Below are 72,089 nucleotides of genomic sequence, written 5' to 3' on the forward strand. Positions count from 1 at the left end.
ATGAGCGCATTCGTAGAGACGCTATAGAATTTACAAACAGAGTAATAATTTTAACAAAAAGAGGGAGGTGTTAAATTAGATAAAATTTAGATGACGTTGCACCGTAGGAATGTCGATCGATTACTTTCTGTCGAGAATGTTGGCATTACCGCGCATAATCTCGTAGCCAATGTCAAGTGATGCACTGTCGTGCTATCTACATTGCCTATGTATTCGGCGTGCCCTCAAGTTCCGGTTGCAGTTCGTCTCATTACCTCTGAAGGTGACTCCGGCAGTGGGAGATGAAACGTTAGGAAAAGGTTTTATACATCGACCACGGCCTGTCATCCCGGAAGTTTCAAGTGAAGTCAGTAGCGGCGGTGAAATTGTACATTGTATGATCGTGCTCAACAGAATTCTTGAACGTATTCTCAGTTCCAGTGTAATAAACTTCCTCAAGGTGGAATCAGCACGGTTCTAGAAAGCATCGCTAATGCGAAACTCAAGTTGCCCTTTTCTCGCTTATATCCTGAGAATTATGGATGAAGGGCAACAGGCAGATTCCGTATTCCTACATTTCAGAAATTATTTAACATGATGCCCCACTGCGGACGGCTCAAAAACGTACGTACCTATGGGTTGAGTTGTGAGTAGGATGTTTAGGTTTTTATGTTGGTAACGCCACGTAGCGCTCTGTATGAAAATCACTGACTGTGCTCTGTGCAGTCTGTGGCTGGTTAGCACTGTTGGAATATTCGCTATTGTAGTGTTGGGCAGCTGGATGTGAACAGCGCGTAGCGTTGCGCAGTTGGAAGTGAGAAGCCAGCAAGCAGTGGTGGATGTGGAGAGAGAGATGTCAGAGTTTTGAGAGCGGACGATATGGACGTGTGTCTGTCAGAAAGAGGAATATATATATATATATATATATATATATATATTGGGTGAGTCACCTAACATTACTGCTGGATATATTTCGTAAACCACATCAAATACTGACGAATCGATTCCACAGACCGAACGTGAGGAGAGGGGCTAGTGTAATTGGTTAATACAAACCATAAAAAAGTGCACGGAAATATGTTTTTAACACAAGCCTACGTTTTTTTAAAATGGAACCCCGCTAGTTTTGTTAGCACATCTGAACATATAAACAAATACGTAGTCAGTGCTGTTTGTTGCATTGTAAAATGTTAACTACATCCGGAGATATTGTAACCTAAAGTTGACGCTTGAGTACCACTCCTCCGCTCTTCGATCATGTGTATCGGCGAGCACCGAATTACGTAGGGATCCAAAGGGAACGGTGATGGACCTTAGGTACAGAAGAGACTGGAACAGCACATTACGTCCACTTGCTAACACCTTTTTATTGGTCTTTTTCACTGACGGACATGTACATTACCATGAGGGGTGAGGTACACGTACACACGTGGTTTCCGTTTTCAATTACGGAGTGGAATAGAGTGTGTCCCGACATGTTAGGCCAATAGATGTTCAATGTGGTGGCCATCATTTGCTGCACACAATTGCAATCTCTGGCGTAATGAATGTCGTACACGCCGCAGTACATCTGGTGTAATGTCGCCGCAGGCTGCCACAATACGTTGTTTCATACCCTCTGGGGATGTAGGCACATCACGGTACACATTCTCCTTTAACGTACTCCACACAAAGAAGTCCAGAGGTGTAACATCAGGAGAACGGGCTGGCCAATTTATGCGCCCTCCACGTCCTATGAAACGCCCGTCGAACATCCTGTCAAGGGTGAGCCAAGTGTTAATTGCGGAATGTGCAGGTGCACCATCATGCTGATACCACATACGTCGACGCGTTTCCAGTGGGACATTTTCGAGCAACGTTGGCAGATCATTCTGTAGAAACGCGATGTATGTTGCAGCTGTTTGAGCCCCTGCAATGAAGTGAGTACCAATGAGGTGGTCGCCAATGATTCCGCACCGTACATTTACAGTCCACGGTCGCTGTCGCTCTACCTGTCTGAGCCAGCTAGGATTGTCCACGGACCAGTAATGCGTGTTCCGTAGATTCACTGCCCCGTGGTTTGTGAAACCCGCTTCATCGGTAAACAGGTAGAACTGCAACGCATTCTCTGTTAATGTCCATTGACAGAATTGCACTCGATGATTAAAATCATCACCATGTAATTGCTGATGTAGCGACACATGAAACGGGTGAAAGCGGTGACGATGCAGTATGCTCATGACACTACTTTGACTCAGTCCACCGGCTCTCGCAATGTCCCGTGTACTCGTGTGTGGGTTCATGGCAACAGCAGCTAACACACCAACTGCACCCGCTTCTCCTGTGACGGGCCTGTTACGAACCCGTTTGCGTGCTACGACCATACCTGTTGCATACAGTTGGCGGTAGATGTTTTGCAATGTGCGGCACGTTGGATGCTCTCTGTCCGGGTAGCGTTCTGCATACACCCTACAGGCTTCAGCTGCATTTCGTCGACACTCGCCATAGATGAGTATCATCTCCGCCTTTTCAGAGTTCGAATACACCATGGTCACAGTTCCTACAACACTACACTATCACAGACGTCTGGTAACACGGTGTACTACAGTTGGTCTGCGTGCGGAGACGAATGCAGAATAACAATAGCAGCAAGCGCTACATGCGGACACTGCGACAGCTACACCAAACCACAACAGTGCACTACAGCCACACTCGTAAACACGGTCGTCGTCGTAAACATGTCCCTGCAGATGCTGCTCGCCGACCGTGTCCCGTGTTTGTTACAACACGCAACTGAACGTCAGAGGTTTCAAGCGTCAACTTTAGGTTACAATATCTCCGGATGTAATTAACATTTTACAATGCAACAAACGGCACTGATTACGTATTTGTTTATATGTTCAGATGTGCTAACAAAACTAACGTGGTTCCATTAAAAAAAAAAACGTAGGTTTGTGTTAAAAAACATACTTCCGTGCATTTTTGTATGGTTTGTATTAAACAATTACACTAGCCCCTCTCCTCACGTTCGGTCTGTGGAATCGGTTCGTCAGTATTTGATGTGGTTTACGAAATATATCCAGCGGCAACGTTAGGTGGCTCACCCTGTATACATATATAATGATGACTTTTGAACATTATTAAGGTAAATACATTGTTTGTTCTCTGTCAAAATCTTTCATTTGCTAACTCTGCCTATCAATAGTTAGTGCCTTCAGTAGTTAGAATCTGTCGTTTAGCTGGCAGTATAGTCCCTAGCTGTATTGCAGTAGTTCGAGTAACGAAGATTTTTGTGAGGTGAGTGATTCATGAAAGGTATAGGTTATTGTTAGTTAGGGCCATTCTTTTGTAGGGATTATTGAAAGTCAAATTCCGTTGCGCTAAAAAATATTTTGTGTCAGTTTAGTGATGATCAGAATAAGTAAAGAGAGAAATGTCTGAGTACGTTCAGTTTTACTCAGCTGTCTCTGTATCAAATAATGTAGAAGTTTACCTACACAGTAACTCATAAATTTCCAAAGGGGATGTTTCACTTTCCCATTCTCCCTACGTATCGCGCCAGGGGGCATCACGAACACAAGATAAGAACATTGAATTCTTGGTGTTCCGCATATATTTACTAAAACCATACACCATACATCATGAGCTGCACTAGAAATATTTTATTTGCCAAGTAAATAAGTATACTTATATTACTGCTATATATTACATTTATCATTTTGTAGAAATTTATGCACACACAGTTGTTTGTTCTTCTGTATTAGATGTCAGTCATGATGGGTTATGAACCCGGAAACTGGCTTTGGCAAATAAAACATTTCCAGTGCAGCTGATGATGTGCAGAAGATGCCATTTAATAATTAATAATTAAAAGCCATTCAAAATCCAAAATCGTACAAAATATTTTTTTTTCAAGGCAACTGGGTTGAACAGTCTTAGCTGCCATCTTCAGGTCTTAAACATTTTTTCGTAGTAAAACATATTCATTTTACCAACTGCGACATAATCGCGTACACAAACAGTGATCCAATACTGTCAAATGTTTTTTATTCCAGTCTCTGATCACAATATCAATTCTTTAGACGATGACCGGTTTCAGTCCGTAATGACCATCCTCAGATCTAAAATATATAATAATTTTATCTTTCATAAGCAATTTATATGTTGCCACAGGCAATGTATTACGTATATTAATTGTTGACCGTAAATTCACCATAAAAAAGGGTCGGATCTATTTTGTTCATATATTTCGTTTTAATAATTTTATATGGGTAACTGCATTCATCTCTTAATGTGTCACAATTGGTTTCTATGATAGTCATCAATTTTAATAAGCCTGCTACATGCATTTGAACTAATTTGTTTCTATCAGATTATATTTTTTGCGTAAATGGTGACTACATCGAAGTAAGCCCACAGTAGCGACATCTAGGGTGGATGTAGGCAAACAGGTTTCTGGTAGCTACTGTGCTTCAGTAGCCAGTTGCAATAATCACTATGTGGACGATGTGGCCTATTCTACACATTATTTTAGTTCCATGTGACGATGCTGTGCTGATTATATTTATATGTTTTGACGATGCCATTATGCCCTTGTCACTATAGGACATGGTGTAAAAAAAAGGTACGTTAAACCATATTTTATCTGTACATTTCCCTTGTTGTATGACAGTATATTGTGATACATATTGCTGTTTTATGTTGAAAGACACACTGCTCACTAGATGTGTATGTTTATATATTTTAGATCTGAGGATGGTCATTACGGACTGAAACCGGTCATCGTCTAAAGAATTGAGATTGTGATCAGAGACTGGAATAAAGAACATTTGATATTCATTTTACGCTGAACCTCTTGCACGATATGTGCTAAGTTTCATCCACTTGACATCTTGTGCATGAGCTTCTGCGTAAAATGAACGTGTTTTACTGCAAAAAAAAGTGCTTTAGACCTGAAAATGACAGCTAAGGCTTTCAAGATTGGTTCTCTTGGATGAAATATATTTTGTGCGATCTTGGATTTTGAATGTTTATTATTACTTAAAAAAGATCGTGCTTCAGTACTCTCGTAATAAGAAAATCCAGTCTTTTAATAAATACAAGATTAGTCCAATTACAGCGGTCATGCGAATACAGCAAGAAGAAGTCCTGATAACTGGTACAGTGGCAAGTACCCTCTGCCATGCACTTCAGAATAGCTCGGAGACTGCAGGTGTAGAAGTCGCACCGTGGATGATAAAACACCTTTGCAGCCGTTGCCGGTAATCACTGGCCGTAATGTGCGGTTGCGTTGCTGTTGCAGGTGAGAGGAAATGTTCTCCACCCGGCGGCGAACAGCTATAGGGGGCCACGTGTGTGTGTGTGTGTGTGTGTGTGTGTTTGTGTGCGTGTGTGTCAGAGCGGGAGCTGTTGTCGACCTGACGTCGCCACCGCAGCACCATTAGGCTGTCCAGCTGACTGGAGATGTTTTGGCGCGGATGCGGAAAGTTTTCTGATTGGGGGACTCGCCCGCCACGGCCGCCCGTTGTCCCGCGGGCGAGGCGTCTTTCCACAGGATCACACTCTTCCTCAGCGGACTTAATCGCCGCGGGAAGTCGCCTTGATAGGGTGTCAACATCCCTTATCACGCCACACTAAGTACGCTGTAAAGAATCTGACCAAAAGTACTCACATGTATTGCTGGACATTAACACTTTGCAGTCCGCACGTGTCGTACAAATGTATTCATTTGTCGCCGGCAGCGCTAATGCGGATTACTTGGCTTTTCGCCGACCGTTCTTGACATCATCGCGATCTTTTGGATAGGGTGGATAGCAACGGCTGTTTGCCGATGATGCTGTGGTGTACGGGAAGGTGTCGTCGTTGAGTGACTGTAGGAGGATACAAGATGAGTTGGACAGGATTTGTGATTGGTGTAAAGAATGGCAGCTAACTCTAAATATAGATAAATGTAAATTAATGCAGATGAATAGGAAAAAGAATCCTGTAATGTCTGAAAACTCCATTAGTAGTGTAGCGCTTGACACAGTCACGCCGATTAAATATTTGGGCGTAACACTGCAGAGCGATATGAAGTGGGTTCAAATGGCTCTGAGCACTATGGGACTCAACTGCTGAGGTCATTAGTCCCCTAGAACTTAGAACTAGTTAAATCTAACTAACCTAAGGACATCACAAACATCCATGCCCGAGGCAGGATTCGAACCTGCGACCGCAGCGGTTTTGCGGTTCCAGACTGCAGCGCCTTTAACCGCACGGCCACTTCGGCCGGCGATATGAAGTGGGACAAGCATGTAATGGCAGTTGTGGGGAAGGCGGATAGTCGTCTTCGATTCATTGGTAGAATTTTGGGAAGATGTGGTTCATCTATAAAAGAGACCGCTTATAAAACACTAATATGACATATTCTTGAGTACTGCTCGAGCGTTTGGGATCCCTATCAGGTCGGATTGAGGGAGGACATAGAAGCAATTCAGAGGCGGGCTGCTAGGTTTGTTACTGGTAGGTTTGATCATCACGCGAGTGTTACGGAAATGCTTCAGGAACTCGGGTGGCAGTCTCTAGAGGAAAGGAGACGTTCTTTTCGTGATTCGCTACTGAGGAAATTTAGAGAACCAGCATTTGAGGCTGACTGCAGTACAATTTTTCTGCCGCCAACTTATATTTCGCGGAAAGACCACAAAGGTAAGAGAGATTAGGCCTCTTACAGAGGAATATAGGCCGTCATTTTTCCCTCGTTCTGTTTGGAAGTGGAACAGGGAGAGAAGATGCTAGTTGTGGTACGAGGTACCCTCCGCCACGCACCGTATGGTGGATTGCGGAGTATGGATGTAGATGTAGATTATAAATTGTTATGTTTTACTAATCTCATCGTTAGTTCTCATAAGTTCAGAATCCTGTTCCCCTACTTTCATATATTTGTTTATTTGCATTGTCTTTGGTACTTGGTGTTTCTCTTTCGTATCACGCAACTCCACATTAAGTTTATTGTTCTCCTTTTTTGTTTTTGGAACGTTTCGGAAATAAGTACTAGCTGGTGTTGCTTTACGTGACTGGAAAGTCTGTCAACCGGATCATAATGAGACGTGCGCGACGTAACGGCAACCCCCCAAGTTTTGCTCAGAAGTAGGTACCTGGTTGTTTATCAAAAAAATGGTTCAAATGGCTCTGAGCACTATGGGACTTGACATCCCCTAGACTTAGAACTACTTAAACCTAACTAACCTAAGGACAGCACACAACACCCAGCCATCACGAGGCAGAGAAAATCCCTGACCCCGCCGGGAATCGAACCCGGGAACCCGGGCGTGGGAAGCGAGAACGCTACCGCACGACCACGAGATGCGGGCGGTTGTTTATCCACCAATCAGAGACTATCAATAAGAAATCGTGAAATCGGAGACTCTTGTGGTCTGTATTGAAATATTGACATGTACGGAACACATTAAATAATGCGCAGTTAAAGAGGTACATGCATATCTTTTTTGACCATTTTATAGTTTTTCTGCACATAGAGCAATAAAACCTGAGTCGAAACAAGACCGCGGAAGTAGACAACATTCCATTAGAACTAATGACAGCCTTGGGAGAGTCAGTCCTGACAAAACTCTACCTTCTGGTGAGCAAGATCTATGAGAAAGGTGAAATACCCTCAGACGTCAAGAAGAATATAATAATTCCAATCCCAAAGAAAGAACGTGTTGACTTATGTGAAAATTACCGCACTAACACCGCTGCAAAATACTAACGCGAATTCTTTTCAGACGAATGGAAAAACTGGTAGAAGCCGACTTCGGGGAAGAGCAGTTTGCATTCCGTACAAATATTGGAACACGTGAGGCAATACTCACCCTACGACTATTCTTAGAAGATAGATTAAGGAAAGGCAAACCTTCGTTTCTAGCATTTGTAGACTTAGAAAGCTTTTGACAGTGTTGACTGGAATACTCTCTTTCAAATTCTGAAAGCGACAGAGGTCTAATACAGGGAGCGAAAGGCTATTTACAATTTTCACAGAAACCAGATGGCAGTTATAAGAGTAGTGGGGCATGAAATGGAAGCAGTGGTTGGGAAGGGAGTGAGACAGGGTTGTAGCCTCTCCCCGATGCTATTCAATCTGTATATTGAGCAAGCAGTAAAAGAAACAAAAGTTCGGAGTAGATATTAAAATCCATGGAGAAGAAATAAAAACTTTGAGGTTTGCCGATCACATTGTAATTCTGTCAGAGACAGCAAAGGACTTGGAAGAGCAGTTGAACGGAATGGACAGTGTCTTGAAAGGAGGATATAAGATGAACATCAACAAATGCAAAACGAGGATAATGGAACGTAGTCGGATTAAGTCGGGTGATGTTGTTGTTGTGGTCTTCAGTCCTGAGACTGGTTTGATGCAGCTCTCCATGCTACTCTATCCTGTGCAAGCATCTTCATCTCCCAGTACCTACTGCAAACTACATCCTTCTGAATCTGTTCAGTGTATTCATCTCTTGGTCTCCCTCTATGATTTTTACCCTCCACGCTCCCCTCCAATACTAAATTGGTGATCCCTTGATGCCTCAGGATGTGTCCTGCCAACCGATCTCTACTTCTAGTCAAGTTGTGCCACAAACTTCTCTTCTCCCCAATCCTATTCAATACTTCCTCATTAGTTATGTGATCTACCCATCTGATCTTCAGCGTTCTTTTGTAGCACCACATTTCGAAAGCTTCTATTCTTGTCCAAACTATTTATCGTCCATGTTTCACTTCCATACATGGTTACACTCCATACAAATACTTTCAGAAACGACTTCCTGACTCTTAAATCTATACTCGATGTTAAGAAATTGCTCTTCTTCAGAAACGCATTGCCAGCCTGCATTTGATATCCTCTCTACTTCGACCATCATCAGTTATTTTGCTCCCCAAATAGCAAAACTCTTTTACTACTTTAAGTGTCTCATTTCCTACTCTAATTTCCTCAGCATCACCCGACTTCCCCCATGAACCATGGACCTTGCCGTTGGTGGGGAGGCTTGCGTGCCTCAGCGATACAGATGGCCGCACTGTAGGTGCAACCACAACGGAGGGGTATCTGTTGAGAGGCCAGACAAATGTGTGGTTCCTGAAGAGGGGCAGCAGCCTTTTCAGTAGTTGCAGGGGCAACAGTCTGGATGATTGACTGATCTGGCCTTGTAACACAAACCAAAACGGCCTTGCTGCGCTGGAACTGCGAACGGCTGAAAGCATGGGGAAACTACAGCCGTAACTTTTCCCGAGGGCATGCAGCTTTACTGTATGGTTAAATGATGATGGCGTCCTCTTAGGTAAAATATTCCGGAGGTAAAATAGTCCCCCAATTGAAGTAAAATAATATAGCCATAACGTGAGGAGTACAGCTGAAAATAAAACATTTGATTACATGCTGTCGTATACTAATAAAACAATACCACTTACTGAAGGTCAACCCCGTAACTATCTGTATCATCATGTTCCATATATTAGTAATAAAAGGAGAATATAAAAGTACATAAGTGAAATTTACAGATCACAAACTCCTAAGATGCAACTTATTTAATAAAACGTTTCTAGTGAATAAAACTATGAATCTAATGTGATATACCGTAACGAATTCCCTTTAACCAGTAAGTATTGTAATGTACGGAAAAGGCAAAACTAACGTTATCACTAAAGTAATAACTCTGCTGGCAAGCAGGCGTATGGCTAGGTGATGTAGTAAACCATAAGCTATGGAGTAAGCGTAAAGGAAAAGTACTGCGTTGCATACGCAGTGTATTAGAAAGACGCTCATTACAATCAGAATCACGAAAGGTGCGTACCTCTATATGTCATGTAGCCCTTAAGCTAGGGAAGAGAAACGATAGTATGACCTACGATAGAAAAACCACCAGAACATGTGTAATATTACACATTGCTGCAGTACGCCAGAATATGGCGCGTGATGCCTAAATCGTTTAATTCGTACGGAAGTGATGATATTCAGTTTCTAACGTTGTTCTGTAATTTCTTGTCTACACACTTTCCCGGTAACAAAACTGCCGCTAAGCGAGACAGGTCGGCCGGCCGTACATACTGACGGGTAAACCTGCCCAAGGGAGATACTTCGATTTTGATCAGTTCTGAATATGTTGTAGTGCAGAGCAAAATTAAGAGACACTTATTTATTCATACGTGCTCATACGGCCGTTAAGGGAGTGAAACACCCCCATGAAAAAAATTGAGTTCAAATTTCTGAACGAGAACTGTGGAAACTGTCACAGATATAAAAAAAAAATTCAAATAAAAGTTCTATGGTTTTTAATGTATGTTATAACGGTGCACCCAGATTTGTAAGATAGTCATTTATTTCGAAATCCTGCCACTCGCTATTTTGGTTTTCATTTCATCATTCAACTAATAGCAAAATGTGTAGTATCATTAATGCCAAATTCAGTTAATAGATGATGAAGTATTCCGATGCCGCATTTGTCAGAAATGAGCTAGAAATATGCGCCTGATATGTATCCGTCTCAATGCCAATTGTGATGTTGGGTTGTTTAATAACTCTTCCCGAGACACACACACACACACACACACACACACACACACACACACACACACACACACACAAACACACGTTGAAATAAAATATATCTTGTGTTGTATTTTTTTTCTCTTTTCACAATTGGTGCATTTTTATGTTTTCAGGTTGTATCCTTTTCAGATTTAATAATATTTGATACTGTTTTTTACATTATTGTTGCAGCGTTATTGTAATTCTGTATAACAAAGGGAAAGCACAGAATTGTTTCGATTTTTCAATTGGGTGTTTCACACCCTTAGAGGGCGTATGGGCACGTATAAAAATGTCTTCTTTTTCTCTACACTACAACATATTCAGACCTGATAAAAACCGAACTGTATCCGTTGGGTAGACTGCGCGTGCGAAGCTAGTTACCGTATATAATTCAGCAGCATAGGCGAAGCTGCAGAGTTCAAAATTATGTACACCTCAATTATATCGCTTACATAGCGTAAATAAACTTATTGATGTATCATCTTTTTGTAGCGGTCTCCTTGTATTTACTGACCGCCTCATCGACACGAGACCACAATTTCACATTTTCAGGAAACTAGAATTACATAATTACGTTACCCTGGCAATAATTTGGTCTAAATTATGTTCCTCTGGCCTAATGTCTTCTTGGTGCTGCGTTTTCATTTTGCGCTAGTATAGTAACTGCCTTCACTAACGACTGGGTGTCAAAGAGATCACACACTCTGTTTCACAATCGAAACGAGGAACGGAAGGCGTGAATATTAATGAACAGGGAGAGACTGGCCGCTAATGAAAGCCTATCTCTTAGCCGTCTCTCGGGGAACCACGCGAGTTTTGGGGGCTACAGATAACCTTTTTCATCTGACAATTAGCGGAAATGGCACTTCTTACGTGTTCTGAGTCGAGAGGTTGCTGTATCTAAGATGACAGTATTTCCAGTTAAAACCTATGTGGAAACGGTGCTTCCCCGCGTTGATGTAGTCGTTGCTCGTACTGCAATCCCGCTAGACGTTGTTAGGTCCTAAGCTGGGGTCACAATTAAGCGCGGGTTTCCTCTTTATCTGACCTGGACGGTGACGCATGCAAAATATGCCACCAGAGTAACACTAGTTGTCGGGCGGTTATTTTGTGCATTAAACTTCCATACGCTCATGTAATTTAAGTTAGTTGTGGGCGACGGTTAAAATTAATTTGAAAATAGTGGCCTCACTGACACATGAGTACCCTTAATAAAGATGGCGGGCATCAGCTAAGCACGGCTTGGGATCAGGCAGCGGGCACGTCGGGCGCTTAACGAAAACAAAACATTACCCTATGCAGCGGCATCAGTGACGTCACAGAAGGCTAAGGAGGATAGCAGGAACCAAAAGGCAGTCACCATTGACAGTGGCCGATGAGTACTCGGCCGAAAGCTCGTGGATTTTAAACCAGCTGACATTATACAGGGTGAGCCACCTAACGATACCGCTGGATATAATTCGTAAACCACATCAAATACTGACGAATCGATTCCACAGACCGAACGTGAGGAGAGGGGCTAGTGTAATCGGTTAATACAAACCATAAAAAAATGCACGGAAGTATGTTTTTTAACACAAACGTACGTTTTTTTCCGTTTTCAATTACGGAGTGGAATAGACTGTGTCTCGACATATCAGGCCAATAGATGTTCAATGTGGTGGCCATCATTTGCTGCACACAATTGCAATCTCTGGCGTAATGAATATCGCACACGCCGCAGTACATCTGGTGTAATGTCGCCGCAGGCTGCCACAATACGTTGTTTCATATCCTCTGGGGTTGTAGGTACATCACCGTACACATTCTCCTTTAACGTACCCCACAGAAAGAAGTCCAGAAGTGTAAGATCAGGAGAACGGGCTGGCCAATTTACGCGTCCTCCACGTCCTATGAAACGCCCGTCGAACGTGTACCTCACCCCTCATGGTAATGTACATATGCGTCAGTGAAAAAGACCAATAAAAAGGTGTTAGCATGTGGACGTAATGTGCTGTTCCAGTCTCTTCTGTACCTAAGGTCCATCACCGTTCCCTTTGGATCCCTACGTAATTCGGTGCTGTTCGATACACACGATCGAACAGCGGAGGAGTGGTACTCAAGCGTCAACTTTAGGTTACAATATCTCCGGATGTAATTAACATTTTACAATGCAACAAACGGCACTGATTACGTATTTGTTTATATGTTCAGATGTGCTAACAAAACTAACGGGGTTCCATTTAAAAAAACGTAGATTTGTGTTAAAAAACATACTTCCGTGCATATTTTTATGGTTTGTATTAACCAGTTACACTAGCCCCTCTCCTCACGTTCGGTCTGTGGAATCGACTCGTGAGTATTTGATGTGGTTTACGAAATATATCCAGCGGTAATGTTAGGTGACTCACCCTGTATATGTACTTAATGCGAAGGAGATCATCTGATTACTGCCGGCCGGTGTGGCCGAGCGCATCTAGGCACTTCGGTGTGGAACCGCGCGACCGCTACGGTCGCAGGTTCGAATCCTGCCTCGGGCATGGATGCGTGTGATGTCCTTAGGTTCGTTAGGTTTAAGTAGTTCTAAGTTCTAGGGGACTGATGACCTCGGATGTTAAGTACCATAGTGCTCAGAGCCATTTGAACCATCATCTGATTACTAAATTAAACAGAATGCCAAATCGTTTTAAGCAGGTTGCCTGACTGCGTCACTTGAATGCTAGTACGGTCTTGGCGAAGACTGGAATGTGAGGCACTGTGTGAGGTCGCCACCTCATAAATCGTCTGTGAAAATTAAATCGCGCATCGCCTGCTCATTAGGTCGCCACCTCATAAATCGTCTGTGAAAATTAGATCGCGCATCGCCTGCTCATTGGTTGCGTGATTACGTCGAAGGAATCAATAACTACAGCATGCACAGTACATCAAAGTCTGCCCTCAAAGAATGCAGGGAATCAGAGTGTTCAGGACAGTTACTTGCTCCTGACTTCACGCCTGCACGTAATGTCTCTGAGCACTATGGGACTTAACATCTTAGGTCATCAGTCTCCTAGAACTTAGAACTACTTAAACCTAACTAACCTAAGGACATCACACACATCCATGCCCGAGGCAGGATTCGAAGCTGCGACCGTAGCAGTCCCGCGGTTCCGGACTGCAGCGCCTAGAACCGCACGGCCACCGCGGCCGGCTCCTGCACGTAATGTTCGAGCGTATTCACCTAAGTGCCTAAGCTCGCGTAATATGGTCAGACTCCGCAAGTCGATGAGCAGAAGCCATCATGAGCTAGTAAGTGCTGTTAGCGGAAGTGATGTCCGCGCACACCGGGTCTGGGTAAAGAAGTCTCCCAAGAAACAAGTCTGTACTCGGTGCCCCACAGCGGAGAAGACTTGCTTCTGCGCGTGCACGACTTTCTGTGATCCAGTGAGGCGATTTTACAATATGCTGCCCGGTGACGCGGTAGGGAAGAATTCAGTAGCGTCCGAGTTTGCAATTTTAACACGCGGAAGGACTCAGTTCTTAACAGATATCATCGGTGTCCATGCAGCTCTTTTACAATGAAATGATAATTAAATCAAGACCCTAAGCTGTCGACAAGCATTGATATACATCAAGGGGGCAGTTGAAAATGTGTGCCCCGACCGGGACTCGAACCCGGGATCTCCTGCTTACATGGCAGACGCTATAGTCAGCTGAGCCACCGAGGGCACTGAGGATAGTGCGACTGCAGGGATTTATCCCTTGCACGCTCCCCGTGAGACCCACATTCCCAGCTTAATGTTCACACGCTACATTCGCAGTGCCCTGCCCATTACACTCATTACTCGCGGCAGACAATCTTAACCGAGTCCCGTAAGAGTTGGGGCAATGCGTGTGTATCCAGCACAGAAGAAGAAAAGTACGACATTTATTGGCATCCTAATCTGCACAATCACTGTATGTTCCTTGCTGTAAATGTCAGTATTCATAAACTAACATCGATGGAAGTCGTAGCAAATGAATTAAAGTACAGTATGACAATAAAACATGTGACATGTCAGCCCAGCAATATACTGACACGTTTCAATAATACGGCTGTTTTTAAAGGTGAACGTACATGATTATAAACTATTGGTAACAGTGACTAGGTGGGGAAAGCAACAGGTAAGACAGCAAACTGAGTTTCAGGCGTAACTGTGGTACGGTTTGCTTCCAGACTACCATCCGCTCACACAACGTATCCAGTGGTACAAAAACCTGCATAAGATATATACAACGTACAACTTTTAAAACTGTCATTACATGGTAAATAAAAGTTTACTATATTTAGCGGAATTCAATAAGATTGTTATAGCACCATTTCCAAATAAGGCGGGCACTGACACATGTGAATATTGCCGAACCATGTGTTTAAGCGAAATATTGAGACGACTTATTTAGAGACGAATAGAAAATGTGGCAGAAGCAGACCTCGGGGCAGATCAGTTTTACTCCGTGGAAATGTAGGAACACGCAAGGTAATACACATCCTGTGGCTTACCTTAAAAGATAAACTTATGTTAACAACTCTTGTTGATTTAGATGAAATGTTTGGCAATCTTTACTGCAATACACTGTTTGAAATTCTGATGGTGGCACGGGTAAAACACAGGGAGCGAAACGCCGCCCACAACATGTACGAATACCAGGCAGCTGTTATAAAGAGTTGAAGGACTTCAGAGGGAGGCAACAGTTTGGAAGGGAGTGAGAGATGGGTATAGCCCACCCTCGAAGTTATTCAGTCTGCAGGGGGAGCAAGCACTAAAGAAAACCAAAGAAAAATTGGAGAAGGAATTGCCGATCGCGCGCGCGCACACACACACACACACACACACACACACACACACACACACACACACACAAAAACAACGTAAGGTTTCCTGACGAAATTTAATTCTGTCAGCGACGGCAAAGGACGTGGAAGATTAGTTGAACAGAATGGATATTGTCCTGAATCGATGTTACAACACGGATATCAACTAAGTTAAAACAAGGGTAATGGAATGCAGTCAAATGGAATGAGGCGATGCCGAAGGGATAAGGAAATGAGACACTAAAAGTTGTGGAGAGCCTTAGGTATTCGACTAGAAAAAAAACCTGATGATGGGCGAACTAGAGAGTATATGAAATGTACACTGACAATAGCTAAAAAAGTATTTCTGAAGAGGGGGTATCTATCAATAATGAATACAAATTTCAATGTTATGAATGCTTTTCTGGAGGAATTTTTATCTGGAGTGTTGTCTTGTACAAAAGTCGAACGTGGGCGATAAACAGTTCATCTAAGAAGAGAATGGAGGCTTTGGAGCCTTTTCAACGGTAGAAGAGAGCTGAAGATATCTGGATCGATCGAAAAACAAATTAAAAAGTACAGAGTTGCATTTTGGCGAAAGATGCTTTATGACACAACTTGACTAACAGAAGCGATAAACTGACGGGACACGTCTCGGAAATGGAAACAAGAGTGAGTGTAAAAGATGTGAAGGGGTACCAGCGCTTGGCTGCAGGTGACTGTTTAGAATGGGTGCAAGGAGCGGTAGCTGTCCAGAGTTTTGCACAGGAATGTCTAGCGTGGAGAACACAACCACAATGCCTCACAAAAATATCTTTTTCGGATTCTGCAGGGAACCCGTAAAACTTGAAAGGACTTTGCGACTGACTGAATACGACTATCGTTCCATTACGGCCAGTTTAGAGACAGCAGTAGTGCGGAAAAAAGGATGTACATTTTTCAAAATTGCAAATTGTTTCTTCTGAAGCCACGAGTACTGTCTGTAGAAGACTCAGAAGGGGTGGTGCCAACTCAGCAGCACAGATTTCGTCGAAATTTATGGCAAATGCAGGGCGTGGAGATAAACGAAAGTGGTAGCTCCAGGCGGCGTTTAGGGAAAAAAAAACAGCATTTTTGGTGCGGGTCGGACGAGGCACTTGCTATTTCTGGCAGCGTTCGATGCAGCGGAAACAGTACACAACGGTAATCCGAGGGACTTTTGACTGAGTCTCTGGGCGCAAACTTTTCATAATTTTCAGTTTCTACGCTACTCTGGAAACAAACCGAAATAATGCTTAATATATTGTACGTATTAATAGGTTCAGGAAAATAATAGGTATGAAAGGCAAAGAAAACTTTTGGGATTGCAAAGACAATTCCGAGGAAGAGATTCAAGGCGTACAAGATGTTGTTGTTGTGGTCATCAGTCCTGAGACAGGTTTGATGCAGCTCTCCATGCTACTCTACCCCGTGCAAGCTACCTACTGCAACCTACATCCTTCTGCATCTGCTTAGTCTATTCATCTCTTGGTCTCCCCCTATGATTTTTACCCTCCACAGTGCCCTCCAATACTAAACTGGTTATCACTTGATGCCTCGGAACATGTCCTACCAATCGATCCCTTCTTCTAGTCAAGTTGTGCCACAAATTTCTCTTCTCCCCAATTCTATTCAATATCTCATCATTAGTCATATGGTCTACCCATCTAATCAGCACCACATTTCGAAAGTTTCTATTCTCTTATTGTCTAAACTATTTATCGCCGATGTTTGACTTCCATACGTGGCTACAGTCCACACAACGACTTCCGACATTTAAATCCCTACTCGATGTTAACAAATTTCTCTTCTTCTGAAATGCTTTTCTTGTCATAGCCAGTCTACATTTTATATCCTCTCTACTTCGACCATCATCAGTTGCTAAATTCATCTACTACTTTAAGTGCCCCATTTCCTAATCTAATTCCCTTAGCATCACCTGATTTAATTCGACTACATTCCATTATCCTCGTTTTGCTTTTGTCGATGTTCATCTTATATCCTCCTTTCAAGACACTGTCCATTCCATTTAACTGTTCTTCCAGGTCCCTTGCTGTCTCTGACAGAATTACAATGTCATTGCGAACCTAAATTTTTTTTATTTCTTCTCCATGGTTTTTAATTCCTACTCCAAATTTTTCTTTTGTTTCCTTTACTGCTTGCTCAATATACAGATTGAATAACATCGGGGATAGGCTACAACCCTGTCTCGCTCCGTTCCCAACCAATGCTTCCCTTTCATACCCTTCGACTCTTATAAGTACCACCCGGTTTCTGTACAAATTGCACAAGATAACCCTCTATATAAAAATAGATTATTATTTTACAGTTGACAATGTACAGCGAATGCAGTAATTCTCTCGGCACCCTGGAAACGTTATAGATGCCATATTTCTATAGTTACACTGTTGTTTTAGGGTTTCTATAGATAAAAAATTTGGTTCACAATGCTAAAAGGTTCTCTCTCATTGCACAGTCCGACAGAAAACCACGCGTAACCCACCATTTCGCCAATTATTGACTAGGATACCCGCTGATGTACGGTGAAATGTGTTTTCATTCAGGCTTCTCGGGATGCGATTTATTTTTCTGTCCTGACGAGATAAGACCAGTTTTGAAGCTTATTGATCACATTTTTTACCTAAAGATAAAAACTAGCATCGCAGGGTTGCCGTACCCGGAGGGGCGGTAGCTGGTCTGTTATGGACTGTGACACCCTCATTCAACTGTTCAAAATGGTTCAAATGGCTCTAAGCACTATGGGACTTGACGTCTGAGGTCATCAGTCCCCTAGACTTAGAACTACTTAAACCTAACTAACCTAAGGACATCACAAACATCCATGCTCGAGTCAGAATTCGAACCTGCGACCGTAGCAGCAGCGCGATTCCGGACGGAAGTGCCTAGCACCGCTCGGCCACAGCGGCCGGCCATTCAACCGTTCACGAAATACCCTGGACATGGTTGAATGTGCGAAGCCGAATACCTGCACCACTGCCGAAATCGAAATTCCCATTCCTCGGACACCGACTACCCCGTTCGAACGATCTCAGCTCACGACGATGTTATATACTACACAAATCACTTGCACAACCGCTTCTATACAACCGCAGCTCACACAGGGGGCGATTGGTGCCCATACAACACACCTGCACTATCTGTGCCCCACTACCCCATGATATTTGCAAAGCCAATTTATTTTGCCGCGTACGCAACCACCTGTTTTTATTTTGCTTCCGCTTTCATTATATTTTCCAACGGCCTTGCCGCAGCGCTAACTCCGGCTCCCGTCAGATTACCGTTGTTAAGCGCTGTCGGGCACGGTTAGCACTTGGATGGGTGACCATCCGGTCTGCCGAGCGCTGTTGGCAAGCGGGGTGCATTCAGCCGTTGTCAGGCAAACTGAGGAGCTACTTGATTGCGAAGTAGCGGCGCCCGTCTCGTAAACTGACATATGGCCGGGAGAGCAGTGTGCTGACCACATGCCGCCTCTAGTGACGCCTGCGGACTGAGGATGACACGGCGACCGGTCGGTACCGTTGCGCATTCATGGCCTGTTCGGGCGAAGTTTAATTTAGTTTTTTAGATCTTTCATGAAAATCTTAATAAACATATTATATTGAGCATAAATTCGGTTTATTTGCAGTATAAGGTAAGAACTGAAAATAAAAACAGTTTCCGTATTGGGACTTGACCCCACGATTCTCGGATTACGCTCCTTGGGACATACGATAACATAAATTACTCCTGCCTCACCCGAATCGCGTCGGAAGTGCTGTCTATTTCTTTTTTTTTTCTTTTTCTAAACGTTTGGCCATTTGGAGCTGCCACTTATAGGTCTAGTCCTGCACGCACCGTTAAGTTTGGAGGAAATCGGTGGTGACTAGCACTCGTGTTCCACTCCTCAGTGGAACGAGAGAAGGCTGACTAGAGCGCTCTTTTGTTTCGCCGTTTTTCAGTAGCGTGCAGAATCGCTGACTTGCCGGTCTGAAGCGCAGATCAGTCACGGACCGGCTGTTGAGAGGATCACGTGACCTCGCTCTTGGACGGCAGTGAATGGAGGCTGCTGGGGTGCGCCGCGTGTTGTTTACCTGTAACACGAGAGCAGAAAACATGCGGATTAGCACGCCTGTCGGGAACGGCAAACACACAAATAGCAAAACACTGTTCACACAGCGTCACACGGCAATAAGCTCAGGCAAAGTATAGGCGCACACATTCCGTATACACCGCACGTGAACACACACAGACACACACACACACACACACACACAGGAACTCAATGCAGCGGAATATTTGTGCTCACAAGAAAGGTCTTTCGGCTCGAACAGGAAGTTTTACACAAACATTTGAACACAGACACATTTCACATTTCTAACCACACCTGCGACGGCATATGATTCTGTTGCTCTTGGTTTGAACACGACAGCGCTTGCTGTCTTGGAGGAGGGGTGGGGGGGAGTTAACATGCCAGTCACTTAGTTTCCTCAAAACGTAGCTGACGCATTTAATATACGTATCTCAGTGTTGTCGTTCACGTGCAGCAAAAATGTACGAAATCAATCATGTCTGGAATATTATAAATATTGTGATATCCAGGTTGTTAACGCGTTATCCAACGGGAGATTGTGTAGGACAGGATGATGACACTTTCACAAAGTTATTGGTGCATCCGATTATTGAGAAACGTGAATATTAAAGAAAACGTCTTTATACAGGGTGTTACAAAAAGGTACGGCCAAACTTTCAGGACACATTCCTCACACACAAATAAAGAAAATATGTCATGTGGACATGTGTCCGGAAACGCTTACTTTCCATGTTAGAGCTCATTTTATTACATCTCTTCAAATCACATTAATCATGGAATGGAAACACACAGCAACAGAACGTACCAGCGTGACTTCAAACACTTTGTTACAGGAAATGTTCAAAATGTCCTCCGTTAGCGAGGATACATGCATCCGCCCTCTGTCGCATGGAATCCCTGATGCGCTGATGCAGCCCTGGAGAATGGCGTATTGTATCACAGCCGTCCATAATACGAGCACGAAGAGTCTCTACATTTGGTACCGGGGTTGCGTAGACAAGAGCTTTCAAATGCCCCCATAAATGAAAGTCAAGAGGGTTGAGGTATGGAGAGCGTGGAGGCCATGGAATTGGTCTGCCTCTACCAATCCATCGGTCACCGAATTTGTTGTGCATGAACCACATGTTGTGTCGCACTTGTAAATGCACATGTTCTAGCAGCGCAGGTAGAGTATCCCGTATGAAATCATGATAATGTGCTCCATTGAGCGTAGGTGGAAGAACATGGGGCCCAATCAAGACATCACCAACAATGCCTGTCCAAACGTTCACAGAAAATCTGTGTTGATGACGTGATTGCACAATTGCGTGCGGATTCTCGTCAGCCCGCACATGTTGATTGTGAAAATTTACAATTTGATCACGTTGGAATGAAACTAAAATGAGCTCTAACATGGAAATCTAGCGTTTCCGGGCACATGTCCACATAACATCTTTTCTTTATTTGTGTGTGAGGAATGTTTCCTGAAAGTTTGGCCGTACCTTTTTGTAACACCCTGTATACGATAACGGGAGTAGTACTGTTCAAGATCGCATTCGGGAGGACGACGGTTCAATCCCGCGTCCGGCCATCCCGATTTAGGTTTTCCGTGATTTCCCTAAATCGCTCCAGGCAAATGCCGGGATGGTTCCTTTCAAAGGGCACGGCCGACTTCCTTCCCCGTCCTTCCCTAATCCGATGAGACCGATGACCTCGCTGTCTGGTCTCCTGCCCCGAAACAACCAACCAACCAACTGTTCAAGACTGTAGTGTGAATTGCTGTGGCAGAAGCAGTACTCCTCAAAGAGAAGCTATTTTTTCTTATGACTATGCACGTTCACCAGAAAAGACATATGCACTTAAAGAGCCAAAGAAGCTGGTACACCTGCCCAACATCGTGTAGAGCGCCCGCGAGCACGCCGAAGTGCCACAACACGACTTGGCATGGACTCGACTAATGTCTCAAGTAGTGCTGGACGGAATTCACTCCATTAATCCTGCAGTGCTGTCAATAAATCCGGTAGAGTACGAGGGGGTGGAGATCTCTTCTGAACAGCACGTTGCAAGGCGTCCCAGATATGCTCAATAATGTTCATCTCTGGAGAGTTTGGTGACCAGCGGAAGTCTTGAAACTCAGAAGATTGTTCCTGGAGCAACATTGTAGCAATTCTGGACGTGTTGTGTTTAGCATTGTCCAGATGGCATTGCCTAAGTCCGACGAAATGCACAGTGGACATGAATGGATGCAGGTGATCAGACACGATACTTATGTATGTGTCACCTATCAGAGTCGTATCTAGATGTATAGAGGGTCCAATATCACTCCTACTGCACACGCCTCACGTCATTACAGAGCCACGACCAGCTTGAACAGTCCCCTGTATTCATGAGGTTGACTCCATATCGGTACTCGTCCATCCGCTCTATACAATTTGAAACGAGACTCGTCCGACCAGCCAACATGATTCCAGTCATCAACAATCCAACGTCGGTGTTGACGGGTCCATGTGACGCGTAAAGTTTTCTGTCGTGCAGTCATCAAGGGTACAACAGTCGGCCTTAGGCTCCGAAAGCCCATATCGATGGGGTTTCGTTGAGTGATTCACACGCTGACACCTGTTGTTGGCGCAGCACTGAAATCTGCATCAGTTTGCGGGAGGGTTGCACTTCTGTCACGTTGAACGATTCTCTTCAGTCGTCGTTGGTCCTGTTCTTGCAGGATCTTTTTCCGGCCTCAGAGATGTCGGAGATTTGATGTTTTACCGGATTCCTGATATTGGTACACTTGTGAAATGGTCATAGGGGATAATCCCCACTTCATAGTTACCTCGGAGATGCTGTGTCCCATCGCTCGTGCGCCGACTATACTACCACCTTCAAACTCACTTAAATCTCGATAACCTGCCATTCTAGCAGCAGTAACCGACCTAACAAATCTGCCAGACACTTGTTGTCTTATATAGGCGTTGCCAACCGCAGTGCCGTATTCTGCCTATTTACATATAACTGTATTCGAATACGCATGCATATACCAGTTTCTTTACGCTTCAGTGTATTTCACTCCAGGCCCAGTCATCAAGAAACTAATGATATCACTGTCATATGAAACACTGGGGAATATACTGCGTTTTATACACCTCATATTAAAAACCATGAAAACAAAGTGAAGCGTAAGATACAACAGAAAATGCTTACATACAAAGTTATTCCATCTTACATGCATGTAAGAATTACAACATAGTTCTTTGTGTCATTCGTGATAATGAAAATTAGCACTGCAATTTCAGTTATACCTCAACAGTTCAAGAAATTCTTCACTTATATAAAATTCAGTCTAAAATTCCTATAAAACTATAGCACACTGTAGTTCTCAAACTTTTTATACGCAGGTACTTTAAAATGGAAATCTTCCGAAATAGCCGTCGTAATAATCAATAGTTTTGAGCAGTGATACTGGAACCTTACTTACAATGTCCTTTCAAGACATACATTTCATTGCACACCCAACCATCAAGAAACGAAATCCAATACTGTTAGTATTCTAACAAAATTTTCGGAAGAATGTCTTGAACGTGTTTACGATGATTATCATATACCTCCACGTAAAGTTGCGACCAACGGCTCATTGTAGAAGAGACATCCATCTATAAAAGGCACATCGAATATTGAAGTAATATTTGATTATGTGGAGAAAAAAAGGCGTATGAACATAAATTTCGACGAAACAAGGCAATGAAAGAACTGGACATATAAGTACACTTTCTATTCCAATTTGACATAACAAGGAATGAGCAAAAATGTGTACATTTCTGGCACATGAAATTTTGGGCACTGCAAAAAGCAAGAGAAATTGGGAACACAAAGTTTATAATTTCTGCAGGCTTCATAGCTGAATGAAGAATACAGCATGTGCCGTAGACACATCACTGCTTGCATGACAGCCCGTTTTGTCGAAGAAGTAAAGCGGAAAACTGCAAGTTTCCGCACTGCATTTGGACCTCTGATCAAAATGGATTTAATTATGAACTAACTTCCGGTGCGACACCATCTAAGAAAGGGGAAAGAATCAACAGTTGTCTCGATGCCGTCTGCACACAATACATCTCATAGTTATACAGTACATATTAGACTTTCAATGAGTGGGTATAAAAAAACAAAATAAAAAAAAACTATATACTTATCTTCTGGAAAAATCTTGCGGGCCTAAAGTTCAAACGGCTATTGAAGACAATATTCCATCAAATATACGTTTGGAGGCTACCACAAGCGGCAAAATGTCAAAAGACCATTAAAAACCCCTTATCGTGAAGGTTGTTAACGCCAATGTTAAAAATAACAAGAGCTGAACAATGGTTACCAATACTTGAAGTCCTGACAAAGACAGAACGGTAGAAAATGATTCATTTTCGAGTAAACACAATGAATGGATGATATTTACGCTAAAAACAACAAAATACGAACAGCGTTTGGATGTATATTTCTTCCGGCGATATAAAATGTATGCAAGAAGGGTAACAGAGCCTATGAGGACTATCTGCAGTGATTTCGACCCTAAATTAGGGCCCGCATCTCGTGGTCGTGCGGTAGCGTTCTCGCTTCCCACGCCCGGGTTCCCGGGTTCGATTCCCGGCGGGATCAGGGATTTTCTCTGCCTCGTGACGGCTGGGTGTTGTGTGCTGTCCTTAGGTTAGTTCGGTTTAAGTAGTTCTAAGTTCTAGGGGACTGATGACCATAGATGTTAAGTCCCATAGTGCTCAGAGCCATTTGAACCTAAATTAGGAAATAAAATTTTCATGATGAAAATGCATTTTATTGTTCATAACCAGCTGTCTGCTCTAGTCGGTCAGCCTATGCTTCAACATTCTTACAATACTCCCGCTCAGTGGTAATTTATCTGTTAATAAATACGCAATCAGTCGCATTTTTTAAATTTTTTTTAATACTATTTATTCAACAAAGAACATGTTTTCGAGCCATTGCAGGCTCACCATCAGATGAAAGTGTTACAAGAACATTACGCTGTGGACCAAGTGTGATTACATGCAGCGCTGATGTTGCTGGGGGACATGACGGAAATTTAGTAATGGGTGGCGAAACGTTTATGAAACGAAAAGCTTGTTATGTTTTAGGTACTTAAAGTACACTGCCTTGTGGTATCCATATAAAATCTGTTCCTATAATTTGTAATTACACTACTGGCCATTAAAATTGCTACACCACGAAGATGACGTGCTACAGACGCGAAATTTAACTGACAGGAAGAAGATGCTGTGATACGCAAATGATTAACTTTTCAGAGCATTCACACAAGGTTGGCGCCGCTGGCGACACCTACAGCGTGCTGACATGAGGAAAGTTTCCAACCGATTTCTCACACACAAACAGCAGTTGACAGCGTTGCCTGGTGAAACGTTGTTGTGATGCCTCGTGTAAGGAGGAGAAATGTGTACCATCACGTTTCCGATTTTGATAAAGGTCGGATTGTAGCCTATCGCGATTGCTGTTTATCGTATCACGACATTGGTGCTCGCGTTGGTCGAGATCCAATGACTGTTAGCAGAATATGGAATCGGTGGGTTCAGGAGGGTAATACGGAACGCCGTGCTGGATCCCGACGGCCTCGTATCAGTAGCAGTCGAAATGATAGGCATCTTATCCGCATGTCTGTGCAGCCACGTCTCGATCCCTGAATCAACAGATGGGGACGTTTGCAAGACAACAACCATCTGCACGAACAGTTCGACGACGTTTGCAGTAGCATGGAGTATCAGGTCGGAGACCATGGCTGCGGTTACCCTTGAAGCTGCATCACAGACAGGAGCGCCTGCGATGGTGTACTCGACGACGAACCTGGGTGCACGAATGGCAAAACGTCATTTTTTCGGATGAATCCAGGTTCTGTTTACAGCATCATGATGGTCGCAACCGTGTTTGGCGACATCGCGGTGAACGCACATTGGAAGCGTGTATTCGTCATCGCCATACTGGCGTATCACCCGGCATGATGGTATGGGGTGCCATTGGTTACACGTCTCGGTCACCCCTTGTTCACACTGACGGCACTTTGAACAGAGGACGTTACATTTGAGATGTGTTGCGACCCGTGGCTCTACTCTTCATTCGATACCTACGAAACCCTATATTTCACCAGGATAATGCACGACCGCATGTTGCAGGTCCTGTACGGGCCTTTCTGGATACAGAAAATGTTCGAGTGCTGCCCTGGCCAGCACATTTTTCAGGTCTCTCACCAACTGGAAACGTCTGGTCAATGGTGGCCAAGCAACTGTCTCGTCACAATACGCCAGTCACTACTCTTGATGAACTGTGGTATCGTGTTGAAGCTGCATGGGCAGCTGTAGCTGTACACGCCATCCAACCTCTGTTTGACTCAATGCCCAGGCGTATCAAGGCCGTTATTACGGCCACGTGGTTGTTCTAGGTACTGATTTCTCAGGATTTATGCATCCGAATAGCGTGAAAGTCCAATCACATGTCAGTTCTAGTATAATATATTTGTCCAATGAATACCCGTTTGTCATCTGCATTTCTTCTTGGTGTAGCAATTTTAATGGCCAGTAGTGTACATAAAAAGTTTAATTATATAGTAAATATTGCACTCTATTTGTTTATCTTTTGTATAACTTTTAACTAATATTACTTTTGTATTGCCAATATAAAAACACTCCTGCAGCCAACAAATATTCATTTTATGTGGGCCCTAATGATGTCGTGGTCAGTTCACATGTATAGCGGACGTTGTTCCTAGTGATATTTTGGCGTTATTCAGACGTCGCCTTACAACAACTTATTTTCAGTATAATAATGTTTTTATGAACAGATTGGCGGGGTAGCTATGGGAAGTCCTCTTAGTCCAGCTGTGGCTAACTTGTTCATGGAGAACTTTGAAGAACGTTCGCTGCAAACAGCTAGAAATAGACCAGCCAGATGGTATCGTTATGCAGACGATACATTTGTTATATGGACCCATGGGGAAGAGGAACTGCATGCCTTCCTGTTACATCTGAATAGTATTAATCCAAGAATTCAATTCACTATGGAAGAGGAAATCGATGGTCACCTGAACTTCTTAGATGTGACTGTAATCAAACGAGAGGACGGATCATTGGGTCATAAGGTTTCCAGAAAAGACACACACACTGATCGTTATCTGCAGAAAGATTCTAAGCACCACCCAAGACATAAAAGAAGGGTGATTAAAACATTAATAGACAGGGCGCACAAAATATGTGAACCAGATCACTTAGATGATGAGATTGAACACCTTAGAGCGTCCTTCAAGAAGAATGCGTATTCCAACAGAGAGACAGATCGCTCACTACGCCCTAGACTGACAACCAGGACGGACGAGGATGGACACCAACCCAAGGGGAAAGTGTTCTTACCATTCATCAGTAAGGTCACTGATCGCATTGGGAAAATTGTAAGCAAGTACGATGTGGAAACTGTTTCCAGATCCGCCACGAAAATAAATGAATGTTTAAGATCCGCAAAAGATAAACATCCTCAAGCTACACTAGGCGTCTATAAGATTCCGTGCAGTTGTGGAAAGGTCTATATAGGGCTGTGGATATACTTTCCGGGATGTGAGGTCGTGGTCCAAGAACTTTTCTGCTCCTTACGTTTCGTCCAGGACTGCGCTGGACTTCCTCAGAGGCGCTGCTCCGCTGATTCTTGCCGACTGACTGGTCCGGTGTCTGAGAGCGACTTATATATTGTGAGAAAGGGGGGCGTGGTTCAGGTGACACGTGATGAGCAGTGATAATCCATAGCAAAGATAAGTTTGACTATCGATTACCACCTTGTCAAAGATAAAAATTGTTAGCAATTTTGTAGAACCACTGTCCATATATCGCTAAGTTTCGTAGCCTCCTATTTCCTATTAAAATTATCGTGATGTTTATAAATTTCAATAGCTTCTCTATATAGCCGTGGATAGTAATTTAACGTTGTAGATAAATCTTCGCTATCCGAAAACTTCTCTTGGTGGTTGCCTGGTTGAAGAGCATGTTCCGCTACAGCTGATTTTTCTATTTTTCCAAGTCGACAAAGACTTTTATGCTCTTTCAGTCGCGTGTTTACGCTTCTTTTGGTAGTACCAATGTAAACTTTACCACAGGTACATGGAATTTTATACACACCACATGTCGACAGGGGAGGGCGTTTATCCTTCACAGATCGTAGTACTTGACTTATTTTCTTTGTTGGTTTAAAGACCGGTTTTATGTCATGTTTTCGTAAAATCTTACCGATCCGATCTGTTACTTTTTTAATAAAAGGGAGAACTACTGTATTTTTCTGTCGTTGTGGTTCATTCTTATCTTTTGGTTTTCTGTTCCTTGGACGCAAAATTCTATTTATCTCTTTTCTTGAGTAGCCGTTTTTTTCAAAAGCCTGCTTCAGATGTTTCACTTCAGCATCCAAATGTTCAGGTGTACATATCCGTTCCGCTCGATCGACAAGACTTTTTATGACACCCCTTTTTTGTTGTGGATGATGATTAGAATTTTTATGTAAATATCTGTCCGTATGTGTTGCCTTCCGAAAAACTTTATATTCCAAGCTTCTATCGGACCGTCTCATAACTAAGACATCCAAGAAAGATATTCTGTTATCCTTTTCTATTTCCATGGTAAAATGTATTTTTGGGTGAATTTTATTTAGATAATCAAAGAAATCGTCCAAGGCCTTTCTGCCATGGGACCAAACCACAAATGTGTCATCTACATATCGATACCAACGAGATGGTTTGTTATTAGCTTTGTCTAAGGCGGATTTTTCAAATTTCTCCATGTAAAGATTGGCAATCGCAGGGCCTAATGGATTACCCATTGCTACTCCATCAAGTTGTCCATAAAATTCATTATCCCACTGGAACTGACTTGATGTAAGACAATGTCTGAAAAGAACAGTCTATATAGGCACAACAAAAAGAAGCATCAACACCCGTCTGGGTGAACATAAGAAGGAATTATCGCCTCGGACATGTTGATAAATCGGCTGTAGCGGAACATGTGTTTCAGGAAGGTGATCATGAAATAAAGTTTAGTGAGACGCCGTCATAGCAAAGACGTCGCATTATTATGCGCGAATGTACAGAGAGGCCATTGAGATTGCCAAACATTGCAATAATTTTAATAAAAAAGATGAAGGCATTAACTTGGATAAGATATGGATGTCACATTGCAGCAACAGCGTGACAATCGATTAATTTGAATTGAGAAAGTTAGCAATATCAGAGATCATAGCACAGCCGACGTCACGTGATTGACAGCGGCTCCCTCTGGATGGCTTATATATTGCGCTCTCATTGCAGTTCGCCGATTCTCCTCGGAAGATGCCTTCCGCAGTCGAAGGCGAAACGTCAGGGGAGAGTATTATGTATGGACCACAGCATCTCAGCCCGGAAGTGTTAAGTGATGACAACACCTGCCGTGAAAGCCTTCATTCTATGATCATTTTATGTTGGTTATTACAGATATGAATCTGATTTGAAGGATTATACGATGAAAAGTATGTCAATAAATGCATCTTTGATCAAGGAAAAGCGGCGAAATAAATTAGCAACAGTAAAATAAAATTATTATTTCAGTAATTTCGTAACAAACCCGGAGCTCATTTTTGGATTACGTGATTAGTATTCAGCCGCTCTTGCACACTGTCGTCGCGACACGTTTAAATAATATTTTTTCTGTTTCCAGCCACTCCTAATTTTATAATATTTACGTCATTGCAATAAATAGGATATAAATATAACCGCCAACACTTCATCTTCACAACTCATTACTAATACTTGCTCAACAGTAGTCGCGGGTTTAGATCGTACACGTTCAAGTATCGAAGGAGCGTTCCAAATGCATTGAGAACCACTGACAGTATCTTCTCGGAGTACATCGATGGTACCAACAGCGCTGGAGCACACCAAAGTTTTTAAAAATCCCCACCACAAAAAAATCCGAAGAGTTTAAATCGGGGAACCTGCCAGGCTATAGTATTGGCGAGCCACGACTTGATATATCGAACATTGGTGCTACATGTCCCTGATCTGCAACATGTAAATATGCCGGTGCATCATCATGCAAGTGCCCATCGTTTCGCCGTAAGGAGCAACATCACAATTTTATAAGGTGTTATCTGTAGATTCTAAGAATAACCCCCAAAAATTTTAGTCTTACGTAAAATCTATGAACGCTACAAATAATTCAATACCTTCTCTTGCTGACAGTACGGGTAATGTAACGGATGATTGTAAACAGAAGGCCGCAATTCTAAACCTAACTTTCAAAAATTAGTTTACGGTGGAGGAGTGCAGCACCATTCCCTCTTTCAATTATCGACCAAACGCAAGTATGGCTCGCATAGTGTTTAATGTATGTCGGATTGTAAAATAGTTAAGATCCTTAGATGTCAGGAAGGCATCTGGCCCAGACGGTGTCCCCGTAAGATTATATGTTGACTATGCTACAAATATAGCACCATTCTTATCCATCATCTATCAGCGATCACAGGAACAGCGGAAACTTCTACGGGACTGGAAGAAGGCCCAGGTCATAGAAATCTAAAAAAGGGTAGAACATCGGATGCACATAATTACTGGCCAATTTCGCTGACGTCGATTTGTTGTAGAATCATGGAACATATTTTGTGTTCAGACATAATGACCTTTCTAGATCCTGAGAAGCTCATTTGCAGAAACCAGCACGGCTTTAGGAAACAGCGGTCATGCGAGACACAGCTGTCCCTCTTTGTATACGATATACGACAGTCTCTCGATACCGGCTCCCAGGTAGGTGCCATATTTCTCGACTTTCGAAAGGCGTTCGACTCAGATCCGCACTGTCGCTTGCTACAAAAAGTGCGCGCTTACGGTCTGTCCGATGACGTATGCGATTGGACAGAAAGTTTTCTAACAGACAGGGAGCAGTATGTCGTCCTGAACGGGGTGACTTCTACAGAAACAAGCGTAACATGAGGTGTGCCGCAGGGCAGCGTAATAGGTCCGCTGCTTTTTACGATTTACGTAAACGATCTGGTTGATGGTATTGACAGCGGCCTTAGACTGTTTGCCGATGATGCTGTAGTCTACACGAAAGTTGTGAACAAATCAATGAGGATTTGCAGAAAATAAATGCGTGGTGTAATGACTGGCAGTTCCCTCTCAATATTAGTAAGTGTAACCTACTGCGTACAACAAGGCGAAAATCCCCATTGATGTACGAGTACAAAATAAATGCCCAGTCTCTGGAAGCGCTAACATCCGTCAAGTATCTGGGTGTGACTGTTCGAAATGATCTCAGATGGGATGATGAGATTACACAAGTAACGGGCAAGGCGAACTCTAGATCGCGGTTTATTGGTAGAATCCTGAAGCGATGCAGTCCTTCAACAAAGGAAATTGCTTACAATACGTTAGTTCGTCCAGTCTTAAGAGTATTCGTCGTCTGTATGGGATTCTTACCAGTTGGGTCTCATTCAAGAGGTTGAGAAGATCCAAAGAAGAGCGGCAAGATTCGTCACTGTACTTTTAGCCATCGCGAGAGCGTTACAAATCTCACTGAGAGTGTGAAGAGGTACACACTTGCAGATAGACGACGCGCTAAACGGAAGGGGCTGCTCACTAAATTCCGAAATCCGATCTTCGCCGAGGATGTAGAGCATATATTTTTACCACCAACTTTAAAATCGCGCAATGATCACCATTCAAAGATAAGGAAAATTTGAGCTCGTACTGAGGCGTTCAGACAGTCGTTTTTCCCTGCGCGATCCGCGAGTGGGACAGAGAGGGGGGGGGGGGAATATGACTTTGGAGCGAATTGTGCCCTCCGCCACACACCGCTTGGTGGATAGCGTAGTATATATGTAGATGTAGATGTACTCAGTCGTAATACGTCGCATCAGAGAATCCAGTGATCTCTGGACCTAACTGATATGTATTGGTATTATCTGCTTGTTTCACTGTCCTCTAGTCGCAATTTCGTCTGTAGCTATAACATCTGGATAGACAGTGTAGTAGACACCGGCAGATGTTCCGTGAGGCTTTTTGCAGACGAAGCTGTTGTCTACGAAAAGACAGCTATGCTAGGAGGCTGTAGCGGAGTCCAGGTAGAGCTGCAGAGGAGTTGCATGACGAGTTGAACGGAATGGGTAGTGTGTAGAAAAGTAGTTACAAGGGAAAAAAAAAGACGTAACTGAGCTAGTTGAATTAAATAAGGCAACGCGGAGTGTACTAGATTCGGAAATGAGACACTAAAAGTAATAAGATGGTTATCCGGAAACTGTTACAAGGCAAGTAGCTTTAGCGGGGAATGTCCGTGTGGGAAGTTGGTACCACTGTTTTGTAGGGGGAAGCTACCGGAAGGAACGAGCGTTAGAAATGAGCGTTCTCATTCCGGCTCTCGCCAAGTGCGAAGTGCGCGCTGTAATTCGCTACCTGAATGCTAAGGTGATGAACACAGGTGCGATTCGTCGTGAAGTTGTTTCAGTTTATGGAGAGGACGTTACGTCAAGGCAGTAAGTGACAAAATGGGTACGGAGTTTCAATTTTGGAAGAACGGAAATTCACGTTGAAGACAGATGCGGAAGGCCGTCCGTTGTGACTGGTGACGTGGTGCGGAAAATTGAAGAACGTCTTCTCTCTGATCGTCGGTCGACAATTGATGACCTGCTTGCAGCTTGTCCAAACGTTTCACGAACTGATGTTCATGAAATCGTAACTGATCGATTAAAGTCTCGCAAGTTGTGTGGGCGATGGTGCCCGGAGATGGTTACCGAAGCACGCAAAATGAACAGAGTCGGTACTGCTAGCGAATTTCTTGACCGTTTTGAGAACGAAGGCGAGGTCTTAGTCAACTCTGTAGTGACAGCAGATGACAATTGGGGTTATGACCGTACTACAGAGAGCAAGACTATGAATGCAGTGGCGCCATACTCTTTCTCTTTCATCCAAAAGAAATCAAAACTCAGCCAACACCTGGGAAAATCATGGTGCCAATATTTTGGGACAGAAAGGGGTTCTGCTCGTTGATTTTTTGGAAAGAGGTGAAACAATAAATGCTGAAAGACTTCGCCAGAAGATGATGAGTATGTCACTCGTCGAAACGTCGCAGTTTGAAGACACCGCCACCCATCTGGGAGCCCGAGAACTCTTCACCAGCTGTATACGCCGGGAAAGCATACATTCACATCTGAAAGATATTGTGAGACAGTGAAGAAACTTCGCAGAGCCGTACAAAACAAACGTTGCGGGATGCTGTTAACGGGACTATGACTTTTTTATGACAACTCGCGTGTAACACAAGAGTTGTTGATTTCGCTTGGTTGGGATATTTTAAGCCACCCTTCTCACAGCCCGATCAAGTGACTATCATTTGTTCACTAAACTGAAGGAACGCCTTCGCGGAAAACACTTTTCCGACGACGACGAGGTGAAAATCGAAGTGAAGAAGTGGACGTAAAAGGCGGCAGCAGACGTCTATGACACAGGAATCAAAGAAGCTCGTCCCATGGATGACAAACTGTTTTCAGGGAAATGGTGATCACGTGGAAATATAATGCAAGTACTGTACTACAATGCATGTAAATATTATTAAAGTAAATTCATTTGTTGTACTTCAAAAAATTTCTAGTAGCGTTGCTTTCTGGATTAGCCTCGTAGACGAGATCTGCTATTTAGGCAGCAAAATAACTAATGACGGCAGTTGTAGAAAGGATATAAAATGCAGCCTGTCAATAGCTAGAAAATATTTTATGACGAAGACATATCCTTTAACCCTAGAACGGTCGGGCCGGGTCTGTGAGACCCACTGGTTTTTGTTTCACTTAATTTACGTTCTTATAGTTGCTGATTTGACTCGAACGCCCTGCTACCTTCCTGAAACATCCGAGAGAAAGCATTATTGTCGTGAATAAGGTTTTTCTTTGTTTAGTCGTTTTTTGGCAGTCTCAAAAAGCGCGCAGGTCTGTCAGACCCAACCTGATCATTTACGTAACTAATTTCTGCCAGTGCAACCACATTTTTATTTTGGTGTATCATTGAGTAACTAGTTATTTTGTGAACTATATGTGATGTACTAACGCCGAATTATCATTGTCAGTAGTCTGCAGTGTAACATGGCAAGAGAAAGTCTTTCTTACAGTGAAATTTGCTGAATTTTGTATGATAATCAGACTGAAGCAGACGATTCTGATGCGGACACCAGACTTCGAAATAAACAGTTATCATGACAGCAACAGTGAAATAAGTGGTGATGAAGAGGAATATGTTCAGTCATCTGCCGACACCGATGCACCTGATTCAAGTACAGCTCCTCTGACTGACTCAGTTACGCCATCTATACGCTATTACAAAGGAAGTAGTGAAGCAACTAAATGGCGAAAAACGTGTTTCCCACAAAGCGTTCGAACAAGGCGTCACAACATAATTACAATGCATTTGCCTGGAAGTATTCGAGCTGCGATGGATGTACATTCACCGCTAGAATCACGGCAGTTATTTTTTAGCAATGCACTGATTGATACAATTCTTGAATCAACCAATATCTGTATTGATTCAGTTCGAAACAACATTGCATGGCGGTAAAATGAATATTGAAGACTTTTGGAATACAGATGGGACAGGAATAGAAATCTTTCATGCAAGTATGTCACTGAAGAAGATCAGATTTTTGACTCGTTGTATCAGGTTCGACAACATTCATACAAGGGAAGAAAGAAAAGCACAAGATCATCTTGCTGCCATAAGAACCATTCTTGATATGTCTCCAACTGCAAAGCGTATTTTGCTCCGTCAGAAAACGTTACTTTGGACGAAATGCTCGTTCCATACAGAGGCAGGTGCAGGTTCAGGCTGTATATCCCAAATAAACCTGCCAAGTATGGGATCAAAGTCTTCATCCTGGCTTGTTCTAAAACGTTTGGAACTTTATGCAGGTGCACAGCCCCAAGGACCGTACAAAGTCAGTAATAAGGCAGATGATGTTGTTTTCCGTCTTGTAGGCCCAGTAAAAGGGTCTGGAAGAAATCTGTCGATAGACAATTGGTTTACTTCTTACCCAATCGTCAAAAAACTATTACAAGAAAAGAGTATTACTGTTGTTGGTACGTTAAAAAAATAAGCCTGAAATTCCGTTTGACTTTTTACCCAAAAAGTGTAAAGAAGAGTACTCAAGTATGTTTGGATTTCAGGAAAATGTCACATTACTTTCATATGTACCAAAACGGAACAAATCAGTACTCCTTTTGTCGTCAATGCACCATGATGATGAAATTGACAGTGACAGCGTTGGAAAGAAGAAACCAAGTGTAATAACGTACTACAACAAAACCAAGGGCGGCGTAGACGTCGTTGATGCTATGTGTGGTGAATATACTGTTGCTAGAGGGACAAGACGGTGGCCTCTGCAACTTACTCTCATTTATATTCTTATTTCAGTCAAATTTACTTGTATTTTCAGTTTACTGACATTTAGTACTAGAAAGATGTATATGTTTTAGTTTCTTTTACAGTTATTGTTGTATGATGCAGAAAGCTGAACTAATGTCACTATAGCATTTAGTAGTACCTAATCAAAATGAAAATTCGACATTTGATCTAAACATACTGTTTGTCATTTGTTACAAGCGATTTATTTATTGGGTCCCACAGACGCAGCCCGGCCGTTCTTTACATTATTTTTTGCCCGACCGTTCTAGGGCTAATATGTAAATTTAAGTGGTTGGAAGTCTTTTTCTGAAGGTATTTCTCTGGACTGTAGCCTTGTATGGAAATGATAAGTGACCAATAAACAGTTCAGACAAGAAGAGAATAGAAGCTTTTGAAATGTGGCGTTACAAGCGCATGCTGGACATTTAGAAGATGGCTAATACTGGATTAACTAAACTGTGGAGAAAATAAACATACAGCACGACTTGACAATAACTTGCCCGGGAACAAACAGCGCCCGCTTATTAACTTTCCGTGCCAAACACCACCAGCGGCTTCGCTTCAGCCCACTACAAATTAACTCCAGCCATGTTTGCTTGTTACACGCCCACCATATTAGGTTGTCACCTGGCAGACGGAAAGTTTTACGGAGCCACGGGGATTTGACGCACTGTTGTCTATCAGTGGCAGTAATGACGGAGAAACACGCCATCCGAGTGACAACACCCTTTCGGTCATACGCAGCGCAACGCTGCAGATATGTCAAAAGATGGCCGGTATTTTGACCAGTTTACGGCGTCCTCTTCCTCAGTGTGCCAAATTACATCGTCGACAGTGTATGGAAATGTAGGTTCCAGCTTTCAGATTTTCCGAAACCACACGGTCTAATCAAACAATTAATTAATTTTAAATTTTTTATTTACATATTGATAAACTAGGATGACGTAAGTCTCCGATTTCTTATTTCGTTTACCTTGAAAGCCTTCTACATTTAGTATTTTATTCTTGAAAAGGTTTCGTTCTGTTTGATGTTATTTCTTTCTAATTCGTTTCTAATTTTTGTAATCCATGCTACTCTCGATTTCTTTTTCCAGAAACACACGCATATTTGTTCGTCTGCCTGTTCTCATTCATTCGGTAGATATGTCCAAGGAAGATTAATCGTCGCTTTGCCATTACAACCGAAACTTTCTCTATATTTTCGCAGCTCTCGTCTTTACTTCACATTTTCCAACGATTCGTAGTCGGTATTGCACCCACTATTTTATTGATAATCCGTCTTTCATGTACCTTTATCCTGTCCAGCGTCAAGTATTCAAATGGTTATGAACATTCAGGTCTTACAACTGTGGCACGGTGTTACAGTTTTGGCTTCCTAGATATGCATTTCTTGTTGTAGATATTTATCGTCAAACAATACACTCCTTCCATTTTGTTAATTCTCACGTCTGTTTGAAAATGTTTCTACTCTATGCTCCAAGATGTTTACGTACACCAACTCGCTCTATTTTATCTGTTTGTGTTTCAGTGTATCTTAGTCCATTTTTTTTATATTTCTCATGAAGTTAATGTTACCAGCTGAAATTAAATCCATTTCTGCTAGGAATTCATTCCAGAAGATTTGAGTAAATGCTTGTGTCAGATTTTCTCCACATGCTGCAAAATCTGCTAAAGCCAGACAGCTTACCTTAATTCCGTTTGTATTCTTTCCCACAATTGTTGGTTCAATTTTTGACTTTTTTAGTTCAAAATTCCATTTACTTGCAATTTTTTCTAAAGAGTAGTTAAACGGTGAAGGTGATAAGACGTCCCCTTGTCTAGCGTCAATTTGTATTTCAAATGACTGTGATACTTCCCGAAAAATTTAACTTTTGATGTGGTATTTGTTAAGACCGCATGCGCTGTTGCCATTTTTCGGGGTGCACACATCCTCGTGATGCCAATTGAGGAGCTACTAGAACGAATAGTAGCGGCGTCAGTCAAGAATACCATCATAACGACCGGGAGAGCGGTGTGCTGACCACACGCCCCTCCTATCCGCATCCTCCTTGAGGATGACACGGCGTTCGGATGGTCCCGATGGGGCACTTGTGGCCGGAAGACAAAAAAATTGGTAAGAGTTTCACAAGTTGTGATTGCTAATTTTGGTTTAACACCAAATTCTCTACTGATTTTATGTATTGTTTCTCTGTCTAGCAAATCAAATGCTTTCTTGAAATAAACAGGTGATGGTATTATATTATATTATAGATTTGCTGGTTTACATTGTCTGACGATTTGTTATTTCAGTTAAAATATGTGCTCTGAGCAGGACCTTCCCTTTCAAAAACCACTTTGATATTCTCCCAGTTGTTCGTCTAAAGTTTCTTCAACTCATCTCAGGAAAATTTTTAATAATATTTTGCTTGCCGCTACCGGAAGTGACACACTTCTGTAATTGTTGAAATTTTGTTTTTCTCCTTTTTATGTAGCGTGTGGATTAATGCTATTATCCACTGTCCTAGAATCTGCTTTTAATGTCTTTTGCTCAGTTACTCAACCTGGCATGAATAGGACCATTTGGAGGCATCTAACAAAATATTCTACACGTTTCACAAACAGTCCTGTTGGAGGAACATCCGCAACTGAGCATTACACCAGAGGTTGAAAATACCGCTACAGTTGTAAAGTTCTTTTATTAGACACGACCGGTTTCAGTCTCTTATACGCCCATCTTCAGGTGTCGTAACTTGCTGCTGTGAGCCCCTAGCGCTCGGGACTGTGCTGTGCTGTGAAGCACCAAGTTATGTTTCACGAGGGTATGCAACTCCACTGTATGTCTTAATGACGATGGCAAAATCTATCAAGTTAAAACAGTCCTCCATTCGGGTCTTCGAGACAGGGCTACTCAGGAGGACGTCGTTATCAGTAAGCAAGCTTGCGTTTTTCAAGTGGCAGCGTGAAATTTTAGATCTTCGAATCGGATAAGTGTGTTAGAGAATTTAAAGAAAGTAATGGACAGCCAGAACTTAGATGCGATGGCTGTTACGGTGTAAAGTCAAGCGCCAGTCGGAAACGATACAGCAGAGGGGGCTGTGAGAAGAAGTCAGCCAGTTGCACGCTGACCGACTCCTTTCCAAGACGACAACGCGACAACAGGTACCCCTACGCGAAGAGGACATAATCGCCGCACCCGACTGGTCGCAGCCCAGTTCAAAAAACTGTTCAAATGTGTGTGAAATCTTATGGGACTTAACTGCTAAGGTCATAAGCTTGCACAATATTTAACCTAAATAATCCTAAGGACAAACACACACACCCATGCCCGAGGGAGGACTCGAACCTCCGCTGGGACCAGCCGCACAGTCGATGACTGCAGCGCCTTGGAATGCTCGGCTAATCCCGCGCGGCAGCCCAGTTCAATAGTAGGTTCAAGACTAGCGACTTGCACAGAAGCGTCACCTCAATTCGCTTGTACTTGTTTGTACTGAAGAACATTGTTTATTTCGCAAGTCGTCCTTTGCTTGCGACACATCTGTGTAATCCAAGTTAAGTATCTGTGAATATCATTTTATAATAAATGTCATTAATACAATATGTTTGAATGTTGTCTAGCGATCCGAGAAAGCAGGTTTCCTAGACACCCCATATTTGACGACTAAGCTGGTTTCAACAGTGAGAATTATTTAAGTGCGGCGGCGCGAAGGACACTACTTATTGTCAGTTGAGTACGCCGTAAGGTATTTACAGCATGACGTTGGGTAATGACTAAAAGGGTTTTGCTCAGGTCGAATGTGGCGTGTTTCTCCGTCATTAACGACACTGACAGTCAACAATACGTGAGATCCCTGCGGCTCCGCAAAACTTTCCGTCTCCTAGGTGGCAAATAGGATAACGAACGTCAGGACCGATGCGAAACCAAGACCGACGTCAGTGGTACAGGTTTACATGACGACTTGATCCGCAGAATATAAAGACGTTTAAAAAGGTTATGATGTGAGAAAATACACATTAAGAAGAAATAAATAAATATTAAAGGATGCACCACGAATGAATTAAATGAATGAGACGGAAATCCGCTGATGTGACATACATGTAGAGGTGAATAGATGATTAAAATTTCAACAAAATGATGCATGGAGATTCAATACCCAACGGGATGAAGCTAGGTTACATTATTACCATATTTAAGAAAGGGGATCGGAAAATTTGTGCAAACTATCGAGGAATTTGTGTTACAAACACATTAATGAAAATTTTTGCGAAAGTAATTAAAAACAAACTGGAAAAAAATTTTAGAACCCAAGAAGAACAATGTGGATTCACCGCTGGGAGATCATGTGTAGATCATATTTTCACATTACGACAGATTTTAGAGAAACATAGGGGAAAATCAAAAAATATAGGATTAATTTTCAAAGGAATAGAAAAAGCGTATGATACTGTTCCAAGAAAATTACTTTGGAGAACACTACATATGGCAAACATAAACCCTTCCTTGATTAAAATAATACAATAGATGTATAAAGATAATATCTGCCAAGTGAGAGTTGGTAATAATCTTTCACAGAAATTTAGAACAAGCAAAGGCCTTTTACAGGGCTGTCCCATGACACCATCATTATTTAAAACCTGTATAGATATTAGCCTTAGAACATGAGCTCGTAAATGTAATAGTATGGGATTGGAAATAAGAGATGGAGTTTACCTACATCATTTATTGTTTGCTGATGATCAAGTAGTCGTAGCACAAGATGGGGAGGATGCTAACTATATGTGCAATCAACTAGCAGTAGCATACAAAACTTGGGGTTTGAAGATTAATTACTAAAAAACGGAATACTTGACTAATGATTCAGATGAACTATACATTGAAGGAAATAAAATCAAACAGACAAACACTTTCTGTTATTTGGGATCCATTTTAGAAATCGAGGGATAATCAGAGTCAGAAATCAATAAAAGAATTAGTAGCGGACGGAGGGTCATTGGGATGCTTAACTCAGGAATGTAACGAGCAGAACTAAAAAATTAATATACAAATATATATTAGAGAGTGTGGTTTTGTATGGAACGGAGACCTGGACAACTAACCTGAAGCACATTAAAAAATTACAAGCTCTAGAGATAGACTTCTGGAGAAGATGGGCAAGACTCTCCAGGAAAGAAAAGATAAGGAACACCGAAGTAATAAGGAGAATGGAAATAAAAGAAAGAATATATGACGTAATGGATAGGAAGAAATTACAGTGGTACAGGCATGTACGACGAATGGATGAATCCAGATACCAAAAGTGATACTGGAGTGGGAACTGGAGGGGAGAAGAAGAAGAGGACGACCTATGGCCACCTGGCGCCAAAATGAACAGCTCACAATGAGGAGAATGGGCGCAGAGGAAGAGGACACTCAAGATCGAAACACCTGGAAGAACAAAACTTCCTGGCAGATTAAAACTGTGTGCCCGACCGAGACTCGAACTCGGGACCTTTGCCTTTCGCGGGCAAGTGCTCTACCAACTGAGCTACCGAAGCACAACTCACGCCCGGTACTCACAGCTTTACTTCTGCCAGTACCTCGTCTCCTACCTTCTAAACTTTACAGAAGCTCTCCTGCGATCCTTGCAGAACTAGCACTCCTGAAAGAAAGGATATTGCGGAGACATGGCTTAGTCACAGCCTGGGGGATGTTTCCAGAATGAGATTTTCACTCTGCAGCGGAGTGTGCGCTGATATGAAACTTCCTGGCAGATTAAAACTGTGTGCCCGACCGAGACTCGAACTCGGGACCTTTGCCTTTCGCGGGCAAGTGCTCTACCAATTGAGCTACCGAAGCACGACTCACGCCCGGTACTCACAGCTTTACTTCTGCCAGTACCTCGTCTCCTACCTTCCAAACTTTACAGAAGCTCGCCTGCGAACCTTGCAGAACTAGCACTCCTGAAAGAAAGGATATTGCGGAGACATGGCTTAGCCACAGCCTGGGGGATGTTTCCAGAATGAGATTTTCACTCTGCAGCGGAGTGTGCGCTGATATGAAACTTCCTGGCAGATTAAAACTGTGTGCCCGACCGAGACTCGAACTCGGGACCTTTGTTGTGAGTACCGGGCGTGAGTCGTGCTTCGGTAGCTCAGTTGGTAGAGCACTTGCCCTCGAAAGGCAAAGGTCCCGAGTTCGAGTCTCGGTCGGGCACACAGTTTTAATCTGCCAGGAAGTTTCATATCAGCGCACACTCCGCTGCAGAGTGAAAATCTCATTCTGGAAACATCCCCCAGGCTGTGGCTAAGCCATGTCTCCGCAATATCCTTTCTTTCAGGAGTGGTAGTTCTGCAAGGTTCGCAGGAGAGCTTCTGTAAAGTTTGGAACGTAGGAGACGAGGTACTGGCAGAAGTAAAGCTGTGAGTACCGGGCGTGAGTCGTGCTTCGGTAGCTCAGTTGGTAGAGCACTTGCCCGCGAAAGGCAAAGGTCCCGAGTTCGAGTCTCGGTCGGGCACACAGTTTTAATCTGCCAGGAAGTTTCATATCAGCGCACACTCCGCTGCAGAGTGCTACGTATAGTACACTACTGGCCATTAAAATTGCTACACCACTAAGATGACGTGCTACAGACGTGAAATTTAACCGACAGGAAGAAGATGCTGTGATATGCAAATGATTAGCTTCTAAGAGCATTCACACAAAGTTGGCGCCGGTGGCGACACCTAAAACGTGCTGACATGAGGAAAGTTTCCAACCGATTTCTCATACACAAACAGCAGTTGACCGGCGGTGCCTGGTGAAACTTTGTTGTGATGCCTCGTGTAAGGAGGAAAAATGCGTACCATCACGTCTCCGACTTCGATAAAGGTCGAATTGTAGCCTATCGGGATTGCGGTTTATCGTATCGCGACATTGCTGCTCGCGTTGGTCGAGATCCAATGACTGTTAGCAGAATATGGAATCGGTGGTTTGAGGAGGGTAATACGGAACGCCGTGCTGGATCCCAATGGCCTCGTATCACTAGCAGTCGAGACGATAGGCATCTTATCCGCATGGCTGTAACGGATCGTGCAGCCACGTCTCGATCCTTGAGTCAACGGACGGGGATGTATGCAAGGCAACAACCATCTGCACAAACAGTTCGACGACGTTTGCAGCAGCATGGACTATCAGCTCGGTGACCATGCCTGCGGTTACCGTTGACGCTGCATCACAGACAGGAGCGCCTGCGATGGTGTACTCAACGACGAACCTGGGTGCACGAGTGGCAAAACGTCATGTTTTCGGATGAATCCAGGTTCTGTTTACAGCATCATGATGGTCGCATCCGTGTTTGACGACATCGCGGTGAACGCACATTGGAAGCGTGTGTTTGTCATCGCCATACTGGCGTATCACCCGGCATGATGGTATGGGGTGCCATTGGTTACACGTCTCGGTCACCTCTTGTTCGCACTAACGGCACTTTGAACAGTGGACGTTACATTTCAGATGTGTTACGACCCGTGGCTCTACCCTTTATTCGAACACTGCGAAACCCTTCATTTCAGCAGGATAATGCACGACCGCATGTTGCAGGTCCTGTACGTGCCTTTCTGGATACAGAAAATGTTCGACTGCTGCCCTGGCCAGCACATTCTCCAGATGTCTCACCAATTGAAAACGTCTGGTCGATGGTGGCCGAGCAATTGGCTCGTCACAATACGCCAGTCACTACTCTTGATGGTGTGGTATCATGTTGAAGCTGCATGGGCAGCTGTACCTGTACACGCCATCCAAGTTCTGTTTGACTCAATGCCCAGGCGTATCAGGGCCGTTATTACGGCCAGAGGTGGTTGTTCTGGGTACTGATTCCTCAGGATCTATGCACCCAAATTGCGTGAAAATGTAATCACTTGTCAGTTCTAGTATAATATATTTGTCCAATGACTACCCGCTTATCATCTGCTTTTCATCTTGGTATGGCAATTTTAATGACCAGCAGTGTAATTTCCGAGTAAATTATTATGTTGGAGATAACCCTCTGTAAAGAGGAAAACCTCAAAAAATAAATAATAAAAAATTTCAGAACAATGGATAGTTTACTCAAGAGGAAAGAGCTTCAAAAATTGAGAAACGCGTTGGTTCAGCTCTGTCCCTTATGCGAGCAGTTATTCGGCTTGCCATTGACCGATGGAGTTATTGGAGTCCTGTTGACGGACATCGTGACACATTCTGTCCACTTGGCGTCGAAATACCGAGCTGGTTGGAGGATCTTGCGCATAATACTCCAAACGTTCACAATAAGGGGGAGATCCGGCGACCATGCTGGCCAAGGTAAGAAGAAACACGAAGACAAGCAGTAGAAATTCTCGCCGTGTGCGGTCAGGCATTATCTTGCTGAAATGTAACCCCAGGATGGCTTGCCCTCAAGGGCAACGAAACGCGGCGTAGAATATCGTCGCTGCAAGGATGCCTCACATGACAAGCAAAGTGATCCTGCTATGAAATAAAATTGCACCTCACAGAGTTATCTTCAGTGATGAGTCCCGCATTGAACTGAGCCCCGACGACCAGCGAAAACTCGCAAGTTCCCGCTTACGTATGTGGCAGAGGGTGCATTATTAAACATGACAGTGATTAAAAAAGGTGTTCTACATACGTCACGAAAAATTTCCGATTGTTTGTCCAATAACAACGAATGTATAGCAGACAGCTAAGCAAGTTTTATAGGCATCCTAAAATCATTTCCTCTGTACAACGCCTTCTATTCCACAGACGATTTTTTATTTAGAAACTAGTACCTGTAAAAAACACGTAGTCTTAGGGCAGTTGCTTGAGTAGCACTGGAATTTAGTCCAGTGTGCCATTTAGGAACTTGTAAATGACCGACATGCATGAATGCATGCACTGAAACTCAGCACGTAATTGGCCGGCCGAACTGGCCGAGCGGTTCTAGGCGCTACAGTCTGGAACCACGCGACCGCTACAGTCGCGGGTTCGAATCCTCCCTCGGGCATGGATGTGTGTGATGTCCTTAGGTTAGTTAGGTTTAAGTAGTTCTAAGTTCTAGGGGACTGATGACCACAGCAGTTATGTCCCGTAGTGCTCAGAGCCATTTGAGCCTTTTTTTTCAGCACGTAGTTATACATATCTTATAAACTGACTCGTTGGACATCATTTCGATTTTCATGACTCCCTATTTAGTTGGCAGTCAACAAAATAGTTTGGCACTCGGAGGAAGAATCTGGTCTATGAAATTTCGTAAAATGATCCCGCTGCAACGGAACGTCATCGTTTAACGATCTCTCCCCTATTTCGCGGTGATACAAAACGAGCTGTCGTCCTTCTTTGTGAACTTTTTCGATATCTGGTAAGGGTCCCATACGGCTCAGCAGTACTCCAGAAGAGACCGGACAAGCTGTAGGCAGTGTCTGTAGAAGACCTGTTGCATCTTCTAAGTGATCTGGTAATAAAACGCAGTCTTTGGTTTGCCTTCCCCATAACATTGTCGCTGTGATTGTCCGAATTTAAGTTGTTCGTCAGTAATCGCTACGTACTTAGATGAATGGACAACGTTTAAGTTCTTGTGATTTACTGCACGAGACGAAGTTTTTTAGTACTCCTGTCGATGACTTCACACTTATTACCGTTGAGGGTTAATTGCCACCTTCCGCGCCATGCAGATATCTTGTCTAAATCATATTGTAATTCGTTTCCATCTTCTGATGACTTTACTTGACGGTAAACGACGACATCATCTGCAAACTACCGATGAGGACAGCTCAGACTGTCTCCTAAATCGTTTGTAGATAATAGGAACAACAGGTGGCCTATAACACTTCCTTGGTGTATGGCAGATATAACTTCGGTTTCACTAGCTGACTTTCCGTAGATTACTACAAACTGCGACTTTTGTGACTCAAAATCACGAGTCCAGTCTCACAACGAATTCTATGCTCCACAGGCAAACAATATGATTAGAAGCCGCGTGCGAGGAAGTGTCGAAAGCGTTCTGGGAGTCTAGAAATGTGGAATCAAAATGAGATACACTGTAATTTATATTAAATTATCCAGTGAGGGTTATATGTACCGTATGGCCCACATTTTCAACTAATTATTGTGAAAATATTATTAAATTGCACGTATTATGGCAGTTATCTGATAGCGTGATATTGTCAAGAAGTGGAATCACAAATTTTTATACCAAAATCTGAGAAAACTGTTTGTTTTTGGCAAATGAGAAGTTTCAATTAATTGACACCATTCTATTCTGAATAACAATTTAAGAAAAACATTAGAGCATCATTGTCGAAAAAAAAAAACGTTTATAGGAGACTCCATAGAAACAACTCTGTTACACGGTCACACTTATCCACCCACGCGCAACAGTAAAACAAACACGACGTGAAAACAATTCGGCGGGATGAAATACTAGTTCAAAAAATTGATTTAAAGGAAATTAATGTATCACGCGTTATTATAATATGAACATGAAGTAACTGTGCTTTGTGAAAACTACTATTCGCATTTATTGTTATTGATTTTATTAAAGCACATTACACTCTTGTAACGTTAAGACAATTACATCGGTATTCTTTCATAATCAGTTTTTGTCTGACTGCTAAATGATTTCGTCATTTTTGTAATTCTGCAATTACAAAAAAGGGGCATTAATATCATTCTTGTCTCAAGCACATCAATGTATTAATAAGAATATGTTATCTTACATCCCGGAGACGTTTGTCAAACACTGATTTTTTTTTAAAAAAAAGGTCTATTTAATTCCCCGTTTAACCAATAATTAATGATTTGGGCACTGTGTCAGATGGAAATTCAATGGTAACTGTAGATTTAGGAACACTAATCAGTAAAACAAATCTAAAATGACCCAATGACAGGAAGGCATGCCAGGGTGAAGCTGAATTCACTTCCCCACATGCAGGGCCAGTTGTTTCACAAGTCATTTCGCAAACGAAATATTTACTGGATGGAGGTATTTCAAACCCTTATATCCATCGCATAAAATAAAGTATTCGGTTACATGCAGATTTCCAGTAGCGATCCACGTAGGTAAGTAGTACTCGCCGCAACTTCCTGAGACCATTTCACTTCGTACAACTTATGGGTCGACTTACGCACTTTACTATTGGATGATACTTTTAGACATCTTCTACATCAGGCAAAATCGTGGGTAAAACATGTCATGGCAAACTACTAAGTCCTTCGCATTAAGCTGATCTACATGGCACTCGCTAATCCTTCCGTACATTTGCATACATTTATACTACGATTTCAGTCGAAACTTCGATACGCGCCAGTACTTTCGTAGTCCAAACTCACGGGATCCTCTTTGTACTCTGCTCTACAACCTGCTTATTACCACTACAATGGCTTTGACAGTAAAGTTGTTTGGAGCGGAAATATTTCGTACGAAATTTCAAAAGTTTAAACAAAATCGACGCACACTTTAACTAAGAATTATTACAACTGTTCTTAAACTCACATGCATGTAAAATAAATCTTGCAAACGAAATGTTACGAAAGGTATTACTATGCCTAACAACGCATGGCGGGAAGGTACTTGTAAGCAGCTTGAGACACCAAGTTGCTCCAGCCACTAACAGATGGCGCGAGAATGCACTTTTTGGCAAACGGCCAGGATAATACTTCGCCACAGCCTCATAGATTTAAAAACAATAATGTGAAATTTTTTTATAGGGTACTATTTGTATTGCGCTGTATCGTTGCAACATACACCGCAACCGGCCACAGTGTCTATAAATTCGATAACATTACTTTATCCATCGCTGTCAGTGTTTCTACCGTGACTCCATTACTTTCGTAAATAAAGATCGATCACCTTAAGTGAAATCGTGATTACATTTCCATGGACGATGCGTTTCGAGCCCTGGGTGGTTATCTTCAGGAGCTTTGACACTCCGCATCAACTTTTTTGCAGATTTAGGTTAATTATGGTCCTGGCAAGGATGATAAATTACAAACAGACACATTGCAAACATAAATTTACCTAACTAAGGTATATCGAAATATAACTTACTGTAGCCAGAAGTGGATACATGGCTTCGAAGCACAGTATGATTAAATTCAGTCATAAACCTTATGAGGAAACATACATACTCTCCATTCTACAAGACATTTGTAAACACAAGTTAAAACAAATCAAAGAATGTCAAATTTAAACATGCTGCATTTTTAGAAATACACAGGTATTATTATTTCAAAGAATATACAAAGATATTACATTACTAGTTGTACAGAGATACTATTTTTAACACAAATATTATTACGTGTGTCATACATAGATGTATGTTATCAGATGGTTGCACTACTAGATATTTGTTTCTTTAGGAAAAATAAACTTTTAAAATTACAAAAAAAACGTAGGCTGCCAAGCACCATTTGTTCATTCAACATGTTTACAGTAGATTATACTTATTGTAACATTATTTCTAACTGTTTTAGTACATCACGTTTTTCACCATGGTTTTGTGTGGAGTGTAGATAGGCTGTGCTGTATCTCACTTAGCACGTATCTATTCAGGTACATGTGGTTAGCTATTGTGCATTTGCCTAAATGGTTGAGTTTAAAAGCATCAGTGTGTTCTTTGTAGCGTATATGTAAAGTTCCTCCTGTTTTGCCTATGGAAAATGCAGGGCAACTTTTACAATGTAAGGTATATAGTTCACTCTGTTCTGTTGTTGGGTTGCTTGTGTTCACTGTGTGAGGAGAACGGCATCGAAGATAGTTATTTGTGGAGAAGAATAATTTAATATCAGTGCTTTGAAATAAGTTAACAGATTTTTTTGCAATGCTGTGCCTAAATAGTGGATGCTTATGAAGATATGTGTTTTGTCAATTGTTAGTGCTGTAGTGCTTCTATTATTGACGTGGGCCTCTATTTTGCTGGATAGTTTGTCAATCGATTTTTCTGAATATCCATCACTTATTGCAGCTAATTTGATAATATCAATTCCTTGTGTTAGTGCTGTGGGTCTCAAACACAGCGTTTGTGTGTCCCATTCACCATGGATCTAAATGCAGCATACCGTGTCTATTTGGATGGTGTGATTTGTGATATCAGTATAGGTTCGTTTCCTGATAATGTAAAAATTATGTTCTTGCTGTTCATTAACAACTGTGAAGTATAAGAAATTTATGGATTTTTGACATGGTTAATTTCTTGTGTTTGGTAATTTTTTTGTGATATTACCGACTATATCTCCGACATGTACATTTGTGAATAGAGTAACAATGTCAAATGAGGCAATCGTAGCCTCTCTGGGGATTTTTACATCGTTGATGAGCTTTGTTAACTAACATATACTTTTTTATTGAGTGTGTAATTTCGTAAGTGTAAAATATGACATAATATCCTCAGAGAATTTTAGACTTTTGAAATCATATACTCGATAAAAAATACGGATGAGTTAGCATCGGTCACCAAAAATTTGAAAATCCCCATAGAAGCTAGATTTGCCTCATTTGAAATGGATAATCTATTCACAAATGTGCCTGTAGAAAAGAGAATCAAAATTATCAGCAAAAACCTTACTAACATGAAAATTTAACTAACGATATCAGAAATTTCAGGGTTTGTCGATTCATTTGAACTAGTATTATCCTATAACTACTTCACATTTAATGATAAAATATATCAACAGAAAGAAGGTTTAGCTATGGGTAATAACATGTCGAGGTTCCTGGCTGACATATTCATCAAGGACCTTTTGAAAGGAAAAATAAAATTGCTAAAAAAATGGTTTATTACAGAAAATAGTCCTATCTGAAGGCGCAGAAGGTGAACTCAATCGAACTTCTTACATTGTTCAATTCGTTCTACAGTAAAATAAAGTTCACAATTGAACATGAACGAAAGCAATTTATAAATTTCTTAGCCCTCACAATCGTCGATGAACAACAAGAACACTATTTTTACATACACAGGAAACCAACCTATACTGATACCACAATACACGAATCATCACACCACCCAAACACACTCAAGTATGTTGCATTTAGATACACGTCGAACACAGCACACACATTACCTTTGAAATCCAAAGCATTGACACAAGGAATTGATATCATTAAAAAAATTGCAATAAGTAATGGGCGTGCAGAAAAATCAGTTGACAAACTATCCAGCATAATACAGCCCCACATCAGTAATAGAAGCATTACATTAATAACAATTGACAAAACACATATCTTCACAAGTTTCACTACTAGGTACAGCATCACAAAAACTGTTAACATATTCTGAAGCACCAATATTAAATTATTCTTCTCCACAAATAACAAACTTCGACACTGATTACCTCACACAGTAAACCGAAACACCCTAGTAACAGAACACAGTGGACTATATAAATTACAATATAGAAGTTGTTCTGTATTTTACATAGTCAAAACAGGAGGAACTTTCCATATACGCTACAAAGAACACACTGATGCTTTTAGACTTAACCACTTTGACAAATCCAAAATAGCTAGACACAGGCTAAGTGACATCGAAACAACCTGTCTGTATTCCACGCAGAAATCCATGGTAAAAAACGCGATCTACTAGAACAATTAGAAATAGTGTTACACGAAGAAAAATCTTATGAAAACAGCTTAGTAGTCAAAGTTTTTTTCAGTAATTTTAAATGTTTATTTTTCATAAACATACAAATATTTGGTAGTGCAACCATTTGATAACATACATCCGCATATGACTCATTCACAAATATTATTGTTATAAATAATATCTCCGTAGAATTAGTAATGTAATAACTTTGTATATTCCTTGAAATAATAATACCTGTGTACTTTTAGAAATGCAGTATTTTTACATTTGAGATTATTTGTCTTGTTTTAAATGGTTCAAATGGCTCTGAGCACTATGGGACTTAACATCTATGGTCATCAGTCCCTTAGAACTTAGAACTACTTAAACCTAACTAACCTAAGGACATCACACAACACCCAGTCATCACGAGGCAGAGAAAATCCGTGACCCCGCCGGGAATCGAAGCCGGGAAGCCGGGCGCGGGAAGCGAGAACGCTACCGCTCGACCACGAGCTGTGTCTTGTTTTAACTTGCGCTAACAAATGTGCTGTAGAATGAAAGTGTGTAAACGTACACAAACATGTTTACACATACTTCGCTTCAAAAACTACGCATACACTGCTGGAAATAGTAAGTCATTTTTCGATTTGTCTTATTTTTGTAAATTTTGATTCTTTGTAGTATACTATTGCAATCTTTCCAGGACCAGAATTAACCTAAGTGTGGAAAAAATTGATGTAGAATGTCGAAGCACCTGAAGATGAACCCCCAAGGGTCGAAATACGTCGTATATATATGTGTTAATTTATATGGGACGTCTTTTGAATCACTGATGCTGATCTTCGGCCGTCGTGAAGGAATACAGTTAGTACTGTTTACGTTACTGGAACTGCTGTTTACGACATTAATGCTAGTTCGTTGTCCAATTGCGAGTGTTTTCGCTAGTTCCAAATGGCACGCCTCCATAAACAGAAATGTCCACAGCTCGCGGTCGTGCGGTAGCGTTCTCGCTTCCCACGCCCGGGTTCCCGGGTTCGATTCCCAGCGGGGTCAGGGATTTTCTCTGCCTCGTGATGACTGGGTGTTGTGTGCTGTCCTTAGGTTAGTTAGGTTTAAGTAGTTCTAAGTTCTAGGGGACTGATGACCATGGATGTTAAGTCCCATAGTGCTCAGAGGCATTTGAACCATAAACAGAAATGGAAAAACAAATAGAAGGTATATTACGTTTTGTATACCTCGATGCCAGAAGATGGTGGGTAGCACTCCTAAATGTGTCGAAAATAAATTAATGTTACAAAATTAACAATCCACAAGCGTTGAGTGGTTGCTGTACACACACACACCCACACACACACACACACACACACACACACACACACACACGTAACTTACGTTATGAGAAAGTTACAGAGAAACCAATATGTTACTCCCCCGCTTCCCTCCCATTCCTTCCCGCTCCAGTTGCGAGTGGGCCGCTGGGAGAACAATATTTGCTAATGTCCTGTGTGAGCCTGAATCTGTCTAATTTTATCCTGAAGGCCTTTTCGCTACAGACACGCTGGATGAAGCAATATACTGGTCGACTGTTACAGGAACACAGGCTCACAGACATTTAACAGTAAGACACAGTGGGAGGCACAACGCCTCTCTTATAGCCTCTGCCACTGGCTTGGACGAGCGTAGCCGTGACGATTTCGCCCTTAATAAACGAAGACGAAACGCGCTGCTCTTCTTTGGCTGCTCTGTACTCTCTCAATCAATCGTATCTGGCACTGATGAACATCACCCGAGCGTTGGTCAAAGAAGGGTTTTGTACGCTTCCTTCTTTGTGGGCCGGCCGGGGTGGCCGAGCGGTTCTAGGCGCTACAGTCTGGAACGGTGCGACTGCTACGGTCGCAGGTTCGAATCCTGCCTTGGGCATCAATGTGTATGCTGTCCTTAGGTTAGTTAGGTTTAAGTAGTTCTAAGTTCTAGTGGACTGATGACCTCAGAAGTTAAGTCCCATAGTGCTCAGAGACAAATGAACCATTTGAACCTTCTTTGTGGGCGGACTACACTTGCGCTTAGGTTTATGCAGTCGTTCCACTTAAAAGCGCTCCCAGGTATTTGATGGATGTGACGACGTCAAGTGAATGTTCTGTTATGGTGTAATCAAAGAACAATGGCCTTTGTGTCTTTTTTATACACAATACGCAAAATTAGTTAAGTTGAAGGTCAGCTGCCAATCTCTGAACTACGCAACCGCAGTGTGGAGGCATTCCTGCATTCCGCTACAACTTCCTGGCATTGCAACTTACCTGTACAAAACAGTTTAACTCATGAAAAGCTTCATGGTACTTCATACGCTACCCACTAGGTCATTTACGTACATTGTGAACACTAAGGATACTACAAGGCTCCCTTGGGATAAGCACAAAGATACTTTTACGTCTGAAGTTTTTGTTTTTCCGTTAAGACTGACAGGCTGTGTCCTATTTCGTGGCTCTCTTCAGTCCAGTGACGCAGCTCGTCTGATATTCCGTACGCTCATATTTCGTTCATTACGCGGCAGTGCGAAACTGTATCAAATACTTTCTGAGAGCCAGATCAACCTGGACGGCCGGTATCTACATCTACAGCTACATCTATACTCTCGAAACCACCGTGAGATGCGTGGTAGAGGCTACGTCCCGCTACACCAGTTATTAGGGTTTCTTCCCGTTCCATTCACGTATGGAGCGCGGGAAGAATGATGATTTGAATGCCTCTGCGGGTGCAGTAATTATTCTAATCTTGTCGTCACGATCGCTATGTGAGTGATATATAGGGATTTGTAGTATACTCCTAGAGTCAACGTTTAAAGCTCGTTCTTGAAACTTTGTTAGTAACTTTCTGGGGATAATCATCTTGGGGTTGAAGCTCTTTTCTTCCGTGTTTGCTTTAACAATACGTATGTTTTTGGATAGGGTCCGCCTTTAGCAAAACACAACTTTGTTTTTAACCCAAACATGTTTCACTACAGTTGCAGCATCTTCAGTGGGCTTTTATTTTCCATCTGTTAAAGATAAAGGGTGTTCTTTGTTGTTTGTATACATGCAGCTATTAGTTTTTAAATAGTAATTACAGATATTTGAAAAACACATAAATTACGAAGTAAAAAGGTGTGAATCCGTAATTTATGTGTTTTTTCAAATATCTGTAATTACGATTTAAAAGCTGATACCTACATGTATACAAACAACAAAGAACAGATGGAAAATAAAAGCACACTGAAGATGCTGCAACTGCAGCGAAACATGTTTGGGTTAAAAAACAAAGTTGTGGTTTGCTAAAGGCGGACCCTATCCAAAAATACACGTATTTCTGGGGATAGTTTACGTCGATCTTCAATAGGCTGCCAGTTCATTTCCGTCAGCATCTCTGTGACACACTGCTACAGATCACACAAACTTGTGACCATTCATGCTACCTTTCTCTGTATACGTTCAGTATCCCTTGTTTGTGCTATTTGGTACGGTTCCCACACACTTGAGGAATATTTTAGAGCTGGTCGCACGAGTGACTTGTAAGCAATCCCCTTTGTAGACTGACTGCACTTCCCCAGCGTTCTACCAACAAACCGAGGTCTACCATTTCCTCTACTCACGGATGAGCCTATGTGATCACTCCATTTCACATCCCTACAAGGTGTTACACCAGATATTTGTAAGAGTTGCCCGATTCCGACAGTGACTCATTGACATTATAGTCATAGGATACTAAGTCTTGTTCATTTAATAAAGTGCACAGTTTTATATTTCTGAAAATTTAAAGCAAGTTGGCAATCTTTGCGTGTCTTTGGAACCTTGTCAAGATTTTTCTGATTATTTATGCAGCTTCCTTCAGATAGTACTTCGTCATAGATAACTGCATCATGTGCAAAAAGCTGTCTGTAACGTCATTAATATACAACATGGAGAGCAAGGGTCCCAATACCCTTCCCTGGGGCTCACCGTAAATCCATCGAAGATAACATGCTGCGTCCTGCGGCCGGAGTGGCCGAGCGGTTCTAGGCGCTAGTCTCGAAACGTGCGACCGCTACGGTCGCATGTTCGAATCCTGCCTCGGGCATGGATGTGTGTGATGTACTTAGGTAAGTTAGGTTTAAGTAGTACTAAGTTCTAGGGGACTGATGACTTCAGCAGTTAAGTCCCATAGTGCTCAGAGCCATTTGAACCATTTGCTGCGTCCTCCCTTACCAAGAAGTCCTCGGTCCAGTCACTAATTTCACTTGATACCCCATATGACCGTACTTTTGACAGTAAGCGTACATGTGGTATTGAGTCAAATGCTTTTCGGAAATTAAGAAATACTGCATCTACCTGACTGCCTAGACCCAAAGTTTTCAGTACAACTGCTATCTTGGTCTGATGGACGAACAGAACTACCTGTCATTTTTGTCAGAGCTTCATTCATCATTTTTGTCGAAATAAAATGTTTCATCACTATACGATACTCGAAACTTCCTGGCAGATTAAAACTGTGTGCCAGACCGAGACTCGAACTCCCCGATATATGTGACAGCTTTCAAAAGAGACATCGATAAGCAAACACTTGCTCACTGCGTCGCAATCAATGTAGCTGAACATCACAACGAGCAGAATGTATGAACCAGGTGAGCCCTCCCGATGACCCTTAACGTCCAGCTTCCAAACTGAGAGAGATGGAATGGAGTCAAACTACGGGTATGTGAACAACAGCGTAGAAGCAGTGCCTGATTACGACTACAGAGATCTGGTATGTGATGTGAAGTACGAGTGTGTTCAGCAAGTGTAATGTAATGTGTGTACGATTTGTCGTGTTAGGGGAACAACAGTTGAGGAAAGCCGTCTGTGGGAAACTCTTAGCAGGAGAAGGGACAGGTTCGTGGTACACCTGCACCGGCATCCAGAAACTGCTGATCCACCGCTGGGGGCATTAGAAGACGGGGAAACCCCGGCAAGAGTAGAAAGACACTAGAGCGCGAGAAACAGGTCAAGGAGGGTGGTCCGTAGCGTTGGAAGCACGCTGTTAAAACAAAACCAGATGGATAAAGTCACGCAGTATGAGCTAGTGATGGAAACAACCGAATGGAAAGTCTGTTCTGTCAGTTGCTGGACAGCAACCGACTCATTTGGCTGTGGTTCTACGTATCAGTAAGAATCTGGGTCTTACGGCTGGTGTGCCATGTGGTCAGTGCAGTTGTGATGACCACTGTGTCTGGGTGCCATCTTCCTAGAGAGCAGGAGAGCCGGGTTAGAATCCCAGATCGGCACAAATTTTCAATTTTCGCTATTGATTTAAATCAATGCCCGCCTGCAGCCAATGGGTTGCAATTCCTTTGGGTCCATCTACGTTAGTGGAAGACTGAATTATTCAGTCTTTTTTTTCCAGTGAAATCAGAGTGAAGGCTTACTGTCGGCTGAACCATGTATGCATTCTTTTCGCGGAAAAATACTCCCGACATTTGACGGTACAGGCATAAAAAGTAAGTAATTAATTCACCAAACAATTAAAATATGTATCGTAAATTCCATCTGTTTAGGTCACCTAACCATTAACCAAACAGCATTATCGGCGATGGATGCAAACCAGCGGGAAGGGAGAGACAGAGTTTCAATAAATTCAGTGTTCCATTCGTTTAAACTACGATGTAGCGCTAGTTATTAAATTTTTAAAAACCAGGAGAAAAGTGATACTTGACACGAGAAGCACGCCGGCCGATTTGGCCGTGCGGTTCTAGGCGCTACAGCCTGGAACTGCGTTACCGCTACAGTCGCAGGTTCGAATCCTGCCTCGGGCATGGATGTGTGTGACGTCCTTAGGTTAGTTAGGTTTAATTAGTTCTAAGTTCTAGGGGACTGATGACCACAGCAGTTAAGTCCCGTAGTGCTCAGAGCAATTTGAACCAATTTTTGAACGAAAATTAGTATCTAAGTAAATAAGCACACAAATTTTGGAAAAACTTCATTTGCAGAAGTATACTTTTTATTTACTTTTCTTTGAAATGACGATTGTTGTTTGCCACTATAGTTGCAATCACGAACGACGGCGGTCGGGTTTAGGCTTATTCTGCGCAGCCACGTCACGTATTCTCCGAGAGATAATAACCGTTCAAAAGCGTTTCGGGCGACCTGCTGTGAATGCCGTAGCTAATGGGAGCATTAAGCGCGATCACAGCGAGTTGTTAAGTGAATTTCAATTCCACTGATTGCAAGTTATCATCGCTGATTGCAGTGGTAAGTGATAAATTCTGCATAACCAAGCGAGAGACATAATTTGCATCATATATAATTGAAGCAAAAGAAAGAAATTACAGCATGTCTGAAATTTTGGTGCTTTTACTTGAATTATTTGTGATAGGAGTAGACCCTGGAAAACTTTTATGCACCTAATTTTTGTGTTTATTTCTATATCTATTTCAAATCACTGTAGCATGTCTCACGCATGACTAGTTGTCAATGATGTCATGCTGTAGGCGATGGGCTGTGCTTTGGTTGATTGATTGATTGATATAACAGGAGAGCTAAAACAGCTTAGGTCTAACCCGCCACTGCCCACACCGAAACTAGGTCTATTGTGCGGTATCGCTCCCTGTATATCTAGTAAAGCCAACCAGTGCCTTAAAAAGTGCAAGGAGTCCCTCAACTAGTTTTTTGTTAGACACAATTTCTTCAGGTCTACTTGTCCCGAAGATTCTGTATCTTTTACTCTCCAATGCCATGCATTCAAAGATTAGGTGTGATGCAGTTTCTTCACCCTCATCACAGTTTGGGCGGAGCTTACAGTATATAATTTCGACAAAAGCTTTCGTATTCAGCCGTGACGTCCTTACTTCTACGGATCTCGCTCCGTCTGCAGCCATAATGGGTGCAACGTCGTACTTTTTAATCACTGTAGCTCATATTTTAGACGTTGTTCTGCCATATTTTCATCCCTCTGTACTGAATATGTACTGTATTGCAGCGGGGAAAAGCCTGAAAATGGTCTGAGGAAAGGACCGAAACCGGTTGCTAACGCATAAAAATGTGAAAACGCGATCGAGGCTGTTTTCATTTGATTTTTACCTTAGCAGGAGTCTGAGGACACGCATCAACAATCCTTTCGCTGAGGTACCTAAGGTCTCTCATCTTCACAACTGCCTTCACACGTCCCCAGAGATAGCCATTATGCCGAGCGTTCTTCCAACCCGATGGTGCCCCACCTCATTACGGTCTAGCTGTCTTTGCATGCCTGGAAACCTAGCTTCTGCAGATATGGTCAGGTAGCGGAAGCCTAAAGGAATGTCTACAGCTGGAAAACACGTCGAGCGCGTTGTGTAGCCTTGACGTGTTGTCATCAGCTTCTGCCTCGTTCTTCACGACATACGACGTAACTCAAGAGCGACCGAAGCTGTATTCACATGAAGTACTGCGTTGTTTTCGTCGTGTAACTACCTGTTTGTCTGGTATGTAACCTGACCCTTTTTTCATCTGAGAATAACGAGTTACAACTAAGATGGCGAATAGCAAACTGATCGCCGTATTGATAACATAGAAAGCAGGATCCTTCATTGTATGATTATATGATAGCGGAATGGAAACTGGTAGCAGTTACTTCTGTAAAATATCTGGGAGTATGCGTGCGGAACGATTTGAAGTGGATTGATCATATAAAATTAATTGTTGGTAAGGCGGGTACCGGGTTGAGATTCGTTGGGAGAGTCCTTAGAAAATGTAGTCCATCAACAATGGAGGTGGCTTACAAAACTCTCGTTCGACCTATACTTGAGTGTTGCTCATCAGTGTGGGATCCGTATCAGGTCGGATTGACAGAGAGAGAAGAGCCAAAGAAGAGCGGTGTGTTTCGTCACAGGGTTATTTGGTAAGCGTGATAGCATTACGGAAATGTTTAGCAAACTCAAGTGGCAGACTCTGCAAGAGAGGCGCTCTGCATCGCGGTGTAGCTTGCTGTCCAGGTTTCGAGAGGGTGCGTTTCTGGATGAGGTATCGAATATATTGCTTCCCCCTACTTATACCTCCCGAGGAGATCACGAATGTAAAATCAGACATCCGAACGCGCACGGAGGCTTTCCGGCAGTCGTTCTTCCCGCGAACCATACGCGACTGGAACAGGAAAGGGAGGTAATGAATGTGGCATGTAAAAGTGCCCTCCGCCACACACCGTTGGGTGGCTTGCGGCGTGTAGATGTAGATGTAGATAGTCTCACGGGTTCCCCCCCCCCCTCATTTAACTACCTCGTTATACTCGACTTTATAATGTTACGTATCCCTCACTATCAAAATGTTCGTAGGTGTACACAAAGTAAATATCCTACGTTAAACTGTTGAACTAACTATTTTAGTGTTCTCATCGTTTATACAATTTCATAAGAGCAGAAACATAATATTAGCATATCAATGTTACATATCTTGCTATGGCTGTCTCGTTGTCTAGGCTGTCGAATCCTGTTTATGCCTTCCAATTCATAGGTCCAAGGTTTTTTGTTTCGGTAAAAGTAGCTGGAATAATGTTGCTTTTTGACATAATCGGTATTTATCCATAAAATCTTGACACTTTCTATATGACCACGTAACAATCATATACAACCGTTCGCTCGACGAAAGATCCGAACCCAAAGACTGGAAAGTTGCACAGGTCACACTAATATTCAAGAAAGGTAGTAGGAGTAATCCACTAAATTACAGGCCAATATAATTAATGTCGATATGTACAGGATTTTGGGACATATATTGTGTTCAAACATTATGAATTACCCTGAAGAAAACGGTCTATTGACAAACAGTCAACATCGGTTTAGAAAACATCGTTCCTGTGAAACACAACTAGCTCTTTATTCACATGAAGTGTTGAGTGCTATTGACAAGGCATTTCAGATAGATTCCGTATTTCTGGATTTCCAGAAAGCTTTTGACACTGTACCACACAAGCGGCTCGTAGTGAAACTGCGTGCTTATGGAATATCGTCTGTTATGTGACTGGATTTGTGATTTCCTGTCAGGGAGGTCACAGTTCGTTGACGGAAAGTTATCGAGTAAAACAGAAGTGATTTCTGGCGTTCCCCAATGTACTGTTATAGGCCCTTATCTATATAAACGATTTGGAGACAACCTGAGCAGCCGTCTTCGGTTGTTTGCAGATGACGCTGTCGTTTATCGACTAATAAAGTCATCAGAAGATCAAAATAAACTGAAAAACGATTTAGAAAAGATATCTGAATGGTACGAAAATTGGCAGTTGACCCTAACCCTAAATAAAGAAAAGTGTGAGGTCATCCACATGAATGCTAAAAGGAACTCGTTTAGTCTAAACTAAAAGCCTTAAATTCAACTAAATACCAAGGTATTAGAATTAAATTGGAAGGAGCACGTAGAAAATTTTGTGGGAAAGGCTAACCAAAAACTGCGTTTTATTGGCAAGACACTTAGAAAATGTAACAGACCTACTAAGGAGACTGCCTACACTACGCTTGTCCGTCCTCTTTTAGAATACTGCTGCGCGGTGTGGGATCCTTACCAGAGAGGACTCACAGAGTACACCGAAAAAGTTCAAAGACAGGCAGCTCGTTTTGTACTATCGCGAAATATGGGAGAGAGTGTCACTGAAATGATACAGGATTTGGGATGGACATCATTAAAAGAAAGGCGTTTTTCGTTGCGACGGAATCTTTTCACGAAATTCCAATCCCCAATTGCTGACACCGACCTACATAGGGAGGAACGATCACCACGATAAACTAAGGGAAATCAGAGCTCATACGGAAAGATATAGGCGTTCACTCTTTCCGCGCGGTATACGAGATTGGAATAATAGAGAATTGTGAGGGTGGTTCGATGAACCCTATGCCAGGCACTTAAATGTGATTTACAGAGTATCCATGAAGATAGATGTAGATGTAGACCACTAGTTACGTATGGGCACTGTGTAACAAAATGGTTCAAATGGCTCTGAGCACTATGGGACTCAACTGCTGAGGTCATTAGTCCCCTAGAACTTAGAACTAGTTAAACCTAACTAACCTAAGGACATCACAAACATCCATGCCCGAGGCAGGATTCGAACCTGCGACCGTAGCGGTCTTGCGGTTCCAGACTGCAGCGCCTTTAACCGCACGGCCACTTCGGCCGGCGCACTGTGTAACATTTGAGCACAACACAAAGAACTTGATAGTTACACTCACCAATCACGACAACTGAAACTATTAAAGGTGCGTTGGCACCTAAAATTTCTATGAGTTTTACGTACATACCTTTCACATCGTTCTAGAATAGGATATAGCTCAAATGAATTTTATTATGACTATGTTAATTGAAATTACTTTTCAGGTGTTCTCTGGATCTAATTATTTATCGAAGGATTTATTCGCCTAATAAATAATAATGAAGGTTGCAAATTCTGACAGTATAGAAACTGACAGCTTCGTGTCTTTGTATAATTGCCGGCTGAATTACCGACAGTAAAGTTAGAAAAATTGAAAACGAAAACAGAAATTTTGTTTACATGAAAACTAAAGCATGATAATATTAGTTTCACTGTAATGTAGTTTTTGGCTCATTTAAGATAACAGTTGTCATTACTAATTTTCATGGTTCAAGATTGACGTTGCTAAATGGATCAATATGCAAAATTAGGGAATATTATGAGAAAAACAGTGTTTTAGTGATCAAATGTATGCAAAATTGTCTGTAGATGTGGTACATATAATGCAAGCATAAAAGTTTCTCATGTCAGGCCGAAATTTATACGGAATCCAACATTTCAATTGAAGAACGAAACTTCTCAGGAGGCAAGATTGATTACAACTTTAAATATTTGTTTATGCATAGAAGAGTGGTACCACAGCTACGGAGAGCCTGGTTCAGGATTTGTGCTGGAGTCGTAACGTAGAGATGTGGTTTAAAAGAAAACACTAGAATACCACTTCAAAGTAGCGTCACCCATTCTTCTCCCACGCAAACTCCCTTTCTGTCACTAACCCTTCACTCGATACAAGACGGAGGAAGCTGTTGGTGTCGTGCAGCCTTCCTTCCCTTGACGTAAACGTAACCAGCTGCAGAGCGCTCCATTAAATAAGGAGCAAAAAACTGGGGACAGGAAAAACGGCGAGTTTTATGGCGGGGATGTTTGGAAGCGACTGCTCAATATGGAAATGCCGAGGAAAAAGATAAGTAGCCGCAAAAGAAAGTCGAGTGTCGAGAAAATTTACGATATAGTTCCTCGCTTTATAGGCTAGTAAAACCAGCAAATATTGGATATATTACTTGTCTGCTTCCAACGTATCCGGGTACTGCCCGATACGTCATCACCTACTTCATCAGCCCCACTTTTCATACAGTGCTGGATACTAAATCGTATTGTTTAGATCTCTCGTTTTACCGATCGAAGTAAAGAGGTAGCACGGAAAAATATGGGTATTGGCCTGCTACCTGCTGTGAGATGAGAAGTCCTCGTGGCGACTTGTTGCACGACGAATAAGCGTGATGTCGCAGTGGTTAAGGCAGTGGACCTGATTCATAGAGGATAACGCCTTGTACACTGAAGAAACTGATAAAGTCATGCGTATTCAAACACAGACGTATATAAACAGGCAGAATACAGCGCTGCGGTCGGCAACGTCTATATATCTACATTTACATCTACATACATATTCCGCAAGCCACCTGACGGTGTGTGGCGGAGGGCACCTTGAGTACCTCTATCGGTTCTCCATTCTATTCCACTCTCGTATTGTTCGTAGAAAGAAAGATTGTCGGTATGCCTCTGTGTGGGCTCTAATCTCTCTGATTTTATCCTCATGGTCTCTTCGTGAGATATACGTAGGAGGGAGCAATATACTGCTTGACTTTTCGATGAAGGTATGTTCTCGAAACTTTAACAAAAGCCCGTACCGAGCTACTGAGCGTCTCTCCTGCAGTCTTCCACTGGAGTTTATCTATCATCTCCGTAACGCTTTCGCGATTATTAAATGATCCCGTAACGAAGCGCGCTGCTCTCGGTTGGAACTTCTCTATCTCTTCTATCAACCCTATCTGGTACGGATCCCACACTGGTGAGCAGTATTCAAGCAGTGGGCGCATAAGTGTGCTGTAACCTATTTCCTTTGTTTTCGGACTGCATTTCCTTAGGATTCTTCCAGTGAATCTCAGTCTGGCATCTGCTTTACCGAGGATTAATTTTATATGGTCATTCTATTTTAGTTCACTCCTAATGCGTACTCCCAGATAATTTATGGAATTAACTGCTTCCAGTTGCTGACCTGCTATATTGTAGCTAAATGATAAAGGACCTTTCATTCTATGTATTCTCAGCACATTACTCTTGTGTACATTGAGATTCAATTGCCATTCCCTGCACCATGCATCAATTCGTTGCAGATCCTCCTGCATTTCAGTACAATTTTCCATCGTTACAATCTCTCGATATACTACAGCATCATCCGCAAAAAACCTCAGTGAACTTCCGATGTTATCCACAAGGTCGTTTATATATATTGTGAATAGCAACGGTCCTACGACACTCCCCTGCGGCATACCTGAAATCACTCTTGCTTCGGAAGACTTCTCTCCATTGAGAATGACATTCTGCGTTCTGTTATCTAGGAACTCTTCAATCCAATCACACAATTGGTCTGATAGTCCATATGCTCTTACTTTGTTCATTAAATGACTGTGGGGAACCGTATCGAACGACTTGCTGGAGTCAAGAAACACGGCATCTACCCATGAACCCGTGTCTATGGCCCTCTGAGTCTCGTGGACGAATAGCGCGAGCTTGGTTTCACTCGATCGTCTTTTTCGAAACCCATGCTGATTCCTACAGAGTTGATTTCTAGTCTCCAGAAAAGTCATTATACTCGAACATAATACGTGTTCCAAAATTCTACAACTGATCGACGTTAGGGATATAGGTCTTTAGTTCTGCACATATGTTCGACGTGCCTTCTTGAAAACGGGGATGACCTGTGCCCTTTTCCAATCTTGTGGAACGCTACGCTCTTCTAGAGACCTACAGTACACCGCTGCAAGAAGGGGGGCAAGTTCCTTCGCGTACTCTGTGTAAAATCGAACTAATATCCCATCAGGTGCAGCGGCCTTTCCTCTTTTGAGCGATTTTAATTGTTTTTCTATCCCTCTGTCGTCTATTTCGAAATCTACCATTTTGTCATGTTTTCGACAATCTAGAGAGGGAACTACAGTGCAGTCTTCCTATGTGAAACAGCTTTGCAGTCATGGACTGTGCGGCTGGTCCCGGCGGAGGTTCGAGTCCTCCCTCGGGTATGGGTGTGTGTGTTGTTCTTACCATAAATTAGTTTAAATTAGTTTAAGCAGTGTGTAAGTCTAGGGACCGATGACTTCTGCAGTTTCGTCCCTTAGGAACTCACACACATTTTTTGAAACATCTTTGGGAAAAGACATTTAATATTTCGGCCTTTAATCTGTCATCCTCTGTTTCAGTACGATTTTGGTCACAGAGTGTCTAGACATTTTGTTTTGATCCACCTGCCGCTTTGACATAAGACCAAAATTTCTTAGGATTTTCTGCCAACTCAGTACATAGAACTTTACTTTTACTTTTCAGTTTTAGGAATTGCGTGGACTGTTATTGAGAGGTGTACGTGAAAATCGGTAAAGAGACGACCGATATTGGTTTTCCGTTCCGATTATGCTCTATGAAATTACAAAGGAGGACTATGATCAGAAGAAACACGTGGTTCGACAGATGTAACTTGATGATGGGGCAGATTATGATTTTAGTCTTTAAAGAACATACACTAGAAATTGCTGCTTCGGAAATTGGATTATCTACAAATATTTGGTGTTATAATGGTTTTTGTCGTGAGGAGTGTTATATGACCGTGACGAATGACAGTGTTGCTATAATGGTGAAAAGAAGGTCGTTGAAGTAGATGAAACGCACATGGCAAATCGCAAATACGGGAAAGAACGACTTTTCAGAAATGAAAGTGAATAGTTTGGAAGGGCTGAAAGGAAGTCCGGTAAGTGCTTTACAGGTCGAGTGTACTGAAGGGGTAAATAAACTTCCAATAAAAAACCAAAGTCACAACCTCGCAAACTATGACATCATAACCATATAAGCTGTAATACTGTAATATTGTGTGTTTAATTATTTTGTACAATACTATTGCCTAAAGTTTAGTTTACAATGTTAAAAAAACATGTCAAGCTGATGTCAAGACAGCACCAAAATTTAGCATTATAGTCATTTAATATATAATATATTGTAGTTTAATTATTTGTTGAGCTTATCTTTGTCCATTGCGTAGGTTTTAATCTCAAGATTAAGAAACAAGTTTGATGCACAATACTCTAAGCAAGTGGATTGTATCTTCGCTTATAGTATTGGGTTACCTAAGAACTAGTGTCCCTTTCAGACGCTAGGCAATTGTTCCCTGAAGATGGCCCAATAAACCGAAAACTAGTTAGAAATGAACAAAAATCAGTAGAACGAAGACAGTGAACTCGTCATTCAACCTTAAATGAATTTCAGTGTCCCTTATAAAGCACTTCATCATGCCAGGAAAGAAAGTAACTGCCGACGGCTGGAAGACTTACAACAGTTTGAGGGAAGACGGTTTCTGACAAGAATTTGTGCACCATTCAATCGACTTTTCGTCTTCGAAAGATCCGTCGGCTCATACGCAGAACGTCAAGCGCTTATGGAAATCTCTTAAATCCTCCGTTAAAAGAGTATGCCGTCCGGTTGGGTGGCAAAAAGTTTCTTGCGGCTCTGATAGTTTTGTTGAAGACGGTGTAATCCAGGCTACGGCAAAACAGGGCTGCCCCGGTCTGCGTACACAAAACGCGGAACTGTCGATGGTGAAGTTCTGAAGGGCGAGTAAGCCAACAAAACAAGGAGAGCTGCCCAGTGGTGGGATCGACGTTTTGAAAGCAACTATACGTTTCTGTGGTTGAGATCCCAGGTATCACACAATACAGCCATACGCCCTGGACGGCCCTCATTTGCGAGCAACTGAAAAAAAATGGAATTTTCTGTGGCACTTAGTGGCGTTAAAAAAGCTGTGAATCAAAGTCTGACTGCGTGATGTAACTGACAGGATGACAGCTTGACACGCGAACAGTTGTGAGTGCGAATCCTTTAACGTCCAGTATTTTTTATTTTTATTTTTCATCTCTATCGAAATGACAGTGATCATCATTTTTATTCAATTAATTGATTTAAATATAGTTTTTATTTCCATTCCTTTTTCACGTCATTTTAATCAACTATTCCATTTGCTTTCAGTTTTCTTCATGTCATTCTGTTCCACTTGAAATCTCTGTTCGTATGTTTTTAATTAATTTTTATATTTTAATTTCGATTCAACTTCTGTTGTTTTATCACTCTGTTTTTTTTTCGTCCACATTTCGTGTTACTTATAAACCCTTCTTTCATTTAAACCTTCATCTGCCTTATTTTGTCTATAGCGCAGCAGGTATCGGTTTTAAAATTTTTGAATGACGATTACCACGAAAAAAAAACAGTACATCTGGTAGTGAAAAATGAATTTTTCACACCATTGCACAGTCAAAATAAATAGATTATTTCGAATTATGTTTTTTTAAGCTGATAGATCGGAATATTCAAAAAATTGGAAGTTATAATACACAAATGCAATTAAATTCATATTCACAAAAATTCCGAGTGGAAAAAGAATGATAACATGAAGAAATGAAACAAAGGAACAAGTTAATATAGTGATTAAAATGATGTTACAAAGGGATGGAAATAAAAAATTATATTTAAACCAATTAATTGAATAAAAATAATGATCAAAGTCACTTTGATAAAAAGATTTTAAAATAACAAAAATTCACCTGACTAGTTTCGAAACCACAGCCTCGAAAGCTATTATTCTACCCGTTTCGCCATACAACCTGTCTGCATTATACAGCTTTTTTTAACGTTATTCAACATTACCCAAAATTTCGAATTTCTTTATCGTCAGTTATTTGCAAATAAGGGCGCATCAGGGTGAATGGGTGCAACATGTGATACCTGGGATCTTAACATACATAACAGTACAGATGGTTTCAAAAAGGTGATCTCACCTCTGAGGACTTCTCCTTGTACGTTAAACTACGTCGATCTTTTATCTTAGGTGAACAATAGGTACTGCATAGATGTGAGTTCTGTACCTGCGAACTGCTGTGTTGACAACATAACCTTTTGTGCGTATTCGAACGTAACACGAATTTCAGGACATAAATTTTTAACGATGTGTACGTTATTTGCTATTGCTGCAGTTGTACATCATTAACGTACTGTGTGTAATCGGGTGTAAAAAATTTGTTAATTTGTGGTAAGATCTTATGGGACCAAACTGCTTAGGTCATCGGTCCCTAAGCTTACACACTACTTAATCTGACTTAAACTAACTTAGGCTATGGGTAACACACAGACCCATGGCCGAGGGAGGACTCGAACCTCTGACGGGGGAGCCGCGTGGACCGTAACAATGCGCCCTAGACCTCGCGGCTACCCCGAGCGGCTATAATCGGGTGTGGAAAGGGAGGTAAACGCTTTTTTCTTTTTTCTTCATTTAAAATCGTCATTGGAAGATGTTCATAGCCGGCCGATGTGGCCGAGCGGTTCTAGGCGCTTCAGTCTGGAACCGTGCGACCGCTACGGTCGCAGGTTCGAATCCTGCCTCGGGCATGGTTGTGTGTGATGTCTTTAGGTTAGTTAGGTTTAAGTAGTTCTAAGTTCTAGGGGACTGATGACCTCAGATGTTAAGTCCCATAGTGCTCAGAGCCATTTGAACCATTTTGAAGACGTTCGTCTTTGTCGTTGCCAGCGGCGGAGCTCCACAGAAACGCCTGATACCATTACTAGATCGTCTAAAATGCCCCGAAACTACTACAGTGGTATTTCAAGGGTATCGCTGATATTTTATTATTCGGCGAGCTTACGTTACATTATGAGTTGTGTCATGCTGAGATGGGTGAAGTTGCCTCTTTCCTGAGTTGTGCATATGTGTGCTCGTGTGTTTTGACAGATGCAGAGCACGTCGGGCCTGCACTACAACAGTGACGTCACAGAGGGCGTGGCCTTGGCATTCGCCGCCCAGACTAGACAGAAAACAAGCAGGCAGCGCCTGCGAGGGCACGGACCTCGCCAGTCTGTCAGGGCAATTGTCGCACGTGGCAGCAGAAGAAAGGTGGGGTAGCTGTTCTCTGCCCCTACCACGGCTCCTGCAAGTAGCGGGGACAGCTCTTCTGAAACTGACTGACAGCAGGGCCTTTGGGCGGTGGTTATCGCTGAAACAAACTGTATCCGCCAGTCTTGCTTGCAATATGAAAGCGGAGCTGACCATTTGCAGCATAGTCGACAGGACCTCTGGTACAGAGCCGAGTGGAGGGTCGGAATCAGAGTCTCAGACGGTTGTGCGACCGTGTAGGCTGCAGATTCCTCGACTTAAGCCAAATGGTGGTTAGGTTTCGGGTTCCGCTGAATAGGCCAGGTGTCCACTACACGCAGGAGACGGCTACACGGGTAGCAGGGGCTGTGTGGCGTGGACTGGGCGGTTTTTATAGGTAAGAGGGTCTCGGGAAAACACAAGATGGGCTTCAGTCACAAGGGGTGCAGGCTGAACACAGGAAGAACATAGATACAGGAACCATTGGTATAATAGTTGTAAATTGTCGTAGCTGTGTTGGGAAAGTTCCAGAGCTCCAAGCGCTAATAGAAAGCACTGGTGCTCAAATCGTTATAGGCACTGAAAGCTGGCTAAAGCCGGACATAAGCTCAGCCGAAATTTTTGCGAAGTACCTAACGGTGTTCCGAGAAGATAGGCTAAACACAGTTGGCGGTGGCGTGTTTGTTGCTGTTACAAGTAGTTTAACTTGTCACGAAATTGAAGTAGATACTTGCTGTAAGTTAGTACGGGCAGAGGTCATTGTTGGCAACCGGAATAAAATAATAATTGGATCCTTTTACCGACCTCCCAGTTAAGATGATACAGTTGCTGAAAGGTTCAAAGAAAACTTGAGTTTGAGTTCAAACACGTACCCGACTCAAACAATAATAGTTGGTGGTGACTTTAATTTACCCTTGATATGTTGGCGAAAATCAATGTTTAATTCCGGAGGTATGCATGAAATATCATCCGAAATTGTGCTAAGTGCATTCTCTGAAAATTATTTCGAGCAATTAGTTCATGAGCCCATGCGAATAGTAAACGGTTGTGAAAACACACTTGACCTCTTAGCAACAAATAATCCTGAGTCAATAACCAGCATCAAAACTGGTATAGAGATTAGTGAGCACAGGGCTATCGTAGCGAGATTGAATATTTTAATCCCCAAATCCTCGAAAAATGAGCGAAAAATATACCTATTCAAAAAAGCAGATAAAAATTCACTGTATCGCCTACCTGAGAGACAATCTCCACTCATTCCAAATTAATAATATAATTGTAGCCCAGATGTTGCTTAAATTCAGAGAAATAGTAACGGCAGCAACTGAGAGATTTTTACCAAATAAATTAACCAACGACGGAGCTGATCCTCCTTGGTACATAAAACAGGTTAGAACACTGTTGCACAAACAACGAAACAAACATGCCAAATTTAAACAAACGCAAAATCTCCAAGATTGGCGATCCTTTACAGAAGCTCGAAATTTAGCGCGGACTTCAATGAGAGATGCTTATAACAGTTCCCACAACGAAACTTTGTCTCGACACCTGGCAGAAAATCCAATGAGATTCTAGTCGTATGTGAAGTATGTTAGCGGCAAGAAACAATCAGTGCCTTCTCTGCACGATAGGAATGGAGATACCATCGATTAGAGTGCTGCCAAAGCAGAGTTACTGAATACAGCCTTCCGAAATGCCTTCACAAAAGAAGACCAAGTAAATGTTCCAGAATTCGAATCACGAACAGCTGCCAACATGAGTAATGTAGAAGTAAATATCCTCGGAGTGGTGAAGCAACTTAAATCACTTAATAAAAGCAAGTATTCTGGTCCAGACTGTATACCAATTAGGTTTCTTTCGGAGTATGCTGATGCACTAGCTATATACTTAACAATCATATACAACCGTTAGCGCGACGAAAGATCCGTACCCAAAGACTGGAAAGTTGCACAGCTCACACTAATGTTCCAGAAAGTAGCAGGAGTAATCCACTAAATTACAGGCCCATATCGTTAACGTCGATATGCAGCAGGATTTTAGAAAATATACTGTGTTCGAAGGTTATGAATTACCTCGAAGAAAACGGTCTATTGACACACAGTCAACATGGGTTTAGAAAACATCGATCCTGTGAAACACAACTAGCTCTTTATTCACATGAAGTGTTGAGGCTATTGACAAGGGATTTCAGATGGATTCAGTATTTCTGGATTTCCAGAAGGCTTTTGACACTGTACCACACAAGCGGCTTGTATTGAAACTGCGTTCTTATGGAATATCATCTCAGTTATGTGACTGGATTTGTGACTTCCTGTCAGAGAGGTCATACTTCGTAGTTATTGACGGAAAGTCATCGAGTAACAGAAGCGATTTCCGGCGTTCCTCAAGGTAGTGTTATAGGCCCTTTGCTGCTCTATATAAACGATTTGGGAGACAATCTGAGCAGCCGTCTTCGGTTGTTTGCAGATGACGTTGTCGTTTATCAACTAATAAAGTCATCAGAAGACCAAAACAAACTGCAAAACGATTTAGAAAAAATATCTGAATTTTGCGAAAAGTGGCAGTTGACCCTAAACAAAGAAAAGTGTGAGGTCATCCACATGAGTGCTAAAAGGAACTCGTTAATCTTCGGTTATACAATAAATAAGTCTAATCTAAAAGCCGTAAATTCAACTAAATACCTAGGTATTACAATCACGAACAACTTAAATTGGAAGCAACACATAGAAAATGTTGTGGGGAAGGCTGTGTTTTATTGGCACGACACTTAGAAAATGTAACAGACCTACTAAGGAGACTGCCTACACTACGCTTGTCCGTCCTCTTTTGGAATACTACTGCACTGTTTGGGATCCTTACCAGATAGGACTCACGGAGTACATCGAAAACGTTCAAAGAAAGGCAGCACGTTTTGTATTATCGCGAAATATGGGAGAGAGTGTCACAGAAATGATACAGGATTTGGACTGGACATCATTAAAAGAAAGGCGTTTTTCGTTGCGACGGAATCTTCTAACGAAATTTCAGTCACCAACTTTCTCCTCCGAATGCGAAAATATTTTGTTGACACCGACCTAGATGGGGAGGAACGATCACCACGATAAAATAAGGGAGATCAAAGCACGTACGGAAAGATATAGGTGTTCATTCTTTCCGCGCGCTATACGAGATTGGATTAATAGAGAATTGTGAAGGTGGTTCGATGAACCCTCTGCCAGGCACTTAAATGTGATTTACAGAGTACGCATGTAGATGTAGATGTAGATGTATCCTGCGCGAGCCCCTTCGTCTTTGAGTAACTCCTGCAGCCTACATCCTTCTCAATCTGTTTACTGTATTCATCTCTTGGTCTTCCTCTTCAATTTTTAACCCGCACACTTCCCTCCAGTACCAAACTGATGATTCCTTGATGTCTCAGAATGTGTCCTATCAATTGATCCCCTCCTTTGGTCGTGCCACAAATTCCTTTTCTCCCAAGTTCTATTCAGTAACTCCTCGTTAATTATTTGATCTACCCATGATTAGACCATTTCAGCACTGATAGCACCACATTTCAAAAGCTTCTATTTTCTTTTCGTCTAAACTGTTTGTCGTCGACGTTTCCCCTCCATACGTGGCTACACCCCAGACAAATACTTTCAGAAAAGATTTCCTAAGACTTAAATCTCTATTCGACGTTAACAAATGACTCGTCTTCAGAAATGCTTCTTTTGACATCGCCAGTGTACATTTTATATCCTCTGTATTTTCCGCCCCCGGTAGCTGAATGCTGCCGGCACGGTAGCTCAGCGTATTCGGTCAGAGAGCTGGTTGGCCTCTGTGATAAAAAACTGAGTGAAAGGATCAACAACGAACTTGAACTGATGTCATGTGAAGTCCGCAACGACCAAACACAACGATCAACAACGAAGGAAATGAAAAAAAATGAAAAAAAAATGGTCAGCGCGACAGAATATCAATTCTAAGGTCCCGGGTTCGATTCCCGACTGGGTCGGAGATTTTCTCCGCTCAGGGACTGGGTGTTGTGTTGTCCTAATCATCATCATTTCATCCCCATCGAGGCGCAAGTTGCTGAAGTGGCGTCAAATCGAAAGACTTGCAGTCGGCTACGGTCTACCGAACGGGAGGCCCTAGTAACACGACATTTACATTTTTTTAGTCCTCTCTACTTCGGCCATCATCAGTAATTTTTCTGTCCAAGTAGCAACATTCTCCTACTACTTTAAGCGTCTCGTTCCCTAGTCTAGTTTCCTCAGCATCACCTGATTTAATTCGTCTACATTCCATTATTCTTTTCAAGTAACTCTCCATTATGTTCGACTGCTCTTCCAAGTCCTTTGCAGTGTCTGACAGAATTACAATGGCATCGGCAAACCTCGAAGTTTTTATTTCTTCTCCCTGAACTTTAATTCCTACTCCAAATTTTTCTTTGTTTCTTTTACTGTTTTTTCAATATACAGATTGAATAACACCGAGTATAGGCTACAATCCTCACTCCCTTCCGCTTCGCTTTCATGCCCCTCCACTCTTGTCACGGCCTCACTGTTAAAACGGCTTAAATTATTCTATTTTTTATTCCTATTATTTCGTGTAATAAAAGTACAAAACGAAGAAAGACTGAAAAATTTTGACTCACTGAGCTATAATATACTTGGAATGAAAATACTGAATTAAGTTGACAAATAAAAGAAAACTTACTGTGTCCACCGTTCGCTCCTTGTCTCGAAAAGTGATAAGTCGCTGAGTCCTACATAAAATCACCAGCACTCGCCTACTGATTCACATTTTTTGAAACTGTGCTCCAAATTCATGTTGTACTCGGCGATGATATCACTGTTTCAAGTTGGTGCGATGAATGGCAGCTATCACTAAAGGTGTAAAAACGTTAGTTAATGCGGACGGGTAGGAAGAACAAGCCTGTATTGTTCGAATAAAGAATTACTACTGACACAGTCAATTCTCTTAAATACCTGGACGTAACGTTGCAAAGCGACATGAATTGAACGACAGTGTGAGAACTGTGATGCGGAAGGCGAATGGTCGACTTCGATTTACTGGTAGAATTTTAGAAAAGAGTGGTTCACCTGTAGAGGAGCCCGCATGTAGGACGCTGGCGCGACCTATTCTTGAGTACTGCTCGAGTGTTTGGGATCCGTACCAGGTCGGATTGAAGGAAGACTTCGAAACAATTAAGAGGCGGGCTGCTAGATTTGTTACCGGTAGGTTCGAACAACACGTGTTCGGTAGCTCTAATGGGTATCCCTGGAAGGAAGGCGACATTCTTTACGAGGAACAGTGTTAAGAAAATTTAGAGAATTTGAAGCTGACTGCCGAACGATTCTACTGTTGCCAACATACCTTCTGCGTAAGGATCGCGAAGATAAGACACATGAAATTAGGGCTCATACCGAGACATTTGTTTTTTTCTCGCTCTATTTGCGAGTGGAACAAGGTAGGGAATGATTATTAGGATACAAGGTACCCTCCTCCACGCGCCGTATGGTGGCTTCCGGAGTATCTATGTAGATGTAGATGTCTTTGGGCTAAAGGATGAAAAGTAAGGTCGAAGAAGTTTTTTGTTAATTTGTCAGT

At 42.2% G+C, this 72,089-nt stretch overlaps 3 non-coding genes across 3 annotated transcripts; 2 read left to right on the forward strand and 1 right to left on the reverse strand.

The window, feature by feature from the left end:
- Positions 1-40,268: 40,268 nt before the first annotated feature.
- Trnas-cga lies at positions 40,269-40,343 on the reverse strand. The gene has a single exon. It is a non-coding gene; the product is annotated as a tRNA-Ser (tRNA).
- A 583-nt stretch (positions 40,344-40,926) lies between these two features.
- Trnas-cga lies at positions 40,927-41,001 on the forward strand. The gene has a single exon. It is a non-coding gene; the product is annotated as a tRNA-Ser (tRNA).
- Positions 41,002-41,227: 226 nt separating this feature from the next.
- On the forward strand, positions 41,228-41,302 carry Trnas-cga. The gene has a single exon. It is a non-coding gene; the product is annotated as a tRNA-Ser (tRNA).
- The last annotated feature ends 30,787 nt before the right edge of the window (positions 41,303-72,089 follow it).

This window comes from Schistocerca piceifrons, chromosome 9, assembly GCF_021461385.2.
Source record: "Schistocerca piceifrons isolate TAMUIC-IGC-003096 chromosome 9, iqSchPice1.1, whole genome shotgun sequence".
NCBI lineage: Eukaryota > Metazoa > Arthropoda > Insecta > Orthoptera > Acrididae > Schistocerca > Schistocerca piceifrons.